The 65,792-nt window shown below is 49.0% G+C and overlaps 4 protein-coding genes, 1 long non-coding RNA gene and 1 pseudogene across 5 annotated transcripts; 3 read left to right on the forward strand and 3 right to left on the reverse strand.

Moving 5' to 3' along the window:
* Nucleotides 1-7,415: 7,415 nt before the first annotated feature.
* On the reverse strand, nucleotides 7,416-9,475 carry LOC117849898 (leucine-rich repeat extensin-like protein 4). The gene has a single exon (XM_034731632.2). The coding sequence runs from the start codon at nucleotides 9,214-9,216 to the stop codon at nucleotides 7,972-7,974; it is 1,245 nt and encodes a 414-aa protein (XP_034587523.1). The 5' UTR covers nucleotides 9,217-9,475; the 3' UTR covers nucleotides 7,416-7,971.
* Nucleotides 9,476-26,283: 16,808 nt separating this feature from the next.
* On the forward strand, nucleotides 26,284-32,574 carry LOC117850137 (uncharacterized). The gene is made up of 16 exons (XM_072292618.1): nucleotides 26,284-26,427; nucleotides 26,936-27,347; nucleotides 27,435-27,556; nucleotides 27,786-27,928; nucleotides 28,219-28,427; nucleotides 28,685-28,743; nucleotides 28,822-28,916; nucleotides 29,003-29,105; nucleotides 29,210-29,304; nucleotides 29,374-29,436; nucleotides 29,560-29,635; nucleotides 29,735-29,843; nucleotides 30,599-30,711; nucleotides 31,573-31,631; nucleotides 31,710-31,818; nucleotides 31,901-32,574. The coding sequence occupies exons 2-16, from the start codon at nucleotides 26,957-26,959 to the stop codon at nucleotides 32,033-32,035; spliced, it is 1,881 nt and encodes a 626-aa protein (XP_072148719.1). The 5' UTR covers nucleotides 26,284-26,427; nucleotides 26,936-26,956; the 3' UTR covers nucleotides 32,036-32,574.
* Nucleotides 32,575-33,778: 1,204 nt separating this feature from the next.
* On the forward strand, nucleotides 33,779-37,006 carry LOC117847860 (uncharacterized; annotated as a pseudogene).
* Nucleotides 37,007-37,722: 716 nt separating this feature from the next.
* Nucleotides 37,723-42,391, reverse strand: LOC117847859 (MAR-binding filament-like protein 1-1). Its single transcript, XM_034729153.2, has 3 exons — nucleotides 41,942-42,391; nucleotides 40,425-40,630; nucleotides 37,723-39,782 (listed from the first exon to the last, which is right to left on the reverse strand). The coding sequence occupies exons 1-3, from the start codon at nucleotides 42,225-42,227 to the stop codon at nucleotides 38,010-38,012; spliced, it is 2,265 nt and encodes a 754-aa protein (XP_034585044.1). The 5' UTR covers nucleotides 42,228-42,391; the 3' UTR covers nucleotides 37,723-38,009.
* Nucleotides 42,392-43,237: 846 nt separating this feature from the next.
* On the reverse strand, nucleotides 43,238-45,736 carry LOC117847861 (FCS-Like Zinc finger 10). Its single transcript, XM_034729155.2, has 3 exons — nucleotides 45,423-45,736; nucleotides 44,170-45,097; nucleotides 43,238-43,788 (listed from the first exon to the last, which is right to left on the reverse strand). Exons 2-3 carry the CDS (start codon nucleotides 45,081-45,083, stop codon nucleotides 43,614-43,616), a joined length of 1,089 nt encoding a protein of 362 aa, XP_034585046.1. The 5' UTR covers nucleotides 45,084-45,097; nucleotides 45,423-45,736; the 3' UTR covers nucleotides 43,238-43,613.
* Nucleotides 45,737-46,456: 720 nt separating this feature from the next.
* On the forward strand, nucleotides 46,457-47,338 carry LOC117847841 (uncharacterized). Its single transcript, XR_004638723.2, has 2 exons — nucleotides 46,457-46,804; nucleotides 46,877-47,338. It is a non-coding gene; the product is annotated as an uncharacterized lncRNA (long non-coding RNA).
* Nucleotides 47,339-65,792: the final 18,454 nt, after the last annotated feature.

Genomic DNA, 65,792 nt, shown 5'->3' on the forward strand with positions numbered 1-65,792 from the left:
ATTTTCACTTGTATACCAGTATACCACGAGCCCACGAGGGGTTCGGGCCCGTACGAGCTTGTGCTCCCTGACGGAACTGCATGTGAAGCTAGCTGAAGCGGCCGGCCTCGATGGAGCGCAGTGGAAGGGCGACTAGGAAGTAGGAACCCACCAAACGGGGCCCTTCCATTGGCTGGATTCTTCTTGTAGGCTAGCCTATCCTGGTAGGAGTACGTCCGTCTTCATGTTCCGCATGGCATCCCTCGACCCGGAACGGACTCCCTCCTTCTGCAAGAGGGATGAAGCGCGCGCTGCGTGCTGGCTGCTGCGACAGTGAAGCTGCCTTGTCCAAACCCACAAAAGCCCAGGGGAATATGTCCGTCCAGGTCCAGCCAGCGTCCACCACCCCTGCCATGGGTGCGGTCCAGTGCTCGTACCAGCAATCTAGCTCTAGGCCTCTAGCTAGCTAGCCTGCCTTTGGCATGCCAAGCCAGCAGGGGCCACCACGATGGGAACGGAACGGAACGGAACCGTGTGCGAGCGATGGTGGACGGACACACACCTCCACCACCACCACCACGCACCGCTTTCCGCTTTGTACGTTCCTGTTCCTCTTTGCTGCTACGCGCGAGCGAGATGCTATACGGCGGTGCTACGGCTTGGCATTTGTAACCTTCCGGCCCATCACTTTGTATGCAACCGTAAAGATTCGAACCAGCAGTGTTATTATGCGTGCGTGCACCGTGTCACCACTTTGGCAGTTGGCACCACCCTCAGCGCTCCCTCGATGGCCGGCGTCGGTCGTCTCGTCGGTGGCGCACCGGCTGGGCGTGGCATCATCAGCGTTTACTCCCGGAGTTACGGTGTCGGCGGCAGCATCTCGCCGGCCAAGCGAGCCAACTTTTGTACCAGGCGATCCAGGTCAACATTAACACTCACCTACCAGGCCACCAACCACAGAGCACCACGCCACCATGGCAACCGCCGTGGTCAAAATGGGCGTAGCTAGCAAAAGTCGCAGCGGTTTCTGCCGTGAGGCGCGCGATCAGGCGACCCTGAACAAACGGCGGATGCAGGAGCGCTTCATCGGGCACAAGGATTATTGCAAGTTGGAGTGCAGTTACCGGTTACCAACACAGGACCAATAAGCACGCACCTGCGCCCCCATCGCAAGTAGCAACAGTGCCGGCCACCTTTGGCTCGGCGGCCGGGGCCCGTTCGGCACTGCTGCCTGCGACTGCGAGGCGCCGAAAGGGATGGTTAGTGCAGTCTTGACAATGCCGAGAACCCAGAGACAGATATTGGGCTTTATGGGAACAAAGTTTCTCCACGAGCAACTCGGCCTTTCTCTTTCGCTCGTGTCGTTTCATTTCATTTCACATCTACGCTACTACTACGCCACGGCACAGCACATGCCCCCCAACTTGGTGCCAGCGCAATGCGACGCACAAAAAGACCAAACTACCCTTCCAAAGAACGATTGCGCACTGGGTACGTATGATTACGGCGCTAGCCATTTCAGGATTAGTAAACTCACTGCAGAGGGATAGGCAATTCACAATGACTCGGTGGGGGTGCACATGCTACCCCCCGTCCCATGAAACCTGGGGGCAGTGCGTGTGCATTACAAAATGACCAGGCTGCCCAACAAAACGAACGGTGATTACGGCGCTCGCTAATTAAGCGCACCCTTGTTCCCCCCCAAAAAAAACTTGAGAGCAACTCTAAAAACTCCCTTAAAATTCCCCAAAACTTTATTTAGTGGAAAAAAAAACAAAACTTATCTTCAACAGCTCTTCAATCATTCCCGTAAAAATACGCGGACGCTAAAAATACCTCTGTTGCCCCGTATATATGCGGGGACAATCCCGGAATTTCTTGCAGCTCACGGCTACGGACGACGCGGGCGGGGTGCTTGCCTGGGTCGACGTCCGGCGGATAGGAGCCGACGCTGGCCATGTGTTGGAAGGCGAGTGAGAGCAATGCGTCCCCGGCGAGGACTGCGATAGGCTCGCTGTAGACGACGTGGCAGGTGGGCTTGCCGCAGCGGAGGTCGTCGTCGTCCATGCAGGGCAGGTCGTCGTGGACGAGGGACATGGTGTGCACCATCTTGACCGCGGCCGTGCAGCGCCACGGGGTCCTCCCCGCCGGGATGGCTGCGTCCAGTGCGCGGTTGACCGCCTCCGCGCGCGACCCCATGTAGACCTTGAAGTCGAACTCCGTGGTCGCCGTGGTGTAACAACCTAGATTAATTAAACGGTGTTTTAATTGTAAGAACAAGTTCTTTGTGCTTAAACAAGAGCTTTGGCAACTTTCAGGCAAGTGGAAGTACCCTTTTCCCCTCACAAGAAGCCCATCAAAAACCCGGTACACCAATCTGTGTTGTTTTATCCAAAATCCAGGTCAAGTCCCCTAGTTTGGTCAACTCAGCCTCCTTTAGTAATTCCGGTTAAATCTGGAAATCAGCACGACCTAGCGCCTTAGGGTGGGTTTATCTTTTAAAAGTTGAACAGAACATCGGAAAATCCCTTTGTAAAAGTTGGAGAACCAAGTTCCTACAGAAACTTTGTTAATTGGACCTTGGTCCAATTCACCTCTGAAACTTCCCAAATTTGCAGCTCAAGTCAGCCTAGAACCCTAAAAAACAGTCAAAACCGCCTCTTTTCTATAAGTCCTGAAACCGGCGTTTCCCAAAACCTTGAAGCGTTGAATCTTCAAATCCACCGCGTTTTTGAACTCGGTCAATTTTACAAAGTTGGACCTTGGTCTGTGTTCTACAACTCTTGTAAAGGAAGTCAACGTGATGCGGTTTGAAATCGGGAGATCCAGAGGTTTGAAGTTGGGTCCGGCAAAGGATCTCGCGAATCCGTCGGTCAGACAGCCCCAAAGCGCGCGTGTGCCGCGCACCAGAGCGTCACCGCCGCGTGGCGTGGCCTCACCGGCGAACGCCGCCTAGCCCAGTCACTGGCCACGACAAGATAGATCAGCGCGCCTCTTCCCCAGTCGCGCGCAGTAACGTCCTGCAGGCCTCCGCCCCATCTCGTCTCGCCCGAGGCCTCGCCGGCCGCGCCAAACGCACTGCCCGCGGTCCCACCGCGCGCCCCAACGCCTTACGGCCCTCCCGTCACACCCCGGACGCGCTGCCCGCGCGCGCGCCCCGCGACGCTACCGCCTTCGCGAACCACCACGCAAGCAGTGACAGCACCTCTCCCCTCTCTGCGAACGCCACACCGCCGAAGCTCACCAGCGCATGCCTTCGCCCAGTAACCAGCGTGACGCGACCACACACGCACGCGCAGACCTAGCAGATCCGCGTGCCCAGCAAACCCGCTTTGCCTCAGCCCCAAATCCTTGCTGCCCAACCAGGGCAAGATTGCGTCAGAGCTCGCCAATGAAGGCGCTGACCAATCGCCGCCGCAGCAGAGCACTTCCTTCTCCCTCGATCTTATCCTCTCGCCCGCTCGAGCTCATTTCCTTCCTGCAAACACTTCCGCGCATCTATAAAAAGGTACCGAACCCTCTTACCGGAGTCCCCTTCGCCACCACCGCCATTGCCGCGCTACCTGCTCTGTTTTTCTCCACCGCACTCACCGCCGCACTTGGAGCTGCCACTCCGGCCAGCCCCGCGCCACGACTCCTTCACAGTCAGCTTCGCCTTGGTCGCCTAGAGCTCGCTGACCTGCTCAAGGAGCCTCTGAGTCCCCTGTCTTGCCGGATCGCCGCCGCCAGTTTCCACGACGCCGACTCAAGCCGCCGCTGTTCCTCGTTCCGCCCCGGCTTGTTTCTTCCCGACCCCAAGACCTTGTTCGTATGACCGGAGGTGAGCTGCCGACCCCTTTCCAGCTCTTCCCGACCCTGTTTCATCCGCAAAAGCGACCGAGTGCTGTCCGTCGCGACCGAGTGTTGTCCGCCTCACCCGAGTGTTGTCCGCCTCGCCCGAGGGTTCGGTTGTGTCTTTTCATTTGACCGAGGGTATTTGTGTTAAATTCTGAGGGTATCTGTGTTAAATTCTGAGGACTTCCCTAGGTAAAAACTGAGGATCACGGTACAGTTATTTCTTAAGTCTAAGGGTTAGATCGTACGTTTTCCCCGATCCGACTCTTTTAACTCGTTGTAAATCGACAGAAACTTGGAAATTACATCTTAAATCGAGGAAAAATCAGAAAAATCACTTTGGTTGGAATCCTTGTTCTGAGTAGAATCCAATAAAGTAGGTTTCACACCTTTTCCTGTAGTTTTGCTACAGTTTTGGGTTTAAATCTTTGCAAATACTGTTGAAATCACCGTCAAAGTGTCTTATTCTTGCATTGCATTTCGTGTAGAGCTGAACCTCGCAGATGGAACCTACGAGCTTCACCCGGCGCTGGAAGAAGGAGCCGTAGCTGAGCCGCCGCCTGCGGGAGTCGAGCCTGTGCACGCCGAGGATCAGTTCGCTAGCGGCTTGAAGGCATGCCCCGGAGCATAAATTCCTATGTTTTAATTACTTGCAATACATTTGCTTGCCTTGTTTGTGCATTTATGTTGCAGGAATTGTTTGGAACCTTAGATGCATAAATTAGTTCCCTTTGATCTGAACATTAGTATCCGAAGTCGAGTAGTGGCAATGCTTAAATAGGACTCGGTAAAAGTCGAGTGATTTCCTGTCACTCGCGAGTTATAGGAGTTGCTTGCTTTCTTTTTGCAACAACTATAAGGACGATGGACGGGGCAGGGCTCTGTGAACTATTTTGGTGGTCGGTGGATTGCCTCGTCTGTCTACATGAAATTGGACTAAGGTCGGAAGGTGATGGTGTTCGTGATCAAGTGTTTGAAAGTACTAATCTCATACCTAGTATGGGATAGGGAAGCCTAGTACCTGATTGAACCGGCAAGTGGCTTATACCCCTGTTGTCCTTGGAACGTAGTTCCCATGGTGCATCATGTGGGTGCAAGTGCGGTCACAATACGGTAGAGACCGGGACTGTGGAGCATTGCATGCCAAAGGCGGTTTGGACCTGACATGCGCCTGGGACAAGTGAAGCGACCCTTCGTGATGCGCGGATGTCGTGAGATTAGGTTCACCATGCATGGTTAAGAAATTCAAATCGATTCGTCTGCCTCTCATAGTTTGGGACTACTTGATCGCTATGCCACACTGAGTAAGAATGAAAGATGATGATGATCTAATATTGTCGCTTGTTTAATTGCTCAAAAACTATGTTTGGTTTAGTATATTTGCTAACCTAGAATGGTAAACAACAATAGAACTTGTGGCTAAAATGTTGAAAGTAAGGACCTACACTTGTCGCTTTTGGCAAAGACAAACCCCAGAGCTAAAAAGCTTGCATGTCTAGGTGTTGGTGGATTAGAACCACCCGTCGGTTAAGTCTTGTTGAGCGTAGTCGCTCAGCCTTGTTGTGGCTTATCTTTTCAGGTTTTGTTTTGGAAGAAGGTACCGCTTGGTCCTCCTAGCTCCCTTCGGGATGGACGGTCGAGTGGGCTCCCTCCTCGGATGGTGAGGATGGAGGTTACTGATGTCGTGACCGACTTCGTCACGGTGTCAGGCGCCGACGTTTAGTTGCCGTCGTTTATTTCTGCTGCTGAACACTTGCAAAATTATGTTGAATTTCGAACTCTTTGGTTGTAATAAACTTATGCTTGCAAAATTATGTTGAATTTCGAACTCTTTGGTTGTAATAAACTTATGATTGCAAAATTATGTTGAATTTCGAACTCTTTGGTTGTAATAAACTTATGCTTGCAAAATTATGTTGAATTTCGAACTCTTTGGTTGTAATAAACTTATGCCCTTGTTAAAAGAATGGACTGTTGTAATCTCTGCAACCGCTCACCTTCGTGTGAGTCTGCTCTCGCGATCTTGTAGCGTGGTTTCATCGGAAAGAATCCGATGGACTGCCGAATTGACTTGATTAAAGCACATGATCGCGTGTCAGGCAACTTAATTGTGCTTTAGCCAGGTTAATTTGGACGGTTCCGCCACACGTGGCCACGATGGCGGAGAAGCGGCACTGCTGGTGGTGGTGGTGCACCGCAACGGAGGCGGACGAGGGCACGACGGCGGCGCCCGGGAGGAGGGGGCGAGGCGGACGCGCGAGGCGGCCAGGGGGTGGAAGGCCATGGCCATGGGTGGCGAACAGCTTTTGGTGGCGACGGGGATGGCGGGGCGCTGGTAGACGTTGAGGGCGTCGAAGCCGCCGGTAGCGCGGTGGAGGGTGAGGGAGGGGAAGTAGAAGAAGGTGCCGATCTGGTCCTTGGCCTGGAACTTGTAGGTGTAGTTGGCCCCCGGCGGGATGGCACAGTTGTTCCCCGCCACATCGTCCTGCCACGAGTTCTTGCGCTGCTTGATGCCGTTCCAGGTGAGGAGGAAGGGCTCGTCGAGGCGGTTGACGATGAGGTTGCCGGGGTGGTCTCTGTTCTTTGCTCTGCTCTGGGATTGGGGAGGGTCACGACCACGTTCTGTTTCGGTTCTTCTTCAGCTGTTTCGGTTCTTCTTTAGCAGAAGGAAGAAGAAACAATGAGACAGGGAGAGAGCAAGGAGGTGCCGGGCTGGACCTAATTACGATGACGTGGCCTGTTTTGAAATATTGAGAGCTAATTATTAGCGATCTGCTGTGTGGGTTGATATATTTTTGGAGGAAATTTTTTTTTAAAGAGCTCCTGATACATAGTTTTGAGGAGTACTTTTTAGGAAACCTTGCTCGCACGATCAGTAAACTCGTAGTACTGCAAATCCACCACGTGACGAGGAGGGTAGAACCGGCACCCCCACTAGCAGTGGTCACATTTCCAGGCATTTTTGCAACTGCGTTTCTTTTGATCTTTCCCCTCTTACGCATGGACACCGCTAAAAATGCACGCTCCCAGAATCAGTACATACTTAACACTAGATCTGATCAGAGAAAGGCTAAAAGTGAGAGGCGTACCCTAATCTTAACCGCCGTGAAAGCTGCTGTGTAACGGTCATCATATATTATCTTAGGGCCAAAGCAAATGGGGTCAGACCAAAGCAATTTGTGCATGATTTCTTCAACCAAAGGCGGGCCAATGCAGTCAGCGATGATCACTACACCTTCTAATCATGGTGGCAGTGCCGAAAAGGGTAGAGATTAAGGACCTTGCCTTGAATTAGTACAAGGAAAATAGTTCACCAATCTTCTTTATGAGAATATAAAAGGTTCTTGTGATCACTGTGCACCTGTATAATCAAGAAACACCTGGCAGTATCACTCTTTCTTAAAGCAAATAAGCTTTGAAAAAACTTGTGCCGATAGGATGCTAATTATGCTGAACACACCATGCGAAGCATCTAAGGCACCATGGTGATTTCTGTAGCAGAGGGCACAAAGAATGACCAACCTGAAAACAGTATTCATACAACGACCATCTTCATAAAAAAAAGTAAGAACAGAACAGAGTACCAATCAAGAGGCCCAAAGTTTCTAAGAATCCGAAATAAATATCATAACGATCAAATAACAGTAAGTAGCTGTGACAAAAAAGAAAGAAAGAATAGTTAAGTAGGATACATTTCTTGGCCTGAGAACTTATCTCTCGACTCTCAACTGAAAGCAGCTTACTGAAGAAAGAACTCGAGCTTCAGTCCTTCTACAGTACATCCCAGGCCCAGGTGACACCAACCAACAATCCTCCACATCCTCGTAACCTGTCTCTCTCAAGCAGTTTATTATTCACAACCCAATTAGCAATCAATCCAAGCTCAGATTGTTCCCTCCATCCATCACCAACCATCGATCTCCAATCCTTTTTCCCATCACCATGACGCAAACAGACAGACCAATGCAAAAGGCAAGAGCGATGGTATATGCACCATATAATCTTCTATATATGCGGGTAGCTATCAATCAAGAACACTAGAAATCTAAGCACAACAATGACTGACCACGTACACCTGTGACAGTGGACTCTGCTGTGTCTCCATCCAGCAGGGCGGCGAAGGAATGTGAAAGTGATAACGCCTCTCCGCTGAACGAATCATCGGTAATGTGAGGGTGGCGGCGGCGATGCGTATGGCATCGGGTACACTGGTGGCAGGGGCCCGGGGTATACCGGTGGCGGCGGCGGCAATGGCGGAACAGGGACGAAGGGCTTGCACTGGAACGCGGCGCAGTCGACCGGCGGGAGCGAGTAGAACGCTGCGCACTGCTGCGGCGTGCGCTGCGCGGGGCGGTTGGGCAGGCAGTTCCGCCTGTCGCCGTCGGGCGGGACGACGCGCGCGCAGGACGGCGGCTCGCCGGTGAAGTAGTTGTCGGAGACGGTGAAGTTCTTGAGCCGCGGGAGCGCGCAGATGGCCTCCGGGATGGCCCCCGAGAGGTGGTTGTGCGCGACGTCGAGCTGCTCCACCTTCCGCATCCCGGCCACCTGCTGCGGCAGCGGGCCGACGAGCGCGTTGAAGCTGACGTCGAAGACGGTCACCTCCCGGAGCAGCCCGACCTCGGGGGGAACGCAGGAGTCGAGCCCGTTGTTGATGAGGAGGATCTCGTTGAGCGTGCCGGACATGTTCCCGAGGCTGGCCGGGAGGCAGCCGCCGAAGCTGTTGTCGGCGAGCACGATGACAGAGGCCGGCGAGTTGCCGAAGTTGTCCGGGAGCGGGGAGCGCAGGCGGTTGTGGTTGAGGAAGATGGCGTCGAGCGGGCGGTCGAAGAGCTCCCGCGGGATTGGGCCCTCGAAGTCGTTGAAGCGGAGGTCGAGGAACTTGAGCGCCGGGAGGTCCAGCACGACGGCGGGGAACGCGCCGACGAGGCGGTTGTTGCTGAGGTCGAGCTCGAAGAGGAGGCGGAGGCGGCGGAGCGCGGCGGGGACGAGGCCGCAGAAGCGGTTGGAGTTGAGGTGCAGCAGCGCGAGGTCGGTGAGGAGGCCGAGCTCCGAGGGGAGGTACCCCGCGATGTCGCCGTGGTTGAGGTCGATGCCCGCGACGGCGAGCTCCCCGGCGCCGGGCTCCCCCTGCGGCAGCGGCGCGCAGAAGACGCCCCTGTAGCTGCAGACCCCCGGGCCCACCCAGTCGGCGGTGAAGTTGCGGGGGTCGGAGAAGATGGCCTGCTGCTTCCACGTCTGCAGCGCGACGTAGGCGTCCCGCAGCCGCTGGCTCGGGAACCTCCACGACGGGTCCACTACCACCGCCAGCTCCGCCCCCGCTTGAGCCGCCCCCTCCCCCACCGCCTCGACGGCGGCGGCGAGGCAGCAGAGGACAAACAGCAGCAGCAGCAACGCCTTCCTCATCGTCTCACCACGTGCTCATACCACCAAAGCGAAGCCAACAAAGGGGAAGGAAGCGGAATCCGGCTGAGGAACGGAGGAGGGAGCTCGGCGCAAGCAATGCGGGGGGGATTATGGCGGCGGATGCGGATTCCTGTGGAAGGGAAGGGGAAGGGGAGGAAGTGAGCTCCTGGAGTGAGTGGGGAGAGGAGGACAGCTGTGTCACAGCTCAGAGTTGGGGTGGGTGGGGTTACCGCGGAGGGGCACGGAGCGGAGGGCTTCTGCGGCGGAGGAGGATTTATGGCGGGGGGAGTAATGTCGGGGTTGCGGCCGGGGCCCTCGCCGCGCTTGGCCCCCGGGGGACGGTACGGTAATTATGGCGGGGATGGCGTGGGTTTACTTTTGTGTTTCAACCCGTGTGCGTGTGGGTCTACCTACTTCATCACTCTTTTAATATCTTTTGTTCATTCACTATAAGTAAAAGTGTGAAAAAAGTAACAAAAACGCATTGCTCGCAAAAAAATACTCATTAAAAAGGTGTAAAAACGCATACTCACGCTCCTGAAGCTTTGCGGTTTTGGTTGGAGCAGAGCGGAGCGGAGATGAGCCCCTCGCTCTCCTCCTCCCTGCGCGCGGGCACCGCCCACCCCACGCTGGGTGGCTCGGGGACCTCCTTCCCCTCGTCGACGAGCACTCCATCCCCGACGTCCACCTCTCGGGCCGTGCAGGCACCGTCGGAGGAATCCTCGCCCCAGACCCCTACTCCCAAGGCAGCGGCCCACCTCTCACTGGAGAGCACTCCGCCCCCAGTGCCCACACACCCCTTGTCGGCGACCAACACGCCGCCGGTGAACGCCTCCCCCTCGTCGACGCACTCCTCGACGCCCACCGCTCTTCCTATCCCCATCCCCCTCCCGGTACCGAAGGTTGAAGGACGCTCCCCACCGCTTTCCCCAACGGCGCGTCCGTTCTTCCCGGGGGAGTCCTCTGTTGGCCTCCCCAAGGTGGTGCGCTGGCAGGACTTCAGCGACGACGAGGAATGCATCGACTACGAGCTCTTGGCCTCGGCCTCGCCGTCCCCACGGACCGCCAGCTACCACAACGTGCTCTACCGCCCTGCCCCTTCCTCGTTGGTGGTGGCAACCAACCCATCTGCAGGGCCACCTGCTGGGTAGGTGGCGAAGACTCACCCCTGTGGTGGGAAACGACACCGTCGGCCCTCCAAGCGCACCCATAAGCGCCGCCCTCCCCCGCTGCGGGTGCCTCAGCCGGCCTAGCAAGCTCGCTAGGCTGCTTTGAGATCTCAACTGCAATCTACGGTGGCGGATGGCCCTTCGCGGCGCCACCCCCGAATTGATGTTGACGGTTTTCAAGAAGCGGTCTCGTACCAGGCGTCGCCTCCGTCGGGTCGAGCTTGCTGGTGGACACTCATCGTCCTCCTCGCCTTCATGGTGCATCCCACCGGAGCTGGCTGACCGTTGCCTCAACTGCCTCTCCTTCAACCACTGAGTGGCGACCTGCTGGCTTCCTCGATGCCTCTCCTTCAACCACTGAGTGGCGACCTGCTGGCTTCCTCGACACTGCCTACGCTGCCATGGTCTTCAGCACATCGCCAGGGATTGCTGGAGACCGCGTTCCCCCTCACAACAGCATCCTCCTCCGCAGACATCCGAGACGGAGCGACAGGCTATCGGGGTCCGTGGTAGGATGGCCAGCAACAACTGACGCGCTTCATTCGTGCTAGCGCCAACAGCACACCGACTCCGACGGTGTCAGATGCTCCAAGCCGTACCCTCTCGCCACCTCCTCTGCCGCATGTTCACCGCACTCCCTCCCCTAGCGCATCAACGGAGCCGCAACAACCACTGGTGCCGAAACCAAAATGCTGCTATGTGGAGTACAGTGAGGCCATGGCGGAGGAGGAGACCCGGATGTGGCTCGCGTTGATCACCTAGGTCGGCAACACATCCTGGGACTTCCTTGGTAATGACGCTGCTCAAGCGATTGCTAACGCCACGGGTTTGGACGCGACAATATTCACCATCACTCGCTCCTTCCCTGCGAGCTTCCTGCTTGTCTGCAACTCTTAGGAGGTCCGTGACCGAATTATGGGTGCCAGCCCAATCCCTATGGACGCCACGAGCCTCTCGTTGGGACCCTAAATGAGACTCGCTCCCGTGACTGAGGTGGTGCTGCTGCACAAGGTGATGCTTGAGCTAGATGGCATCCCGGAACATGCTTGGGACATCAACACCACCAGCAAACTACTAGCTAAGCATGCCTGGGTAGAGCGTCTGGATCAGGCGACGACGAGCAAGGCAGACATGTCCACCTTCAAGCTCACGGCTTAGACCAAAGACCCCTATGCCATTTCGACAGCCAAGAAGCTCCTCGTGGCAGAGCCGGAGCAGACGGTGGTTTGCTTCGACGATGAGCTCCAGACTATCTTCAGCAACCTGGAGCCGTACTTATGTCAGAAGCAGATGCTGGAGTATCCCATCGACATCCATCTTCGCAGCATCATGGATTTCCAGTCGCGGACTCCATCTTCCTCTGAGTCATCCCCCCCTTCCCCGACGATGGCGGCAGTAAATCGAACGGGAACCCTGACTGCTCCTATGGATTTCGCCAGGGAACTGGCCGGTTTCCTCGCAGGCGTGGCGGCGGCAGTGCTGGTGGCACCAGTGCCGCGATTCAGGGAGCAGCGACGCCATCGATGGCACGAGGCTAAGGAGGGAGGCCACGGTACTGCCTTATGACGTCACGACGCTGCAAAAGGAGAAAGAAACGTAATTTGCTGAGGGAAAGGTGTTGCAAAAGCTCCCAAAGTGGATTCAAATAAGAGGGTGGTGACAACGACCACTATTGAGCTGGCACCTGTACACCTCACAGGTTGCCAGGCGGCACCCTCGCCTATCGTCTGTGCCATGCAGAGCCGTGCAGCTGTCCCCGCCCTGTCGATGGCGGCCTTGGAGCAGGCGGTAGACTCAATGTTGATCGAGGCTGACCAACATGCTTTCCGGTCAACGAAGACTATTTTAGGCCCATCCACCACTACGAATGTTCACGTCAAGGGGGAAAACCCGAGGCAAGCACTGGCAAACTACCTATTTCTCACCTAGATGTTGCCATGGGACACTTCTGGGTGCTGCGAGGAGGACGCCAACAACGACGACGTCATCCCTCTGGCGAGGGGGACGAAGGCAAGCCAGATGGTCCCGGCAGTCATGACTGCGATGGAAGACCATCTACCTACGCTAGTTATGCAGGAGAAGGCCCAGGAGACAAGCCTCGTTGGGCCAACAATGGCCCAAAAAGCAAAAGGAGATGAAGACATCGAGGAGGCCACAGAACTAGGCTCTCCACTAGGCTTCTCCAGGACAATGGCCCATTCTGAGGGCGCCACCAAACTATTAGCTTTCACCAACGATGTGCAGCGCAAGATCCGCTATTGGCGAAATGTGACGAAAGAGCTACAGAGCTGGTCATCCAAGAAGATTAGCTCGGTCAAGCTACAACTCTTGGTGGCGAAGGAGTTGATCTTACGATTGGATAGAGCTCAGGACACCCGGGTGCTATCACCAGCAGAAGAGGACCTAAGGAGATAATTGAAGAAGCTACCCCTGGATCTCGCGTCACTTGAGAGAACAATCGCCAGACAACACTCTAGAATCATGTACCTCAATGAGGGCGATGCAAACACATGATTCTTCCACATTCATGCCAATGGGCGACGACGCAAGAACCACATCACCACAGTCCGCACGGAGGATGGAGCGCTGCACACAGCAGACGCCATGGCAAAAGGTGTTCTTCGACTACTATGATGGGTTGCTTGGAACAGAGTGGACACGGAGCCACACACTCAACCTCACCTCACTGGGAATCGAGCCAAGGGACCTCTCTGATTTGGAAACTCCCTTCACCGAGGAGGAAGTCTGGCATGTGATCAAGGGGCTACCGCCAGACAAGTTGCCTGGGCTTGATGGCATGATGGCGGCTTTCTATTAGGTAGCCTGGCCGGTCATCAAACAAGACATCATGTACACTGTCAACACCTTCTACATGATTGACCGTGCGGGGTTTTCACTGTGTCAACGGAGCTCTTCTCACCCTAATCTCTAAGAAGGTAGATGCACAAAGTCCTGGGGACTACCAACCAATCAGCCTGATCCACAGCTTCCCCAAGCTATTGGCGAAGATCCTCGCGAATCGTTTGAACAAGTTCATTGGAGAGCTAATACTCTGCAATTAGAGTGTGTTCATTGGAGGCCGGTCCATACTAGATAACTTCAAGTACGTCCAGCATGCAGCGGCAGTGATCAAGAAGCGCAAAATCCCAAAGGCCCTGCTCAAATTGGACATCTCCAAGGCATTTGACACTGTTTGCTGGCAGTTCCTACTTGACGTGCTGCAAGCATGGAGTTTTGGAGCACGATGGTGTGATTGGATTTCGCTACTACTATCCACGGCGTCGACAAGAGTGATGATCAATGGTCAGCCAGGGCAACCGATCGAGCACCTCCGTGGCTTGAGACAAGGAGACCCATTATCGCCGATGTTGTTAGTCATCGCAATGCATACGCTGAACAGGCTATTCCGCAAAGCTAGTGACGATGGAGTTTTCCAGCCCATGGAGACGTCGATGATCAAGCACCATTGTAGCCTGTACGCAGACGACACCATCTTGTTGGTGGCCCCAACTACGGATGAAGCTCGGGCAGTACAAGAGATTCTCTGGATCTTTGGTGATGTCTCCGGTCTGAAGATCAATTTGGGCAAATGCTCAATCACACCAATCTTTGGTGATTACATTAGAATGAAAGACTTCCGGTCCATCCTGTCGTGCCCAATACAACAGTTCCCCATCAAGTATTTTGGCTTGCCGTTGTCAACCAAGGCATTCCTAAAGTCGTAGTATCGTCCACTCATCGACAAGATGACGGCGAGGTTGCCAGTCTGGCAAGGGCCACTGATAAACAGGAGCAGCCGCCTCACGCTTGTCAAGTCAACTCTATAAGCGATGCCAATCTATCTGACAATGTGTGACAATCTCCCACCTTAGGTCGTCAAAGAAATGGATGCCATCAGGAGGAACTTCCTCTAGACTAGCAAGGACACGTCTGTTCGAGGAAGAATGCCATGGCGTGGCCTACTGTTTGCCGTCCGACAACATGGGGAGGGCTGAGAGTGCTTGACCTCAAGCTTGCAGGATTCGCTCTAAGAGCAAGATGGCTATGGCTGCAAAAAATGGATAGCAAAAGGGCATGGTCAAAGCTCCAAATCAAGATCGAGCCTGAGGTGCACGCATTCTTCAAAGCATTTGTTATAGTACGTGGTGGCCTGTTGGTTCAAGCAATCATTGAGTACATCGACCTCTGGCACCGCCTGTCTAAGATGCAATTGATCAATGAACAAGAAGACACGTATCAATGGCAATGGACAGTAGATGGAAACTATACAGTAGCATCTGCCTACCAAAAAATGCAGGAAGGCAGCACCACACTGCAATGTAGCAACCGCATTTGGAGAAATTGGGCACCATTGAGAGTCAAATTCTTCACATGGCTAGTAACAAAAGGAAGGCTTTGGACAGCGGATAGGAGGTGATGGCACAACCTGGAGGTGCACGATACTTGCTGGCTGTGCGAGCAGGAGAATGAAACCGGGGATCACATCCTAGTGAACTGCTCCTACGCAAAACAAATTTGGTGGGGTGCGCTGTCTTGGCTAGGGCGATCATGTACCTTTCCGGATCATCCAAGTTCGTTGCAAGATTGGTGGTCCCATGTGAGGAGGTTGCAGCCAAGGGAAATGAGGCGAGGAATCGATACACTCTTCATGCTGATCATTTGGCACCTGTGGAAGGAACGCAACGCGCACCTATTCCACAACTCTCCCTCAATGGTGCATCAGTTGCTGATGAGCATCAGAGAGAAGGCGGAGCTCTGGATTCAGGCGGGAGTACACCGGTTGGAATGTTTGAGGGGAGAGTGATAGGGTTAGCTCTTTGGTTGTCTTTTATTAGTACGCCATTGGTGACTAAAGCTGTGCCTGAGCTCCGGCTCATTGTGTTGTAAAACTCTCTTTATTTCCGTCTTAATAGAATGATGCGCAGCTCTACTGCGTATTGGGAAAAAAACATACTCACACTCCTGTTAGCTCGCTGGGTATTTTCAAGGTCGAACAAGCATAGGAGAATTGGAGGGTTGAACTTTGAGAGAGTACCACAAGAGTTTGTTTTGTTTTGTTTGGAGGTGAAATGAGCCGGAACCTCGAAAATATAGTGATGCCCCCCCCCCCAATATTACTCATACTATTTGAAAATGATAGTCTTTTGTGAATTTACTTACTTTCCATTCTAGTTCCAGCTCCGACGGTTGAGGAGAACTGTTCTATCCATCCTAAATTGTAGTTTGTTTAGTTTTTCTACATGCATATCTTTTACTATGCATCTAGATATAGATCATGTATAGATATGTAGAAAAACTATAAAATGGAGGGAGTAGTCATCTAACATCGGACTAAAACCCCTTTCTCTTAGTTCTAGCAATCTTTCTTTTTCTCGATGATACACAGGTTATGACTGGACGCACCACATCTGCAGAAATCATATCTAACATTATCATTTGTCACATTGATTTGAACCGTAAAAAGGCAGTGAGCGTCATGTCACCAACACTTGAATAGAATGAGCAAGCTTGCGATAGTGCTGGTGAAGAAGTCAAACTGTCAAAGCATGGGTTGCGTGAGCTATATATATCAGTAGTTGCTGGTACATGGAGAGGGTCGGGTGAGTGAGAGGAGAGCAGGGAAAGGGAAAATAATGTTCGTGGAGACCAGGCCTGTTCGAGATAGAAAAGGAACAAATCGGAATAGAGAGAATTCCTTTATTAAAAGAGGAGATATTCAAACATTAAAATTTATGATACTAGCAAATTGGCAGTTTTCGAAAACCACAAGGGACCATATGGAGGGAACAAATTGCAATGGCGAAGGGAAGGGGTCTTGCAGGGGCAGAACCCCCCTATATGATATACAGTTTCCATTGAAAATTTTGAATTTGATTAAATTTTTAAAAAATTTAGCATTGTTGATCTAATGATGAAAAAAATGAATTCCTGACTCCGAAAGTTGCGAGAGGAAAGTGCAAAGACTGCTGCCCTACTCTACTCCGATCCTCCATCTGCGCACAAGTGTGTGCAAAAAGCTCTTTGGAACGGCAGGCAGGCACTAGTTTATGCGAAAGGCGTGCACACGAGGCCGAGTGCACGGCCGTGCGTGTCACCAACTCGCGTCGAGCCCATGATGGCCACTGGCGCCCATGATTGACCATGGCTTCCTATATCCGGAATGTTCACATGCCACATTGCGTGTGCACGACACTACAACCTAGAAAGAAGAGAGATCTTCACATTTTATCTGCTAGCACTACAGTGGAAGAGAGAGAATGAGGGCAATTCTGAATTCTCCCGTAGACAATGTTTGTCCTTTGAATGATTTTATTGCGAAAAGATCACACAGGGAGAGTACACTGGCTGCACGGGGATCGGAGAAGCGAGCGCAGACGCAGAGGCTGCCGGTGGCCCTGCCTTTGCCGGGCCTAACCTGAAGTCCTGACACGGTTTATGCTGCCTGTACCCTCTAATTTATCGCCATTGAACGCCACACGTACGCAGAGAGACGCCACCTCTAGACTCCAGCTAATTTACGAGAATCCCAGTACGAGAATCCATCAAGATATGAATGCGCATTCACCATCTGTACTCTCTGCAGCAAAACGCCCTGGCATTTTCATCCGTTTTACACTTGGAGTAGTGTTTTTTCTATTCCAGCCTTTCCTTTTAAACATATTTTTGCAATCAGACCCTTTTTGCACGTGCCATGCTACCTTGCATGTAATGGGATCGCTGCTGAACTTGCAGCCTTGCAGGTTTGTCACGGAGCTGTGTAAAAAGGGTTTACTTTTATAAATTGTATCTTCGTAGGCTCATTTTTAATCTAGTCCATCAACCCGTGTTCCCGCACAGGCTAATTTTTTTAAACATTATTGTATTTAAAAATTACTTAGAAACTAAACTCCTAACTAATAATCAAAATTATTTACCTACTACTCTCTTATTTTTTCAATACTTCAACATAATACTCAAATAGATGTGTACTTACCTTTATCCAGTTATGAATAATTTTTAATTAGTAATTACTCCATACACTTTTTTATCCACATTCACAATTTTTTCATTTTGTATCGCACCTCCACACATTATGTTTAGCATAAAAATCAATATTTTACGCACTTCCTCACATACATGTATAAATAGTCTACATGGTGACGCCCATCATGCTTATATACCTTAATTTATTATTTCTATATCATCAGTGATATAAATAGGTAATTTAATTAGAATCATATATTAGTTTACTTTTGAACATTTCTATATGATGCTTACGAAGATAATTAGATTAAGATTTAGGTATTTACTTTGGTTACTTTTAATAATAATATATGTGGGTAACTTAGATACAAATTTAGAATGACATTTTAAGTTATGCTTTTATAATAATATGCATGAGTAAATTGGATGAAGATTATGGGTTCCTTTAGATTATTTTTTATAATGGTAGAGCTTGGTAATTTAGATATAGGTTTATGGTTTATTTAGAATATTTTTATGATGTTAGTGGTGGGTAACTTTTTGAAAATATAATAGACCAATGACTATAATTATTAGAGTTTAGAGGATTGATGTTTGATGTTTCTGATTTTTGTGAGAATTTTTAGGATTTGAATTTTTTTCTAGCATGTCTCGTGAGAACTAATTGGGAGTCTCCAGTGGAAAAAAATGAGGCAACACTACTACAAAACTGTTACCTTGAGGTACCTCTCATTTGTTAAATATTCGAACATGATACTTATATAGATATATACTTATTATTCTCATCCGATTGTGATAGATTTTAGTTAGTAATTACTCTATAATATTTTTAGACATGTTTATACTCTTGAACTTTTCACTTTGCAACACAGGTATGCGCTTGAATTTGTTTCATGGACCCTAAGTTTGAGCTATAATTTTAACATAGAAAACCATGTTCTCAGCACTTTCTCTATATCTTTAAAATGGTGAAACACATCATGCCTATAAACTTTAATTATTATATTATATATTATTATACCATACATCAATAGTGTAAGAGATAGACGATTTAGAATCATATATTTACATATATTTTAAATAAGGTCATTTGGATTAGAATTTAAGGTTACCTCATGTTATTTTTAATAATAACAAATTTAAGGGGTTACTTTAAGTTATTTTTTAAGTATTAGTTGCGGGCAATTTAGTTGTAAATTTAGGGGGTTATTTTAAATTATTTTTATAATGGCATAAGTGGGTAATTTTGATGAAGATTAGGGGTTACTTTAGTTTATTTTATATAATGACAGAGGTGGGTAACTTCGATATAGATTTAGGGGTTATTTTAGACTATTTTTATAATGGCATAGGTTGGTAATTTTTTAGAAAACATAATAGATCCAATCGCTATAATGATTTTAGTCTACCGATTCATGGCTAGATGTTATGCTTTTTTGTGAGAATTTCTAGAATTTCTCTGTTTTTCTAAAGTGTTCACTTATGATTCTAGGTGGCTTCACCTGGAGCCTTTCCAATTAGTAATGGTAAGATAGTTTTTAAAAGGTCAAAGTATTGAAATGCTTTCTTTTTTCCTCCTTTTTATCTAGGTTTTTCACAGCCACCTTAAAAGATGTTTTTTCACCTTGGAAAGCAAAGCTAGCGACGTGTCCTGGCAGGATTGACGATGCCTCCTCGTGCAGAGACTGACAAGTCAGAGGGGCTGCTGATCAGAGGAATTTAAGGATCAGGCCACCTCAAATAATTGCGATATTTAATGAGCTACTCCTAGTACCACGGCATCGGGCAGGACTGTCACACATGCTGGTCGTTAAATAATCCGCATGATTAGATAAAGAAGCATGTGCAGTGCGGTTGCAAAACCTCACACATGCTCGATCTCCTTGTTGCCTAAACAATTCTTGCAGCCTCCCAGGTGAACTGTCGTCTTTGCCCAAAGAGCAAAGCATACCATCATGCATGCAGGAGGCTACTGTTACTCACACTGTCAGACACATGACGACTGCGGAGCTGGAATAACACGTGTAAATATATATATTTGTGTCGGTTCAGGAGAGTTTGGTAAAAGGTTGCATTCAATTCTCGTCGGTGAAGCATGTTCATCACTTTGCAGAGCACTGCTGAGGCCATGCGTGCTTCCCCGACCCCAAAAGTTGGAGGATGTGTCGCTCGTTGGAGGCCAAGCAAAACAGTGCCATATTGGGAGGCTGCACTGCTTTCGTTAAGCGCCTTGTTGCTTGGAAGTTGTAAGGGTATGGATATCGATCAGCATTTTGTTTAGGAATTTATAGTAATAAACATGGGTATGTATATATTATATATAGCCTCCAAAAGATTCCCACACTAAAGTAATTCTCCGTATTTTTTTATAATCATATTTATATATATCATAGGAGTGTTTCTTAGAGTACATGACGATGATCCCGACTTGTTACTACATAAATTAATCCTGATAGAAATCATTCAGTAGAGTCCATATTTCTTGTACCACCGCAACAGCCTCTTGTCCTAGCATCAGCTTAGAGCCCTGTTTGTTTCCGCTTATAAGCGGCTTATCGGTGGAAATAAGTGAGAATCCCGCCAAACGCTTTGCTTATTTCCACCGATTCTCGCTTATGTGGTAAGCCGCTTCAGAAATTTGAACTACGAGAAGCGAAAAGCGAGAAGCGAGAAAATCTTCGCTTAGATTATAATCCAAACGTGGCTAGGAGAAGTGTTTGACCTAGATCCAAATGCTCTGTTGGGAGAAGGGAGGTCAAGAGAGAAAGAGAGAGGGAGGATGATAAGGTTGCGGGGAGGACGCGAGGAGTCAGGTAAGCTCGGGAACTTAATACACTTTGAGTCTAATTCTATAGAAGATTTGGATCCGAGACCAAGTAGATAAGTGAGACGAAGTGAAATTTAGGGGGTGTTTGCACTCAATGTAAGTCTCGGCCGATGGACAGCAAACGAATTAAAAAAAATAAGAAGAGCGGTCAGCCGATAGTAGTACTGGCTATATTTCAGCCTGATGGAGTTAAAATTGCATCGGCCGATTGAAATAAAAAATAGTGTCGGCTGATCCTTTTGCGTGATGAAATAAAAATATCTCTTCATCTCGGTTGATGAAAAGGTGTGGCTGATGGCAAGTCCGATGGGGTTAAAAATGCATCGGCCAATTGAAATAATAAAAAAGAGGGGAGTTGCATCGAGCTGATTGATTGCTTGGCAATAAAAGAAATAGTATCGGTCGATTGACTGCTTGGCAAAAAGCATCGGCTGATTACTTGGCTAATAAGAAATTTGCATCGGCCGATTGGTTCAAGTAAAATTGCATCAGCTGATTGGTTCAAGCAAAATAGTATCGGCTGCTTATAGAATGTATCGGATATTAATTTCGAAGTATGAAATATTCATACTTCGAAACTGGGGACCTGTGTTGACAACAAAAGCTTGCTGGTTACTGCACCAAGTTTTGGTGTCAACAGACTAATCTGTAGTTTCTACTGCCAGCAAAGCTGATGGTGTTTTTTATATTTCAAGAGGAGTCGACGTGGCTTTGGATATTGCAATCAGATGTCATTAGCTCTGAAGACAAGCATCGGACTTCTATGATTAGTTTCGGAACATGAAGCATTCATACTCCGAAACTAGGGAGCCTTTGTTGACACCGAATCATCGGACTTCTATGATTAGTTTCGGAACATGAAGCCTTCATACTCCGAAACTGGGGGCCTGTGTTGACACCGAATCATCGGACTTCTATGATTAGTTTCGGAACATGAAGCCTTCATACTCCGAAACTGGGGGCCTGTGTTGACATCGAATCATCGGACTTCTATAATTAGTTTCGGAACATGAAGCCTTCATACTCCGAAACTAGGGGGCCTGTATTGATACCAGATTTTAATCGAATCCCTTAATATGGAATATGAGGCCATCGGTGTCATATGCGACTATTCTTTGCATGCGTATATATATTGGAAGGTACTAATCAATATGTGAGTTGATCAAGGAAAAATCTGGCATCGTACATGCAAGTTGGCTGAAACAAGCAAGGCATATTAGAGGCTCACGTGTGGAAGAAAGAAGGAGCAAAGACCTAACGGCAGTACGAAAAAGAAAGCTTAATTAATTAGGACTTTACGTAAGGAAAGTTAGAGTCCGTGTATCTTCATATTTCTTTTTGTTTAGATATTTCGTATCAGGTAGTTTTTATATGGTTCCTTCTAGGAGTTGTTAGTTCAGAGTATAAATATGTACCTCCAGTTATTGTAGAATTATCACACGATCAATAATACAATATATTTACCTTTGCCTTTCGGCTTCACGCCATTGCCCTAGGAGTAGAGTAATGTAGCTTCTCGACGAGTTCCTTCTAGCAAGCTGGGCTGCATCAACCTCGATCTCCGGCGAGCTGTAAGTTCCGTCACCAGGTGTTCTAGGCTTTAACCACCGGACGCATCGCTGTGGTTTCGTCTAGTTTCATCTACCAATTATCGAGTATCTTGGATCTTTGACTTACGGCGCATCACTTCTGTCTCGATCTACGGTATTCACCAGTTATCCCGCCTTGATTAAGATTGCGTCGGCTGATATTTATCTGTTCTATCGTCTTGCCGTTTACGACATATTAATTGTTATTAATTCTGTCGGAATAGACGATAGATCTGTTTTTAATAGCCTGTTGCATCTTAATCTTGGTTACCCCTCGAATGCCATCGGAATTGAGTTTCATTGTGATTAGATTCATCGGCTGGCGGGGTTTAGACTGACGTCCTGCTGAGTGTTTCTAGGCTGCAACTACCGGGCGCATCGCTGTGGTTTCGCCTAGAAATATTGGTGGTGACGTTAGTTTAGATCTCATCGGCTTGTGGCTCTGGCTATGGTGGAGCAATAACTCGACGACGCTCTGTCTCCTATCGGCTCTCTAGCCGATGGTTATCACATCAAGGATCATATCGGCCCGATCGGCCGACTCCATCGAACTTCAAGAGCTCCACCTTGTCAGTTGAATGGTCAAACTGACTGGCACACCCGCGCACACCATGCGCGCCGATTTGAATTCTGCACTGGAGTTAAACAGATCTTCCAGGTCCTCATGTGGTGATGCAGGGTCCACCACCGTCAGGATTTTGCGCCAACAACTCCACTTCATGAAAATTAGCTCTACTCCACCAAATAAAAAACTCGCAGCCAAACACGTCTAGCTCCACCAACTCCAGCTCCAGAAAAAAGGTGGAGCTAGGGGTCAAATCCACGTTTTTTTGGATTACCTTAGGGGGTGCTCAAAAACACAAGTTTCTAACATCCTCGTGGAGTTGGGGTTATTTACCCACCATTACCACCGGTTACACAATAGTTCATTTCTATTTTTTCTATCCCCTCCCTGTCACCGTTTCCTCCCTCTGCCGCTCAGCCCGCCGTGGCCGACTCTCCCCCAACCGCCAGACCGCGCCACCCTCGACTACCGGACTACGCCACCCCTGACCGTCGGCACCTGCTGCCGCCAGCCCGTCCCCGACCGCTGGACCCTGCCGCCCCCATCGCTGTCGCCCGCCATGGCCAGCTCGCCCCCCGACTGCCAGAACGCGCCACCCCCGACTGCTGGAAAGGGCCGGCGGCGGGTGAGCTCCCCTGGGCGCCCTCCATGGCCGGCGGGGGGAGCTCCCCAGGCGTCGCAGCCGGGACCCATGGCCAGTGGGGGAAGCTTCCCAGGCGCCGCGGCCGGTGCCCATGGCCAACAGGGGCGAGCTCCCCTGGGCAACGTGGCCGGAGCATAGGCTAGCGGGGGTGAGCTCCCCTGGGCATAGGCCGGCGGGTGCGAGCTCCCCCAGGGCGGCGCGTGCGGGCTGCAGGACGCTGGCCGAGCTCAAGCTCCGTGTGGTTGCAGGCGAGCAAGATCCCATGGCTGCTGCTCTTGCGATTTGCGAACAAGAAGAAAGAGGAAAAAGCTAGCTGAAGCCTGCTGATTGCTTGCTCGTGTAGATGAGGTTTGTTTTCATCGTCATTTCTGATTGATGATTGATGAGCAAGATTGTTCTACATTTCGCAGGATAATTTCTCGTAATACATGTAGCACTGTCTAAAACTGAGATGAGAAGAGAAGAGAAGAGAAGAGAAGAGAAGAGAAGAGAGAGGAAGAGGAAGAGGAAGAGGAGAGGAGAAAATAGAAGAGTATGACATGTGGACCCATTCACTAAGGACAAAATAGATTATTCCTAATAAGTTCTCATGTTTCTGGAGCTGGAGCGCTGCAATTAGCTAAACACGTACAACAACTCCATGTTTTCTTGAAGTTGGTGGAGGGAGCTGCTAAAAGATGAAGTTAGTGGAGTGGAGCTATTTTTTTTTTAGTGGAGTGCTAAACACCCCTTAATGCAGGCGACGATGAGGCTTGTCACTACTTATGACCAAGATACAAGGGACGGGCCTTGTTACGACCATGATCTGCCTGACTCAAAGGTTTATGGGCAACGTGTATTGGCAGTGGCCCATCACTAGTAACTAGTAGTAAGTAGTAAGTTTTCAGTGATTCTGCAATATTTGTCCGTCATCATGGTTGACCGGATTCACATATTAGTGTAATTTTTAAAATTTTGGTCAATCGTAGGATTTTTTTTGCCAATCCTAGCATTAATTTTGTAATTGTTAGATTAAATGGTAGCATTAAAAAAATAAAAAATCTCAGGTATTTAGCACTAGCACTTCCAGTTCCAAAGCATAACACAAAGCTAGCCATTAGCTGGACTCTACCACTAGACGCATTTCCTTTTCAGCATCATCGATCGCTTTCAGTTCTGCCGCACTAGCATCTCGCTCGCATGGCTTAATGGCTAGCATACGCAAGAAGCTACGGGCCACATCTACAAACACTTGTTAGCATCACATATCTCTGTCCATATCTACAGCGCACTGGTTCGATATATAATCGATGCCTGATTATGCATGCATGCTGAACGAAGCTTAATTACCTAGCTAGCCGTGTTCTTGACGACAAAGAAGTGCTTCCAGAACCGGTCAGGGCGTAGCTTTCCTCCAGCTATTTTCGCTCGTTGCGTGCAGCTGGAGGGCACGATGAAAGGCGCGTCGTGCTCGTGCGCGTACGCGCGCATGTGCACTGGCCACGAAAATGGAGGGTGGAAAAGGATTGGATCATCGGCAAGCGTCAACCAGCAGTGCATGGCCGTCGTTGTGCACAGGATTGGCAGTTGACAGCGATCACTTGATCGATTCCCTGTATCTTGTTCGTTACGGGTGTCGCCATCCTCCTCTGCTGCCATCCGCGCGCTGCCAGAGTGCCAGTCGTGACAGGAACTGGGGTTAGGACTTAGGACCTAACAACCCTAGGCTGAATGGCTGATAGCCCGAGGAAAATGATCGATCGAAATCATCCCAAACGAGGCCTGAAAATCGGAGGCGATCATGATCGAATCCACATGCATGCGCGCAGCCAACTCGCGCTATTCTTCGATCGGTTGCTCACGGTTCCATCGGCAATCATCATGTACCGGCACGGCAGGTGCTGTTGTCGCAAGCAATCTAGAAATCAAACCGTCTGCAGCAGCGAGAGCAGAGCAGGCCGTCAGTAGCGGTTGCTGCGTGCACGCACGTACGCTCGGGTGCCAAACTCGCCGTCCGTCCGTGACCGCGGTCGATCACAGGTCGTCTCAGGGCACGATCTTCGAGGACGATCGACGGGCGTGCGCCTTTGCCTTGGTCACGGCAAGGGCCTGAGTTTTCGGTTGTTCGTTGGGGGCACGCCTCATCACGGGGATCGCCGATCGGGATCGACCACCCCCTGCTGCTGCTGCTGCTGCTGCCAGTTGACTGCAACGACATGCATCAATGCGAAACATCGTGGCATGGCGTCCAAGGAACATATGCTTGTCAGCAGGTGGTCTGCCCTCACCCAAGTGAGGAAGGTGTGGGCCACGGTTCGTTAGCCCGCTTTTGTGGCAGCGTGCATCTGCGTGGCCTTATACGTGCAACACATGTGCAAGGTTGTTGGCTGCGCCAGTGCCACCGGTGCAACATCATAAGCCATCTCTTTCTGCGCCACACACCTGTTGTCCTAGCACGTTAGGCGGCAACCACCGTGCCATCTTTGGGGCACAACTTGCGACGCTGCATCGGTTCTGGGATGATGGCACGTTGGGCATGCGCCAAGACACTGTTATTTGGGTTGCCACTTGCGCCGTATGTCCTGCTGGAGGTCGGTCCGTATATGGACAGGGGTAGCAGTTTCTAGGTGCATCCAAAGCTAGGTAGCCATCACGGCCAGGCCTAGATCACGTGGCGACAACAAACCAATTAAGTGAATCCTCCACCGGTAGTTAGTAAAATCCCGAGAAACGAAACAAAAAAAGAAATCGGAACCGATATACTCTAACTGGTTATTTATTTAGTTTTCGGTTTGTAGTTTGATTTTCAAAATGACCACTTTGACCAACTGTTGTTATTCCGGTTTTTAATCTAAAAGATAATCGGATATTCTGAATTTGTATAATCTCATTTCTAATGTGTCTTACTGTTGCTTGAGTGCCTAAAATGATCGTCTGGGATTTTGTATAGGTTCATGTACATCATTCTTGCAAGCTTGTGCCATTACTTGCTATATCTTTTCCCAATCCGAGGGTTGTTGCGTAGGCATGTAGAGATCCGACTGGGATTATAGTTTAATTAGTTTCAGGATTGGCTTTTAATATTATTTTTAAGAATGTTTGGATTTGATCGTGCAGTGTTTAGCAACTACGTGTAATAATAATAGACTGATGTCGAAGATTTGTAAAAATAAAAAGACCGATGCGTCCTGCTTGGGGCTGAATTGCGAATGGGCCAGATGGTCACGTGGTTTCTTGGGTGGGCTTTTTGCGCTGCTACGCTCCAACTTTGGGCCCGTTGCCTCGTTCCAATACTGGGCCAGCCCGACACAACGAGCAAACCTGCGAATTCCCGAAACCACCCTTTTAGCTCTGCTCCGCCTCGTCGGCTCTCACCAATCGCTCTGCCGCCCCGGCCGGCTCGCCTCGCCTCGCTCTCCTCCCCGCGCAGGCGAGCACTGTTCCCAGCGGCAGCGGCGCCGCCACCTCGCAGCCAGGTCAGCTTATCGATCCTTCCCCTTCCCATCCCATCCCTTCCTCTCCTCTCCCCTCCTCTCCTTCGCGCGCCTCTCCGGTCGGTACCCGCGTCGGTCCGTTCGAGATCGCCGGGCCAGCGGCTCACGGGGTTCATCCCGATCCGAGCCGCACCCAGACTACCGCGGCCATGGCCGCTTCGTTTGCCTGCATACATGCTACACCGAGCACTTCGGATTGGTTTCTCGATGCTTTTAGAATCATACGCATAGAAATCTTCTACAGCGTAATTGGGATGTTCACTTATCTTACTTCTACTTTCAAGCACGGGAGATACTTAGTTTCACATGACATTGGTTCGAAATGAAATGCTTCAGTGAGAGTAAGTAAAGCTGAAGTGAATAAATTCTCCGAACCTTGTTAAGACAGATATTGTTGTCAGCATAGAGTCACATTGTCACTTCCCCATTTTCTTCTTTGACCTGTGGCTGACCTGCTCTTGAGTCATAACGTCTCATTTCACATTTGTAGTGATACTGACACTGGACTGCAATGGAGAACGTCCGGTATGCCGAGGAGCTCGTGAGGGAGTTTCTGGTGTTCAGGGGTTTCACAAGTACGCTGCAAGCATACGAGTCAGAGTTGTCTACTGAGATCGGCAGGAACTTTCAAGTAGATAAGATCCTGGATTTAGTATTCTCAGAGTATATAGCAAAATACCAACTGGATAGGTTGGTAGGTCTGTTTACCTTTTTCAAGCAGTGTTTCACATCACCTGCGGACACAGAGTTGTTCTCGACCCTTGTTAAGTTGGAGCTGTCAGTATTAAGGTACTATGTTATCAACGCTTTGAAATCTGGAAGACAAGACAAAGTAGTAGAATTCTTTGGTGAAAGCAGCAATTATCTGATGCAAAAGCGTGAAGATTGGCTGCCATGGTTCGGTATGTGTTCGTTGCCTTCTTTTGCCTACATTACTTCTGCAATCTACAGTATTCTAATGCTTTGTCAATCTCAATAACATTATGCAGCTATTCCGTATATTAAGAACCCAAGCTTTGATCCACAGTTCCGTGTATATTTCTCCAAAGAATGGTTGGACACTTTGGTTCTTTCATTTAGGAATTTCTTGAGTGGGATATTCAATGATACTCATATCCTTTTATAATATATTCTTTGCTGTATTCCTTCCTATAGGTGGTGGGATGTTTTTAACCTTTTACAAAATCTTCACTGCCATTGACTTATTTGTAACCTTATCCCCGCTCAAGTTGATCGTCAATGTGATATAATAATTGTTTGTGAATGTTATTTTCTCTAGTAGGAGCTGACTTTGACACATTATTATTTTCTGCTACACTGTTTTGTCCTTGACTTTTCCACGGATCCCAGCTCTGTTGAGAATTAGCACTGAAAAGAATACCATCAAATCCCTCAAGAACGACATAAAGCAACTGAATAATAAATTGGCAGAGCTCCAAGCGTCGTTAGAGGCAAAAGAAGATGAATTATCTCAGTTGAGAAGGTAAACCTCTCTTGCCTGCAAAATTACCCTTTCGTCTCTTAATGCATGCAAAGCCTTTGTAATTGGCATATGAATTCTTCCACAAATTGACAGCAACTATATTAGATTTGATGGGGTTAAGTGGATATGTGCGTGAAGTGCTCTAAAATTAACTTTCCTATGAAAGGTTATATCTCCTTTTAATATTGAGCTCGGTTAGATTGTGAGTGCTAAACACCAACATCGACTTATGTGCACAAAATTAAACATTTGCACGCATCCTCTAATTATGTCTCAACTTATAAATACAGGAACTCCAGTGGTGCTGGTTACGGAAACAAAAATTTAGTTGGTACTAGTACAGCTGGTTTCCTTCTTGAACAAGAGATGTCAGAAAATTATGAAGAATCCTCAGCCTCAGGTAACGTGATACAGGGTTTTGATTCACGGTCTTCAAGTTCAGTGAAATCTTCTTCAGGAGGTGGGAAATTGCATGAATCTTCTGAGATAATCCATACAGGTGGGTTCTTCGCACCTGTTTTTTTTCATGTGCTTGTACCTGTGTTTGCCATGTTTTTATGTAGGGTAGCCAGTAAATAGTTGTGCTCACCATCATGCATTCTAATGCTATCGTAGTTTGGATGACTTGTTTGCATGATCCAACATATTTTCCTATTTGATATTCTTCAGTGCTTCTATTGTGTTAACTCTATGTATCATATAACATTCCCCCCTGTATCTTTGACCTGGATGCATAATATATCTCTTTTGCTGCAGAAGATGAGCAGATTTTGTTTACCGAGGAAGACTTTCCTGAAGTGAAAGTGGATTTTCAGGTAAGCTACAGCGTGTACCCCACTATTCTATGATCGCTTTCTGCAGTTACCTATATGACTGATTCGACTTGCTAACAGGAAACGTTTTTAGGCCATAACAGTTCGATTAGCCAATGTCGATTTTCTGCATCTGGCTCAAATATTGCTAGTTCATCAATCGATGGTACAGTTAGGTAATTCTGCTATCTGGAGTAGCTTCAGTTTAGCTGCCTAACTGAACATTCTGGATTTTGACCTGTTGATCTTACACTTTTGAAAGGATCTGGACGCACGATTCGTCAACACCATCATCCAAAAATGCCACTATATACTGCGGGGCTGAAGTATGTGCACTTTCTTGGGAATGCAGATCTGATAGATTGGTATGCCTATATTGGATTGTACCGCATTAGTATCTTTCCATCACTCCAAATTTGGTTAACTTGTTTAAGACTTCTGTTTTGTCACCCATTTTTCTTGACCATAGCTGCTCATAGGCACAGCTAATGGAGGAATTAAAGCTTGGAATGCTGATGCAAAGAGAGTTGTTTGCGACCTAAATACATCAAGAGATTTTCCAAGGTTGTAACCTATAATCTGCTGGTTCCTTGCTGAAAATGTTCCACTAACAAAACTTTCCATTTCATGCAGCATCTTAGATTTGAAATGTAGCCCTGTCGAACCTGTGTTTGTCTCTGCAGCTGCATCAAGACGGTAATGTTTTAGATTTCACACTTCATGTACTTGATAAGAAGTCCATTGAATTATTATATGTCATGTACCTTGTTCTCTAATAGCACTGCATTATTATACTTATTTTCAGCTTATACTTTTCAGGCATGGATCAACTGTTTTTGAGAGAACAGGATTTGCAAACTTGACTGTGTGGCATATGAAAACATGGAAGCCATTGGTACTTCTTTTGCTTTCATTCTCTTCTCTTGAAATTATATGTATTGTTTAGCCAGTATCTTTCCTAAATACTTTTCTCTGTTTTTCTTGTATTGTGAAGACAGTCCTCCCTCTTGGTGAGGATCCACCTGCTATTACTTCTCTTTGCTTCAATCACAATGGAAAAATCTTGGCAGCTTCTGCAACAGATGGAATGATTCACATGTTTGGTATCCTTTTTTCATGATATTATTTTATCATCCCCATCAAGTTATCTGCTCTCTGTATTTTATTCTGGGTCTCTCTTCCTATCATCCTGATTGATTCAGATGCTCACTTATTTGGTACTGGTATTTTGTTCTTAAGATACTCGTACATCCTGTTATTGGTGATCCATCGTCCAGCTGCATGAATCTGACCAGAACCCAATATTTCAAAAAAAAAAACATTAGGCGTTAGGCAAGCGGTCAGGCTCCGCCTAGCGCCTTGGCACTCCTAGGCCCTAGTACCTTTTTTCACTCAAATGAAGTAGTGCCTTGTTCAATAAAGGAATATGGCATATTACAACAAAGAATTTGACATTATCATGCATGCATAAGTTCCATGATCATAATTCATATTCCTCCATCTCTTATTTGTCTCATTTTCATACATGGATCAACTCCTAAACCACTGTAGGTGCAAACACACCTAGACAAAACACATAGGTGCTAGGCGAGGTGGTGCTACTGTGCATAGCGCCTAGGCGTCACCTAGCACCACCTTTTGAAACAGACCCTCAACCAGAATTAAAAGAGCTTAGCTAGTTAGCAAACATCAATATTTGCAGTTTAGAAATGAGACAGCTTATTGGTCAAACGGTTTTGGAAGTTTGCATCATTTTTTGCTCCACCATGCTTGAATTTGCTTATGTTGTTTGCATGACATTCCATTTCTTTTCATTTTGTGATTATCTGAGCCTATCATCTTCCTTAACTGCAAATAGACATGTCTGCTGGTCTTCAAATTACGGGATGGCCTGCTCATGATTCCCCAGTGAGCTCAGTTCTTTTTGGACCAGCAGAAACTAGCATCTTCAGTTTAGGCTCAGATGGAAAGGTATATAACGTTCACCTTTTCCCTTTTAGTGTGTTGATGCAACTAGTCATATCAATGAGATAAAAAACATTGAGTATGCAGTTGGTATCCCAAATGGATTGCATGGTGGGACCCACAGCAAGTGGTTGTGAAATGTGAACTCTTTCCCATCAGAATGTGATTTTTTTTTTGTGGTTTAGAAGTCTTATGGTTTCTTGACTTGTCTACCACTAAACTCACAATCTGTTTAAACTATCATCCTCACTGTAACAAGATCAACAAAATGTTATCTATGTTGCATGTATCGTGACTGCTGGAATAATACTAAAATATTCAACAGGAACAAATAGGAATACTACATCAACGATCAAAAGGTACTACCGGAATTATGTGTTGCCGTGTATCATGAGAACAAACCAAAAGTACTACTGAAGAATACTACTAAAAAAACATTGAAAGGTGCTAACTGAACTGGCCAGATGCTCTAGGAGCCATTTAAATTGATGTAGATTTGGTCACTGGGAACACGTTAGTTCAAAAGGATCGTGAATGATGCTCGATTTACAGCACATATGCTTAAATCTAAATGTGCTCTTATATTTGGGGTGGGCTGACATCATCTTTTCTTTTCTAGTGGTTGGGATTTGGGTGTTGTGACGCCCTACTAATAACTGTCCGCACATTAGATTATTCCATGGTCAGATAACCTTAGTATTCCACAATATCTCCAGTTATCAGCTATAAACAAAACAAAAGTTGCAACATATTTAATAATATTATTTTTCTTAGTACTAATGTGGATTCTTTCATACAAATATTTATTTTATGATCTTTCATTACTTTGCATGTTTTCAGCCCCTTTTAACTCTATTCACTTTATAGATATTTGAATGGAGCTTGCACAATCAAGGTCAGATTCTTTGGTCAAGAGATTGCAGCAGGTGAGAACTTTAGTGATCATTAGTGAATTGTTATGACAGTTGAATTGCTCATTCTCTTACCTGTGCTTCTATTACCAGATTTTGCAATCCAGAGAGCTTTAACAAACGAATGCATGAGATTGCACTGGATTCTAATGGCAAGAGGCTGCTGGTTACCTCTGGTTTGGTTCGGGCCCCAATATATCAGGTTTCCACCACTATCTGCAATTGTCCCAGGTATTTTTTTTTCAGAAACGGGTACCGATGCATTCATCTGCAATTTCCTGCAGGTGCAAGGCCATGAAAGTGGATTGAGGACATTACCTCACAGTTCTTCTATCACAAGTGTGGATTGGCATCCAACACTGCCAATGTACATCACCGGGTCTGCAGACCACTCCGTCCGGGTCACATCTATTTTATGATACATATAAAGCAAGGTCATTTTGAGATTTTGTCATTGTCTGGCAATCAGAGATATTATTGCGGAAAGCGACTAGTGAAGCTTGTGGTGACTACCTGTTTCCCAGCAAGCAATCATTTTTATCGACAGTCTCATCACTGTGGGAGGCTTTTGGTGAGACAACATTTTTTCTGCATGGAAGAGTTGTGTTTGTATTTTGTAGCTGAGCTGTACACTTTGGAGAGTTCCAACGTTTTTTTGTTGTAATACGGAAACAGGTATAGAATTCTGTGAACGTTTTGTATACACAGTAGATTGAATTGTTACATCAGGTTACTTCCATTACTCGAACACGTCTCATCTTCATCAAAAGCATAGAGAGGATCAATGCCACAAGATTTCAGTCTAATAGTGGCTGTTTGTCAGTAAGGAACACAGGATGATTGTATGATACGGTTGCTGTTCATCATAATTCGCAACATTGGAGGATTTCATGTTTCATCTGAAACTAACAAGTTTGTATGAACTCATTGAGGTAACATTGTTCGCCATTTGGATTCAGTTTGGGTTCTATGTTGCAGTATATGTAATGGAGCGCATCTTTCGCCATGTCATTCGTATCTGCTCAGTTTTGTTTGGTGTGTAACAGGCCATGTGCCTGATACACGCAAGTTGTCATAGCGTCTCTTTTTTTTTTTAGCACGCTCTAACACTGTCCCTTTGTTACCTGACCTGATCGGTTTTCTTGCTGAAATGAATGTGAACAGCAGAGTTGAATTTGAGTTTGTTGGACCAGCACTGCTCGTTGCCTTTGATTGAAATAGAGCCCAGTTGTAACTTGTAACAAATGATGAAAATCATAGCTAGGTGATTAGCTAACATAATTCGTAGAGCCCGTGTGATCTCCAGAGTCCTGATTGTTTATTAACATGGCGTGCCATTTCTGATGTCCCTATACTACAGCAGACTCGATAATAGAGCTCAGTACTGTACGCTTGCGACATGTTATCCAGAGGATTTGCATCTACTGGACACTGGTTACTCCAATAATTTGATCATCATATCTTCTAGAATCCATGGACCAGGGGGAAGAACACAACAATTAGGTAAGACTATGATTTCCCATCTGTGAAATCTGAGGTTTTTCTTTTTTAAGGTAATCGATACCAAAAGCTGTCAAAATTCCTTTCACCGGCATATCAGTTGTTCCTCTCCAAGGATGGTAAGAAACTGACAGTAACAGCAACCTCGTGAAGTTGCAATAACTAGTCGCCTAGCCACCACTGCTGCATTACATCCAACGGTTAATTGCAGATCGTGACCGCAGCCCATGCTGCCACTTGGAACCTGCTTGAGCTGGAATTCTGAACCAGCGACCACAACCGATCACCTAGCCACGACTGCTTTATTACAGCCATCAGTTCTTAGCTCCAGAATACTTTTAAACATTATGAGTAATTAGCCTAGTTTGTTGAATTTTAATTCCAAAACTGAGAAAGGTACATGTTATATTTTTAAGAAAAATGGGTTGATCTTCACTTATTTTATCACCAGAAAAGGTTTCTTAATTTTTTGAGGTGATTTCGTTTCGTCGGCGACTGATGGAATGGAAGTGACGGAAATCTCAAATAAGAATGGAATTTAGAACTTATCAGCATTAAATAAACGAGAAAAAAAATTGCATTAGTAGGGCCGTGGCCCATCCACCCCTCTCCAAACCTCACGTGGGCCATGGGCTTCTTTCTCTCCTGCCCAATGAAATCGCACCTCTCCTCTCATTTCGGTGGAAGTTACTGAAGACTTGAAGAACTGATATCCTCATGAGTCGATCCACCGCCTTCTCCCGCGCCGCCGTCCGGCGAGATTGATGCGGCAACAACTCGCCATTATTATTCCGACGAATCACTCCGTAAGTTCGATCCATTCCTCCGCTCCTGTTCGATCTCATTCCCCTTCAATCCAACTCTCCCTCGAGATTTTTCTCGCAAACTCTTCTCTGACGCAAGGAAGCTGTCAACGTGCAGGGCAGGCCAGATGCTCGACGAAACGCCCGCGAAGAAACCCAGGCTATGCTCCGCCGGGGATACGTCTTGCGGCGACGCGGCCGCGGCCGCTGCCCCGGTGGACCGCCTCAGCGCGCTCCCGGACGCGATGCTGCACCATGTCATGTCGTTCCTGCGGGCGTGGGAGGTGGCGCGCACCTGCGTGCTCTCACGCCGCTGGCGCCACCTCTGGGCCTCCGCGTCTGGCGCCTCGGCCGCCACCGCTGGCCCCCCGAGGGGTTCGCCAAGTTCGTTTACCGCTTCTTGCTCGAGCGTGAGGAGTCCGCGCCTGTGGACACGCGCCAGCTGCTCTCGAGCCCCGCTTGTGGAGACCCGTACTGGCGGCTCCCGAGCCCCTCTTGTGACGGAGACCGGGTGGATTACTCCAGTGATGATGTTGATATGTGGATCCATGCCGCCATCAAGCGCAAAGCCCGCGTCATCCAGCTTGCTAGGCATCCAAAGGAAGAAGACTGCCCTCAATTCGAGCGCGTCAGTATTGCATCCCGCCACCTGAAACACCTGATTTTGTCAGAATCCTTCTTGAGCGACAGAATGCTAAGACAGCTCTCTTCTCAGTGCCCTTGTTTGGAAGTCCTGGACCTCAAGGTTGCTATCTGAGAGGCCATGAGATATCATCTGCCTCTCTCAGGAGCTTAACCATTGTCAAATGCAGTATTCAGGAGAATCTCACCATTGCTGCTCCAAACCTTCTATCGCTGTGCTGTGTCAAGCTGTACTTCCGAGTTCCCTTGTTCCAGAATATGGGATCCATTGCCACGGCCACTATCGTGCTTGACGACTCCTTGCATGTTGGTTATGAACACGAGCCTAAACTCACCCATGAGTCTGCACATGATGGAGGCAGTGACAGTGACTGTTCACTTGAAGATGAACCTAAATACTGTAGTGATTCCTGTAGCGATGCAAGTACCTGTGAATACAATGAGGTCCTATCTGATAATGAGGATGAACAAAGCGATGACCATGGTCAGGGCCAAGATCGCTGCAAACACTGCAAATGCAATGGCGACCCATATTGGATCAAACGTGGCTATGGTCGTCGGAACGGATTTGGTGATGATAAGATTTTAGGTGGCCATAATGTTCTTCACAGTCTATCAAATGCCACAAGTTTGAAGCTATTAGCCGATGCTGGGGAGGTATGGCTTTGAGTAATGAGTCTTGTTTACATCTGGCCCAGACCCCGTTATACATGTTATGTGATACTTTTCCTTAGTATGGTGGTTATTTTGCACTATAGTATTAATATTGGCACAATTGACTTGAGTACAAACAAACCAAAATTAGCAGAATAGTTCTAGTTTCTTCTCCTGTTATCAAGTACTGTAAGGTAAACTGGCTGAATATTTAAAATGTATAATCTCATTGTTTCCCATTTTTTAAGTAAATTTTGCAAAACTTAAATTTACTGTCGAAGCTACCAAAGAAGTATAACTTGTACATTATGTTTCAGATACCAGTTAGGCAGTTACAAAACATTCAAGGGCTAACATTCTTTTAGGATCTACAACCCTGTCTCACTTGAGGTCACTTTACAATATTTGCTCATGAGTCATATGCAGATACTGGAGGCTCACTCAGTCGGTCCCTTCTGCATTTATTTGAGTCGTGGGGACATGTTATCAGGTGGACTGATGTGCAGAGTGGTTTAACTCAACAAACTTTTCGACACACTCAAAATTCAAACTAAAATTAAAGATGGACTCCTGTGTAGCTTACTCCATCTTTTATGATTGCATTGAACAATTGCTTCATTTTCCATGCTGTAAACTCCAGTGGTGAGGTTACATATATTTATTGCAATAGTTTGGTTATTACCATATGTTGTTCATACCATTTACCTTTTTTGCATATCAATAAACCAGTCTGAACCCCATTACCTGTTTACTACCCCAAAATGGTTGTTCATTGGTGTGCTGTGTTATTCTTCTTCACTATGCACTGAATAAATTCACTTGTATGTTCCATATGAAGGTGATTCTGAACAGGGAATTGAAAGCACGCCCAGTTTTTAGCAATCTGAAGACACTGTCCCTTGGTGAATGGTGCATGGCTGCTGACTTTGATCCGGTAGTTTTCTTCCTACAGCATTCCCCTAATCTGGAGAGGCTTTTTCTTGAACTTAAATTGGTAAGTATATGTAGACATCCGATGAATATTTGTTGTGTCTTTTTTTAATGTTTCATTAATAATGTTATTGTTCCGGAAAAAGTATGATGACCCAGAAGAGGAAATGGAAGACAATACCAGGCTAGTGGGAGGATCATTTGTTTGTGCACACCTTAAATTGGTGAAGATCAAATGTTCAGAGTATGAAACAAGAGTCCATTTGTTGGCAGAGTTGTTCAAGGCCAATGACGTACCCGTTGAGAAAATATATGTCCGTCAGCAGATCACCTGTGAGTCATATATTCTATTCATACTCTTATCTGTTAGGCATTTCCAATGTCAGGCAGTCCTACTGTTACTATACGTTGCATGGCAATGCTATTCTGTTTACTTGAAGTTCTTCTTTATGCATACTTGGGGTCAATGAACTCGTGTTTTCTTACATTTACACCAGGCCACTACATCGAACCATGGTAGCATGAAGCATTGAAGCCAGATGGAGGTAGCCATGCTGGAACTGCTGTTCTGGATGCGTACATGTCATGTCATGTAAGATGTGATGATCTCGTTTATCTTTGCGGGCAAGAAACTGCGGCTTTGTTCCTTAAAAAAAATGGTGCCAAACTGACCGACGACATGCCAGCAAATCTGTTTGGGATGGCCGTACTTTAATGGGATGGTTTGTGTAAGAAACAAACGACGAATGTAATCGTAGTTAAAGGTTCAGTTCATGGTTGTCGCAGACTTGAAGTTGCAGTAAGAAATAGTGGAGTGGTACAACAGCACTTTGTGCCGTTAAATCATCAATGCTTGGTTTTGATTTAACACTCTACAGTTATTAAGCAGGATTAGATACTGAATAGTTTTCGTTTAAAGAAATACTGGAAGTTGACTGCAAAACTTTATAATTTCGTTGTTTCCGTAATGGATAATCCCATTCGGAGAAAAAAGGTTAAAGGTTGCTTCTTCAGATGATGTCATGCGGATTGCGGAGTGGGGGTACTTTTAGACTTCACAGTACGCACCTTTTTTTTCTTTGATCGAAACTTCACAGTACACACTAAAGCTATGGACATGCATGTTTGGTTGACCTTCTCAACCTTGCTAAGTTAGCAGCATTCAGCCTGGAAAATCTCTCTTAAAAACCATGGAAATACTTTTATCTTGACTCGAGACTACCAAAAAATTGTAGAGGAACGATGGAACCAGCGGGTGGGGTTATTGTAGGCGAGGAGGGAGGACAGGATGGGCAAGGGCACAGGATTGGGTTATTGTTGGGTACGGAGGGAATACTCAGCTGCTCGTTAGATTACGAATTTACGACTACTCATTGATTGAAACTTGAATAATTACCTCAAAGGAACATGCACTGAGCTCAGGAGTGTGGATCTGGTCCAATTAAACATGGTATATGATGCCAGACATCACAAGAATAAGTGCATTGATATGTAATGCCGAATGAACAGATGTCTAGAACAATTTAGCAAATATGAGAAGATATCATGAACAATAGATTCATGATTAATAAAGCATCTAGGAACAAAACCACAAATTTGATATCATGAGAGATCAACAACAGATCTGTACAGACTAACATACATTCTCAGTTGCAAGCTCAACATATGTAAGTACGGCAATATTCTCTCTTTCAGTAGGGTTAAACAAAAGAGCTGGTATCACCTAAGGTAATACTGTAGAAGAGGCCTCTTGACGCTACTCTTTGAAAGACGAAAGTTCAATATTTGTTCTAAAAACGTGACTAAATAGAGGAAACAAAAGAATGGTAATTCTTGCTTTTGGCATTCAGATAGTGCTCACTGCTCAGGCCGCTGGTCTGCCTTTTCTCCTATAAACCCGTTTAGGGGAACGAGCTACAGCACCAGCACTGTTAGTATTTTGAACACGATCGTTCACAGGTTGTTCTTTCAGAGGTTGACTGGTGTTCAGTGTTGCACCTGTTTCTAGAACAACTTCGGTATTCTCAGACCCACTTGTACTAATCTGCCTCCTCAAACGCAATATCTCGCCTTTTGCCGTGGCCAATTCATCTTCAAGCTGCTTAGACCTCGTTTCAAAACTCTCCCTCTCGGTCCCAAGCCTTTGGATTGTATTCTGAGCATCTTCCATGTTCCCCTGAGCTTCAACTGTACTCTTCTTTTGTTCCTCAAGAGCCTTCGATAGCATCTCTTTCTCTTCTTTAATAGCACAAATCTTAGAATTGGTTGTTTCCAGCTGCTTAGAAAGAGACAGTGTACTCTGATTCACCTCATTCAGTGATCTAGTGGCTTCATCCAAGTCAACTTGAAGAGCTTTTCTTGCTTCAGACTCTATCGCTGATTGTTTCACCAAAGCCTCAAGCTCCCTGTTTAGAGTAGCATTGATTTTACGTTCTTTAACTAGCTCATTCGTCGTGAACTCTAGCTTCTTATATGCATCCAGCAGTTCTTTGTTAAGGTCACTATGTGCTTCTGAAACAGAAACTAATTGGTTAGAGATGACTTCAAGTTCTTCCTGTGACCTTCTAAGTACCTCCCTCACTGATGCCAGTTCATCTGAGAGAGTTGTAGAAACTGTTTCTGCCTCTTCTACCTTTTTAGCCAGAGCCTGTCTCACTTCAATGGCCTCATCTGTTAATTTTGAAATCTGGGCCATCAAGTCCTGATTTGATCTCTTTACTTCATCAAGATCTTCAGAGAGTTTAAACACTTCATTTCTGGAATCTTTTAGTGCCTCTTCAGTGGAATGAACAAGGTCTGACAAACTTTTCCTGGCAACAACTTCATTATCTAGCATTGTTCTGGTGGTGTCCAATTCATTGTTCAACTCGGCTATTCTAGTTCTGTCTTTACTAGAGTCACTCAATGCAGCAGAAAGTTTTTCTTCAAGCTGATTGACCTTATCATCTTTCTCAGATAATAGTTGAGAATCACGAGATGCCCTCTCTTCAGAAGCAGTTTGCAGGTCCATATACTGACTCGTTAGTGCACTTATTTTTTCTTCCACTTCACCCTTTTCAGCGCATAATGTTTGAACTTTCTCATTCAATGAGTCAATCAATGATGCCTTTAATTTAAGATCATCTTTATCTGCAAGAACATCTTTCTCTAGTTGCTTTATTTGAGAATTTGCCTGTTCTAGGTTCTCTTTGGCTTGATTGTAGATCGCATTCAGGTTCTGGTAGTCCTTTTCCTTGGCAGAAAGTGATGAGCTGAGCTCCCTGATGTGTTCATCCTTGCCATTTACCTCTTGGCTAAGCAGATTTACTTTGTCATGCAAAATATCAAGCATTTCCATCTTTTCATTCAACTTGCCTTCAGACACATGTTTATCTTCCTCTGCTTCTGCAATACTTCTCTTAAGTCGATCTATCTCAAGTTTAAGCTGCTCTACTAGCTCCTTCTCCTTTTGAACTTCCTCGGTTAAAGATGTTACGGTTCTTCTAGATGAAACCAACTGATCTTGGAGCAAGGCTTCCTCCTCCTGGAACTTCCTAGCTTGTTTCTTCAGTTCTGCTTGTTCATCCAATATTCTTTTCTCATAGTTTTCCCTAAGCATAGACATTGCTGCCTCATTTTCAACCAATTTGGCCTCCATCTGGGTAACAGAATACTAGATTTGTTAAATGGAAAACCCATTTTTGAGGGAATTCAATTTCGTCTAAAAAACTATTTTGAGCAAAACACTTGTAAGAAGAGTCTCACATGATGAGACCTATGAAGACATGCATATCACAGGTGCTAAATAAAGTCCAAAGATTCAAGCCAAGAGATATTCAGTTAGTATACTGAAAAATAAAAAAGAAAACAGTAAATGTTCAACCATTTTAAGATAAGATTCTACGAAAAGAACTCAGGCAAGTTGATCAACTAAACATCTGATGGCATGTCTCACAAATTAGCATCGGAATCCTGACATTTCCAAGGAACATGGCAAATTGAATAATTGATTGCACAGTGGACCCAGTTTGTGATTAAAAAAAGAATTACTGGCTTGCAGCTCTTAGTTAATCCCTTGGTATGACTGTGATAAGTCACAAGGTAATATCATGGTACACATTTTTCATCTGCATGCATATAAATTTAGGATGGAAAAAAGTACTAGATGACAACACCTAGTAGTTTCTTCAGCACAATTTTATTTCTGTGCATATGGAATTTAGTGCAAAAATTCTGAAGCAATAAGCAGTGGTAAAAATATAATTTCACAAATATTGATTAGTGACTGTAGATGACATACAGATGAAATGGTTGACTGTAAAGTGTTCTTTTCCTGTTGAGAAGTACCAAGAAGTCCAGCGAAAACACCCGAAGCAATAACCGCAATTGCATTCAGGAGACCTGCAAGTGGATTTCTTGCATGCGGTACTTTCACATCAGACTGAGATACTTCTTCCTGAGGCTCCTCATGCTGAGATCCATCACCCTTTTGAATATTTGTTCTATCTGAAAAGAATAAACAATGTTAAGGTTTGAAGTGTACCCAACTCATGATCAGGTATATTTGTTCTATCTTTTGCAGAACGACGAAAACATGTATGCTCCCATTTATGACACAGTACCACATACACAAGCGATTGTCCGCATCGTCATTCATGACATCCCTACGTTATCATTATGGCATGTCCTCTGCCCAATCTAATGCATACATCCTTCATATTCCAAATCTCAACTCCACTAAGTTGCATTTTTCACATTTAAAATTTCACAAAGACTACTCCCTCCATCCCAAATCGTAGGTCATTTTGGCTTTTCTAGGTGCATAGATGTTTGTATGCACCTAAATATAGTGCATGTCTAGATGTATACAAACATCTATGAACCTAGAAAAGCCTAAACGGCCTACAATTTGAAATGGAGGGAGTAACCGAAATGTATATGTCTGAACTAAATAATGCGGCGATCTGGACACAGAAACATATCAGTTGATTTCAGAAACTTACCATTACTAAAAACACAAAACCCGACGAGCCCAAACATGGAGATTGTGTTCCACACATATTACAATTTGTTTCTGGAAAGCAATTATAACTTGCATTCATTTTAGAGCTATAGCATCAATGGTCTAAATGAGAGCAGTGCAAGGATTAAAGGAACTCAAAAGTTGCCAAACAATAGATTTAAGTCCTGGAACACGACAAAAGGGACATGCTGGACATGACAGTAAGGAATTACAGTAACACTTTTAATCGGTTTTGATGTGGCTCTAGAGCACACACTTGGCATCAACAAATGACATGGGAATTGCAACAGAAGACAAAAGAGCATTTTGACTAGGTGTAAATTTGGATGAGGGTGGCATGGAGGCCTACCTGATGAGCTACTGGATTTTGAGAACTAGTTGATGCCAAAGGCTGGCTCAAGGAGGCAAGACAGTTTTGGGGGTAATGCCCTCCCAGTCCTTAAGTGGGCAGGGATGAAAGAGCTTCTGGCGAGCTTGGAGCTCAACGATGTCATCAGGAATTTGAACCAGCAATCAAGCAGCAAGTAGGTCCAAAGTGATTATGGAGTAGTTCTATTCTACCTGATGGGTTTTTATACATAAGAAGGTTCTGAATGACATCTAGCAAAAAAATAGGAAAAATCGAATAGAGGTTGATTTAAGCAGAAGGTTAGCATCGCAATTGCGAAGGCAACTTAGCAGGTTTTCTTAACAAAGAGGAAAGGGTACTAACAACAAAATGTCACAGATTTTAAACTAAAAATCTCACATATCATCCTCGAAAAAAGGGGGTCGAAATGAGGGTTACTACTAACCAGTGACGAGATCAACCGTGGAGCGCTGCGCCCTGACCGCCGCCGCGGCGTCGCGGAGGCGGAGGAGCGGGAGCACTGAGACGCCGACCAGGAGCACGGCCCTCCTCCGCGTGGCGTCATCCGCCGCCACTGCCGCCAGCGACGGGGAGCGGGCAGCGTTGGACGCCGAGGCGAGGACGGCGCTGGGCGCCCGGCCCGCGCGGCGGCCGCGGGGTGCAGGGAGGAGAGCGGGGCGCGGCGGCTGCGCCGCCGGCGGCGAGAGGAGGAGCAGGTGGTGGTAGCCCATGCCGGCGTCGCCGGGACCAAAAACCCTAGCCCCCCGCCGCTCGCCGCTGCTTCGCTAGCTGGAGGCGGGTGCGGTTAATCACGCGAGCATTTGTGGCAATGGAAATGGCGGTGCGTTGGGGTTGGGACTTGGGAGTGGGACTAGGGAGTGGCGACGCGCAAGCGGAAGCGGAAACGGAGCCGGAGGAGGCGGCGGCTTCGAATACTGTGCGAGCGGCGTTTCTGTGGGCTTTTAACAGGCCTGGTGGGTCTTAGAAAGGATCGTCTTTATTGGACCGGCCCATGGAAAGGCACAACGCTACCAGAGCTATCAACCGGGCCCAAGTTGAACACAAGGAAAAGGAATTTCTAAATGCTATGAAAATTAAAATGTTTTGGCATTAAAAAAAACTGTTTTCTATGCTGTTTTGAACACAAGTTGAACCCACGTTGTGACTGATTTCATCCTTAAAACTATTTGAGTCTGTTTCGAGGAAAATCCTTCCCCCAGGGAAATGTGGTTATTATCCCTAAATGAAACACAAACTATGCTCTACAGAGTTTACCATCAGCCGAACGGAACTTTCTGCTACTAAATTCTTGTCGATCACGTCTCCAGGATCATATAAATCCAAATGACCTAACATCACAAATAATGCAAGGTATAGCAAACAGACAAGAAAATTCTCAACAGCATTGAACCATGGTCGTACCTGTGTCTGCCCTGCATCATTGCTTAGCGACAGAGTGTAAAATTCAGGCTGCAAAAGACACGGATATTTACTGAAAAATCTATCACACAATAAGCAGGTCACTTTGGTTTCAGTGAAATAATGAAGCAGGCTTTCTTCAACCTCTAGGCCAACTTCTCAGCCCTCATCAAACAAGTATAAGCTGGGACAAATTGCGGAATTTCAACATGATTTACAAACATAATGGCACTCCTCATATCAGTGGTTCCAGCTCTTGTCACAAAACAACAGCAAACAAGGCATCATCATACCACTGTCATAGTAATCACTACTGCTCGAATCAGCAGAAAAAGCAGCTCAATGCCATTATCTCAAAATATTGTTGCAACTTACAGCATGAAAACATCATCATTGCTGCTCAGAATGAAACCAAAGAAGAGAGAAAATGAAAAGAAGGGAACCTGCAATGCCTGTAGCCTTAGGACCAAAATTACAATGCTAAAGGCAGGCAAGCTCTCCGTTCTAAAAGCCGAGGGATAAGGTCTCGGCAAATTCTAGATGGAGCTTCCAATCCTCAATAAATGACCAATGCCACTGAATTTCTCAAATGCTGGAACAGAACTTACAAAACCAGCAAACCGATGATGGCGGTGGTGAAAACTGCACCGGTTGACATTATTGATCATCTACCTGGCTCGCGGAGCATTGCTCCATTATCAGGGGAGGTGGGCATCAACTGGTGCCGTCAGCACAACCATTTCGGCCATGAATATGTCATCGTTGAAGGAAGAAGATGAGCTAGCTGAGCTGAGGGAGGATATTGCTATGCTGTTCTCTTCAGTAAGTATTTCATTATCCCTACAATTCCCACTGCAGAATGCCTTCTCACCGCTGCAAAGGACATTCAGCAAATTATTCAGTGTTCTTGGTTGTTTCTATGACTGTGAATGTGACAGAAGAACATGTTCTTTTTCAATGAAGCTACTATCTAAATGCACGTGACAGAAGAATATGTTCTTCTTCAGTGAAGCTACCCATTTCACATTGAACTCCTTAAGATTGAAGAAATCCAATCCAAAATTAGTAATAAATCATCAGATTCTTCGGTCAGTCTATCCAATTCAGGAATGCTCAGTCTAACAACTAACACATTCAGAATTCAGATGCAAAATGTACGAAGAATCCCCAAAGAACAAATACACTCGCAGATCAATCACAGACACTAGTTCTTCACTGCGGCAACCCAAGATTGTTAGGATTGCATCAACGTACCGATAAATGCAGGAGTCATTGCCATCCAGCTTCTTCTTGCAAGAGACGCAGGAGCTTAGGATCTCCTCGCCGGCCTCGCCGTCATCGAAGCACTTCACCAGCCAGTAGGACTCAGCTCCTTCCTTCACTTCCATGGCATTCATGCTCTCACCGCCAGACACACGAACAGTGCAGGGCTCCAAGATGCAGTCCCCGTAGATGCGAGTGGTCTTCGGGTTAGGCCCGTGCGCAATGATGCAGGTGTAGTCCTCCGACTGCTCCACCTCCGTCGCGGACACGGACCCGATGTACCGGCGCGGGCCGCCGATCGACGCCGGCAGGGACCCGGACGCCCGGAGCTTGCCGAGATCGGCAGGGTGGCTGCTCGCGCCGGGCTGAGCGCCGCCAGGCACGGTGACCTCTGGACCAGACTTCACATCCCCGTAGGACCTGCTGCACAGCACCGGCTTGCCGCTGGCGCCGGCGCCTGCGGCGGTCCCCACATTCCCCAGCACCGGGGGCGCGGCCTGGCCGCAGTCCCTCGGCTGGGTGGTGAAGGATTTGCTGAGGCGTTGCGGCAGCTTGAACGGCTGCCGCATCTGGGTCCCCAGCAGGCGGTTCCTGGCGCCGGCGGCGGGCTCGGCGAGGGCATCGTCGTCGACGAGGCCGCCGAGCCCGACGCGGTGCGAGTCCCAGCTCCTGGGCGAGCGCGGCGACCGGAGCATGGAGCCGCCGAGCGCGGCGAAGGGCCAGAGGTCGAGCGGCGACGTCGGGCTGCGCGCCGCCGTCGGCGAGTCGCAGTCCGGGGCGGCGGCGCCGCACCTGGCCGCCCCGAGCCCCACCAGCAGCCTGGGCACGGCGAAGAGCCGCGGCCTCCCTACGCCCGCGCCCGCCCCGGCGCCATCGTCCGCCGCCGCCACCCTCCTGAGCAGCATTGTCGCCTCAGCCCCTGGAGAGCACGCGAGCCGAACAGGATCAGCGCAACAACCAGTCCAAGACTCCAGTCCCCTCCCCCCAAAAACGACGGGCACCGAAAGGCGAGGCGAAAGGCAAAAATCCCCCCGCGAGACGCCAAATCAGTCACCAGCACGATCCAAGAAGCACCGGGAACTCCACCGGCGAGAACAAGGCGGCGCAAGAGGACAAGCGCCGCGCAGCGCGTACGGCGACGGGGAGATAAAGCCGGGTGAGGAGGAATCTCACCTCCAAGTTGCGAGCAAGAAAACAGTCAAAGAAGAAAAAAAACACACCCATGCGTTCCATCCCATCCCCACCTGATCTGCTGCGCCGCTCCTGCTCCCTTCCTCCAATCCTCCTCGCTCTCCCTCGTCCGTCTCCACCGCAATGGTGCGAGAGGAGAGAGAGGAAGCGGAACACGGGGGATATGTATGGAGCCTGTGAGCGCGCAGGCGCAGTAAAACGCCACTGCGTCACTGCACCCGCTGCTCAATGCCTCCCCTCTCTCTCACACACACAGAGCAGGGCTCGCTTTGGCGTGCAGCGCATCAAAATCAGAGGAGGAGGGGGCAGAGAGCAGTGAGGTGACGGGTGGTGGGCTGCCTCTGCGCCTGCGGCCTGGGCTTGCTTCTGAAATACTCCTCCGCACCCCCCCCCCCCCCCCCCCCCCCCCCCCCCCCCCCCCATTCATGGCTGTCAGTCGAGGGTAGCTCCGTAGCTAGGCACGCCCGGGCCGGCTGCTCCAATCTCCATAGCCATAGGCCGGCGGAGCGGCGACTCACTGTAGAGTACGCGTATAAAAGTACGTCCGGTGGCGCTACGTACGCATACGTACGAGTCCCTGCATCCATTGACCAGGACACGTACCACCACGACCACGCCTGAATAGTGACGGCGGTGTCGCGGTGAAATCTTGACGGCCACGATGGCAGGCGGCGGCGTGATCTGACGGCGCGCAGACGGGGACGAAATCACTCAAGCCATGCTGGTGGACGTCCGTCTCCTTCCTCCGTTCATCCTCCTCCTCCTCGTGTGGTGGGGCCCGCGCAGCAGGCGGAGAGAGATATCGCGCTATCCAGGAATCGTACGGCTACGCTTTTATGGGCACAGTGATGGGGCGACGATGACAAAGGCCGGCCCAGCAGCGGGCCCACCTATTAGGCGGAGGGAGGGGTGGGGCCAGGTGGGGCCCGCTCGATTCCTTCTCACCTTCTGCGTCACCTTTTACCACCGCTTCCCTCTTGTCACTCTCCTATCGAGGAATTCTAAAAATAGTAAGATGCTAAAAACGGTTCCAACAGCATATTAGTTCTTATTTCTAAATTTTTTAACTATAACCTAAATTTCTCTCTCCCGAAACGTACGGGAAAGCCAACTGCTCCACTTGGGACTGTTCCGGTCGAAGGCTTCCGCCCTCAGCTCGCGCCCTTTCTGCCCCGGCCGGCGTCGCTACCATGGAAGGAAACGGACCTCTGCCTGCAGCACCTCCGCCAATCATCCTGTGCCCTTTCTCGTCTCTAGCAGCCCCTCCGACAACCCATCCCATGTGACAAGGCCTCTCCTCTCCCCGTAAGCTTATCCCCCAGCACATGGGCGAGCTCGACCTGCTCACCGCCGCCATAGCGAGAGAAGCTCGAGTGGCATGGCTTAGTGCGTGTGGGTGAGGCCGAGGTGGCGAGTGGTGAAGAGGAAGGATGAGGTGAGGAAGAGGTCATTGATTTGATTTTGAGGCCGTCCACCACTGAATTGTTGTCCTCCGCTTTGATTTGAGGCCGTCTGCCGCCGAATTGTCACCATGCGCGTTGGCGGTCCTCATCTCCCCATCCGACATCCTCGTCGCCATCCATGAACGCGGGAGGAGCTCGTGGGGGCTGTAGCTCGTTGATTCACCACAGAGGAGCAGGGCATGCAGCGTCGATTCGAGCAGAGAGGGAAGCATGGTCAGGGTCGATTCGGGGGCTGAGGAGGAGGCGGGCACCGGGTGTGAGGATGCGCGGAGGAAGACTGCGGCGTGAGAGGGATCGAACGAGATGAAGAAGAAGATTTTTTGGCGTACATGACCTTTTGCCAAAAGGCCCTCATTAAAACACGTAATTTTCGGTACTTTTCCTATATCTTGATTTTTGTAAAAAAAACCTTAGCATCTAAAGAGTATTTCTAGAGTTCAGGTATGCTGTCCGAGAGGAGCTATGAAAATATTCTCACTCCTATATCTAAAATCTATTTTAAATCACCAGTGTTACGCATGTTGTTCTTGTACCCTCTAAACCTCTGGGTCCGTCAAGTCTCCCAGCATTATCTCTCAATTTCATTTTCATTCGGGTGGTAGCCCTGCACAATCATGAATGAGGCTGAGTCCTGCGCCAGCCGGGTCTATTTCCAATGTCTCTGGTCACATCTACTATGCCTGCAAATGGAGCGGGTCGATCCGTTTCTGAATTCGCTCCGACCCAGAACGGATCGAAGCGGGCTGACCCCAATCAGAACAGAAGCAAAAGGATCGTTACTCCCACCGACCCCAATCGCCCCTGGGGTCGAACCTCGCGGCTTCGCTGCTCCCCGCCGCCTCCCGATTCCTGCCCACCAGGTCGACCCCGCCGGCCACCAGATAAAGCTTCGCCGGCCATCAGATCGACCTCTCCGCCGTCCGAAACTACCCTCCAAGCTCGCATTCGTCCCACCTTCCAGAGTTTCATGTACTGCAACGAGTTTCGAATTTCGATGGCCGGATCCCTTCCACTGGCCTGGCCTCGTACCCACTAAGCCCTTGTTTACTTCCCAAGTTGGGAGGTGCCAAATTGGTATTTTGCCATAAATGCGACACTGTAGCGTTTCGTTTGTATTTGTGAATTATTGTCCAAATATTGACTAATTAGGCTCAAAAGATTCGTCTCGCAAAGTACAACAAAACTGTGCAATTAGTTTTTGATTTCGTCTACATTTAGTACTCCATGCATGTACCGCAAGTTTGATGTGATGGGGAATCTGCTTTTTGCATAGTGTTAAAGTTAGGAGTTTGGAGGGAAGTAAACAAGGCTAAGCCCCGACCGCACCGCTTCCACGACGTGCTCCATCGAAGCCTGGAGCCCCTTTCCCCAGCATCCTGATCCACGGGGACACAGCTGCACAGGCCTCCTCTATGCTATGCAGTTTCTTGATGCGTAATGCCAAATCATGGGCAGAGGTTCAATTTCGTCTACAGGTGCAAAGCCAAGACGTAGATTTTCATTTGTGCCTTTTGTTGGCATTTTTATTGTTTGATAACCCTTGCTGGACACTGAATTTATTGTTTTCTACAATCATGAGATGTTCTTGGCAATAGAGGACCATTATTGCTTCAGTAAGTTGTGGTATTGTTTTTAAGCTGATTTTTGCATGCATCAAATGCAATCAGCCTGGTAGCTTGCTTTGTTTCAGTTCAGCTATTTGGTTCAATTTGTTTTAGAAAACCGACCCTGGTAGCGTGTTTAAATTGAAGTTGAACATGCCCTTCATCAGTTATAAAACCCCTTAGCATCTGCTCTATATATGGCTTCCCCAACAATTCAGCAGTTCTTAAAAAAAATAGTTTTGCAGGATTCATCCAGTCCAAGACAAGAAAATATTGATGCTGATGCTAAGAGTGACAAGCTGAGAGCGATGAGGTTGATCTAACAAATATTCAGATACATGTGTTGATCTTGTAGAATGCAAAGATGTGATATAATTCAAATGTGTTGTGTTCTATCATCTATTTGATCATTTTCTGAAACTTTGTTTTGTGCTCATACCATGCTACTGGGTCGCGACATGTGTGTAATGGAGCATGCTTCTCATTCTTTGACATGAAATTTTTCTGGTCCTGAGTAATATTCTTCTCAGTTGGATTTGTTGGAGGCTCTGAAATTTTAGTACACGCTATGTTCATTCTTATTTTGGATTTTTTTTGTGATTTCTTTTCCATGTGCAAATCTCAGAATTATGCTGGCTATTGTTGTCGTCTACTGGATTAATTTCCACTATATGAATGAAGCAAATGAGAATAAAAAAAAACCAACACGTAGCAGCAGCTAGCCTGCAACCACTGCAACGTACGGGCGGTGGGCATCATCGTTTAGCTCAAAGCTCATTTCATTTGCAACCACTGCCCGTGGGCAGACAGCACGTAGACGTAGGCACGTAGCAGCGGGAGAGGATCGACCCTTGGCTACCCGCGGATCTTGCGGGGCAGCAGCGCCGACGGGGCGGTTAAACCCACGAACCTGCTTTGATACCGGTGGATCGGCGGGTTACGTTTAGGAGCGCTCCGAACCGCACCTTTGCAGGCCTTCCCGTGAGGACGTGAGGTCGCATACTCGCTTGCTGGTACGTATTAACGTCCAAATCTATACTACAAACATCCAAAACAATTGAAAACACTTCCTACTCAGAGTTAAACCCCTTATCCCTCATAGAGGACCCACTTGACAGGTGAAGAGGGGTACCAAAGTTTTGAAAAAGGGTGAAAACAAAATTTTCTGAAATGGTTCTGCCTTTTTGCGACTTCATTTTTTCGCCGTGAAAGAATTTTAGCCGCCTGCACACCCACCTCATCCCACCCGTCAATTTTGCATTGAGATCACTGTGCCCCCTGCGCTTGCCATGTTTAGGCCCCGTTTGGTAGAGCTTCGGCTTTTCATAAAACGGCTTCGGCTTCGGCTTTTTCGGTGGAGTGGTTTTTTTAGTGAAGCTGAAGCCGTTTTGCAAAACATTTGGTAAAACGGCTTCTCAATGGTAATATATGTAATTTTATGATCACTTAATGCTTGGAGAGGGAGGAGAAGCCGGTGAAGCCACTTTTTTCGGCTTCTCCTCTCTAGTGTAAGCCGTTTTGCGGCTTCTCCCCGGCTTTGATGATGAAGCCGTTTTGAAATTGACCCTTTGGTAGGGCTTCACCAAAAGCCGCTGGAGAAGCACTTTGAGAAGCCCTACCAAACGGGACCTTAGTGCGTACCTGTTCATTCACCCGTTAATTATGCGACAAGATTTTTGTCCAAGATTTTTTCTCCGTGCGAGACATCCACCCGTGCATGGTAATCACGGTGGGAAGCTTATTCACGTTGGACCTTACCTCCGCGTCCACCCATCCAACGGTGATTTAGAAAAGGAATCTTAATCACGGTGATTTTTTTCCTTTTGCTTCAAATCACGTCACGCTGTTTCCTTTACCTCCTGCTTGAGGCCACGTTTAGTTTACTCTAAAATCCCAACTTTGTCACTATGAAAAAGAAGATTCCCCATCACATCAAACTTGCGGTACATGCATGGAGTACTGAATGTAAACGAAATCAAAAACTAATTGCACAATTTTGTTGTACTTTGCGAGACGAATCTTTTGAGCCTAATTAGTCAATATTTGGACAATAATTCACAAATACAAACGAAACGCTACAGTGTTGCTACAGTAATTTTGACACCCCAAAGTTGGGCAACTAAACAAGGCCTGAGTCCCGCATTGGTTTCTGCTGCTTGTATCACATCGTGAAGGACGTCTCCTTTTGAGCTATCATTGTCGTGTGCCTCCAAGGCGTATTCGGTGCTAAGGGGCTGCCGCCGCTGCACGCCTGCAAAACGTAGACCTCCACATCCAACTTGCCGATTCTACCCCAGCGCCCATAGGTGCTTCCAAGTCCGCCTTGCTGAGCAGGCTGACATCTCGCAGCTATAAACTGAAGGCAAGGTTAGGCCCTCCACGCTATCCTCTCAATATTCCTTTTGTCCGATCTTTCTATGGTTTACAATTTGAATGTTCTTTGTTTTTCAGCACCTCTTCGCAGCTATCGCCTAGCTAACCTTCTACGACATCCGTGGTTTCTACAGTGAGCTCACCTTGGTGTACGAGGCGGCCGCATCCTCTGACTAGCATGCACATGCTTAGTTTGTCGCCCAAGTAATATTTTGCGTCTCCTCGTTGGTCAATGCCAGATGATTAGTGTAATATCCACCGGTAGATCGATTAGATCTAATCCCTCTCATCTCACAGGAATTTTTTTAGCTATTCATATCCGATGGATCATCGTTGTCCACTTGGTGATATGACAAACGCAATTGACCTTGGATCTGGACGTGGTCGTAAGAGGTCATTTGGCCGGCTTATTTGGCAGTAGAAGACACAGTTGTTGGCGTGGAGCATGGTATATATCTTTTCTTTTCATCTCAGATTACTTGGTTTGGTTTTTGCCTACTCATCATTTCAGTTTCAAACTTGCAGTTCATGAAGAAAATGAAAATGTTGATTTGGCAGAACTTAAAAGGTGAAAGAGAAGACTTAGAATACCTCTGTCCCCTTTAGAGGATATCACACTCCCTATCAGACCAAGCTTTGCTATGACTATTAATAAAGCTCAAGGACAGACGATACCTAATGTCGGCATATATCTCCCTGAACCTGTGTTCTCGCACGGACAGATTTATGTTGCGTTGTCAAGAGGTGTTTCCTGAAAGACTACACGGGTTTTGGCTAAACCTAACAATGATGTTGACTCTACTGGGACGAGAAAACATTGTTTATAGCGATGTGTTGGAAGCATAATAATACATGTCGTCTATGGAGGTGAGGAGGAGCTCGTTGTAACAGGTTACACCGATGCTAGTTTCCAAACCGACAGAGATGATTCAAAGTCACAATCAGGATTTGTGTTCACGCTAAATGGTGGTGCTGTTAGTTGGAAGAGTTCCAAACAGAAGACGGTGGCCGATTCTACGACAGAAGCCGAGTACATCGCGGCTTCGGAAGCCGTGAAGGAAGGTGTTTGGATAAGGATTTTCCTCATTGAGCTTGGTGTGTTCCCGAATGCGTCCAGCCCGTTGAATCTCTACTGTGATAATAATGGGGCAATTGCGCAAGCAAAGGAGCCAAGGAACCACTAGAAGAACAAACACGTAATGCGGCGATTTCATCTCATTCGAGACTTCGTTAACCGGGGTGAGATCAAGATATGCAAAATACACACGGATCTGAACATTTCTGATCCGTTGACAAAACCACTCCCGCAGGCTAAGCATGATGCGCATGTAAGAGCTATGGGTATTAGGTACCTTCTAGATTGACTCTAGTGCAAGTGGGAGACTGTTGGAGGTATGCCCTAAAGGCAATCATAGAGATGATGATATTCCATTTGTATCCATGATTTGTATGTTGTGTTCATTGAATATCCATTAAAGGCTACTTGAATTGATTTGCAATTATGTGAATTGTATGTGAAACTCTTTACTTGTATGGTTATTCTAAAGTTGTCCCTAGTCGGAGTTCATGTGAGGACACGCATGAATATTAGACTAGCACATGTATTAGTTGATGACTATGTTTCACAAGTCATGGACATGGAGATGTTGAACTAATAATGTGGACACATGTGGAGACATGTGCTAGGACTGACCCAACACGAGAAGTAGTTCTCTTTAAACAACATATACGCTTTGTCCTTAGACCTGAGATTGTCGCATGTATTCAAGATGTGGATCGACATACTTAGGGGCTATCAAACGCTATGCCGTGACAGGGTAGTTATAAAGGTAGCTTTCGGGTTTGTCAAGAAGCATGCTATGAGACATGGTTAATCAAGATGGGATTTGCCCCTCTCTGATTGAGAGTGATATCTCTGGGCCCCTCGAGTGATCGGATCCGAAAATGCATGGCCATGCTACGTACGGTTAAGAGTTAACCTACAAAGGGATTCCGAATCACAGGATCGAGAAAGAGCGGTCGGCTTGAAGCTAGACCAAATATCGTGAGGCAAAGGAAATAGCATGTATATTATGTTGTGATGGTTCGTCTGATATGATCTTCGTGTGCGTATAGGAGTTGGCACGTCTTGCTAGAGGCCGCTACCGACTATTGGGCCGAGTAGGAGTACTCGGGCCATGTCTATACGTATCCGAACCCATAGGGTCACACACTTAAGGGGCTGGAAGCCCAATTCGGATCTAATCCGAGTTGGATTAGGTTTAGAAGTACTAATGGGCCTCGGATCCAGAGGTCCGTCAGGAACCTCTATAAATAGAGGGGTGGGGGCGCTCTAGGGTTTACACCTTTTTGGCAAAACACATTTGCCGCGCCTCCCACGCCCTCGCCTGTTGCAACTCGCGGATCTAGCAGTCCGGCTTGCGACGCTTCCTCCCTGCACGTGTGGATACCTTGGAGGTGTTGCGCCTGCAGCACTTGGACGAGCCGCCGACGAGCCACGACGAGCCGCCGACGAGCCACGACGAGCCGCCGCACGAGGGCGATCTTGCTGCACGTGGACGAGCTGCTGAGGAGCTGCTGGACATTGACGTGATCGACTACGTACGACTACGTTGATCGACTACGTACGACTACGTTGATCGTCTTCACTGCATCGACGCAAATCTACATCTTCCGCACCAGTAGTGCGTTGAGTGGTAATCCCGTGATCCTTATACGGCAGTTCTTCTTGGTTTTACGCGGTAGAAATTTTGATTTGCGCTAGTGTAGCCTACCTCGTATCCCTACAGTGGTATCAGAGCCGTAGCTGTTTAGTTTTGGATTCGGGATGTGTGCATATGGAGATATGCGAGTTTTCAGTTTGATCTATGTCCTGGTTTCGTGCTCTTGCTGCAGTGGTAGTGTAACGACATACTCCTACCGGTCGGTTTCCGCCATCGGAGTTAAGTGATACACGTAAATCCAGTTGCAGTGAGCGAATATCAATATGATTGGTCGAATCGAAATCCAGGGTCATACGCCAGGCGCATTAGATGTGCAATAGTAGATGAGATCTACTGCCGGGGTCGGGATTTTGCCGTATGCGTATGCTTCGGTAAATCAGCCGTAATTTTTCGGTACGATCTCGGATCGGGGCGAATTTTATATGAAAATTGATCTACAGAAAAAGTTACACATGAAATTCAACTGCTTTGCCGTTTTCGGCGAAATTAGATTTCCCAAATTCGGCTTGGAAGATGGAGTTTTGGGCATCCGAAGTTTGGTACGTTAGAACGCCTAACTCTGTTTTGCAAGATGTATGTATGTATCTTGTGATCAGTATGGCCCCTTTGTGTATGTGATGCATGTGTGCAACACGGCAGGAGCCATATGTGTTGTCACTTTATTGTATTTAATGGTCTGCGTACAAATCTGTGATGATCCAAGCAACTATGTAATCTTCATTACTAGCTCCTTTACTAGCTGTTAGGCGTAATAGCATGTTCTAGTTCTTGGAGGACTCATCACCAGGAGGATGGCGCACATGGAACATGGAGATGGAGATCACCATGGTGAACAGGTTCTATGGAGATGGAGATCAACATATGAAAACGGGCCATACTGTGTCACAACTGTGTGAATGCTATTCTGTTTATGTTTTACTTTCTGCATGCTGTGACGTTAGAAGTAGAACGATCCCTCACAAAGTTTAAGTTAGTATGCCCTCCCAACTAAATCTTGCACCGTCCCATATCTTGTACAATTAGTGGTGGGTCTATGAAATTAGGGTGCCACTAGTTTTCCTTGATTAGACGGGTTTGTGTCGGACACTTACACTCATAAGGGTTGGTTTGCTTAACAAGGTTATCTTAACGGTTAAGGACCTTGGGGCATAAAGGTTGGGCGCCGAGACATGGAGATGTCACCCAACAACAGGAGTCATATGTGATATGATTAGCAAAAGTTGCTTACCGATCTACCTTGTTTGCTAGCGGTGATGCTAAAGCTCACTAGTAGACTTGTTAGTTGTGGACCCTGAATCACTAAGTTTCAATAGAGGGATATTGATTTTAGTGGGAGTAGATTCTGTTAAAATAGTTTAATGTGATTTGCTCTATCATGGATACATTTGTCTTAGTGTATTTTGCATTACTTTTTTTGTAGATTAAATGGCACCTAGCAACCACCACATCGTTTGCTTTGCGTTCGGTCCTTGAGAAGGACAAGTTGAATGGAACAAACTACTCAGATTGGATCCGTAACCTGAGAATTGTTCTCAGGGCCGATAAAAAGGAAGATGTTCTAGACACCCCACTACCACCAGTACCTGCTGATGATGCATCTGCTGCTGTTAAGGCTGCTTACAAGAAGGCATTTGATGCTAATCTTGAGGTAAGCTGCCTTATGCTTGCTTGCATGGAACCCGAGCTGCAGATGCAGTTCGAAACAAATCATGAGGCACACGATATGATCGTGGCGCTCAAGGACATGTTCCAGACACAGGCTAGGACTGAAAGGTTTAATGTGTCCAAAGCCTTTCTGGAGTGCAAGCTAGCAGAAGGCGCAGCAGTAGGACCACATGTAATCAAGATGGTTGGTTACACTCAGCGATTGGAGAAGCTGGGCTTCCCAATGGGCAAAGAGTTGGCCACTGACTTCATTCTTTCATCTCTTCCGCCTAGCTATGGGAACTTCATCTCGAACTACCATATGCATGGGACGGAGAAGGATCTGAATGAACTGTGTGGTATGCTCAAGACAGCGGAGGTAGACATTAAGAAAAGCGCTAGTACCAGCCATGTGATGGCTATACAGAACAAGCCTAGCTTTAAGAAGAAGGGCAATTCTTGGAAGAAGAAGGGCAAGGCTGGAACGTCCAAGCCAAACCCAACGCCCAAGGTTAAAGCTGGACCTGGACCTGCTCCAGACAAAGAGTGCTTTTACTGTAATGAACTTGGTCACTGGAAGAGAAACTGCAAGCAGTACCTAGCTTCGTTGAAGAATGGCGGAAGTAAGAGTACTTCTACCTCAGGTACGCTTGTTGTTAATGTTATAGACAACATATTTCTCACTGATACAATTATTAATTCTTGGGTATTTGATACCGGATCGGTTGCTCATATTTGCAATTCGATGCAGGGAATGATAAGAAGTAGAAGCGTGGAAAGAGGAGAAGTTGATTTCCGCGTGAGCAATAATGCAAGAGTTGCTGCGTTGACCATCGGGACGATGCAACTCCACCTCTCGTCAGGATTTATTATGGAGTTGAATAATTGTTATTTCGTTCCTAGTTTAAGTCGAAACATTTTGTCTCCTTCATGCTTGATGAAGGATGGTTATTCATTTGCGAGTGAAAACAATGGTTGTGTGATCTCTAAGAATGATATGTTTATGGCTTTTGCACCCATTGTGAATGGATTATTTGTTTTAAATCTTGATGGTTCACCTGTCTGTAACGTAAGTGCTAAAAGGCCTCGGCCTAATGATTTGAGTCCTACCTACTTGTGGCATTGTCGTTTGGGTCATATAAGTGAAAAACGCAAGAAGAAGCTCCATTTGGATGGACTTCTAACTTTGTTTGATTTTGAATCATACGAGACATGTGAGGCTTGCTTGCTAGGCAAGATGACCAAGACGCCTTTCAAAGGATTTCCTGAGAGAGCAGTAGACTTGTTGGAACTCGTACATAGTGATGTATGCGGACCAATGAGCACGACGGCTAGAGGAGGATTCCAATACTTCATAACTTTCACTGATGATTTTAGTAGATATGGCTATGTCTACTTGATGAGGCACAAGTCTGAAACCTTTGAAAAGTTCAAGGAATTTCAGAATGAAGTTGAAAATCAGCGTGGCAAGAAAATTAAGGCCTTACGATCTGATCGTGGAGGCGAGTATTTGAGCCACGAGTTTAGCAATCATCTAAAGAGTTGCGGAATTGTTCCACAACTTACGCCGCCTGGAACACCTCAGAGAAACGGTGTATCCGAGCGACGTAATCAAACTTTGTTCGACATGGTTCGATCAATGATGAGCCAGTCGGACCTACCGTTATCATTTTGGGGATACGCTCTAGAAACAGCAGCTTTCACACTTAATAGGGTACCATCTAAATCCGTAGTTAAGACACCATATGAGATATGGACTGGAAAGGTTCCTAGTTTGTCTTTTCTAAAGATTTGGGGATGTGAAGTGTTTGTCAAGCGACTTCAGTCGGACAAGATCACACCCAAGTCGGATAAGTGCATTTTCGTGGGATATCCAAAGGAAACTTTGGGATATTATTTCTACAACCGATCAGAAGGTAAAGTGTTTGTCGCTCGGAACGGGATTTTCCTAGAGAAAGAGTTTCTCAAAGGAGAAAAGAGTGGAAAGACAGTGCATCTTGAAGAAGTTCAAGATGAGCCGATCGGGCAAGAATCAATGAATGATGCTACGTAGCTGTTGGGGGGAAATATTAACGACCCCCTAATACGCTGCTTAAAGAAACAAACATGAAGGCCCAGGCCCACCAAAGCATGATCAAATCTCCGCCTCGCCCGAACCAGGCGTCAGGATCGGGAGCGCCTGACCTCCCTCCGCAAAATCTCCGCCTCGCCCGACTGCGATCCCAGGGTCGGGAGCGCCCGACCCCGCGCCACGGAGTTCTCCGCCTCGCCCGACCCTAAGCAGAGGGGTCGGGCGCACTGGGGCCCACGAATCCGGGAACCCCCTCGAATGCGGTCCACATAGATAAGACAAATCCTGTGGGTCCCCCCGTCGGCCTCACCATAAATGCACCGCAGAGTTGGCAGAGCGCAGGGCGACCGCGCTCCTCACGCAACCCGGCGCAAGTACCCGTGCACGACCGTCCTGTGCAAGCTACAGTGCCGGCGGCCGGCTCCTGTTCATCGCAGGGTACTCATGACCTGCGGCGACCGAAGCAAAGGAGGGAGCGGCCCCGTCCTCGGGTCCCGCACGCCCTCGGGCCCCACGCAAATGGCAGTACAGGTGTGAAGCTCCCCCTCTCTACAAGCCATCGCCGGAGCAGCGATATCCACCGTCCTCCCAAACGGACGGCGGGGTGACGACGAAACCGCCTCATCATGATCTAACCTGGTACCTACGAACATCGAAGTAGCTACCTGCGGAGAGCTGCAACACTTGGCATCCGGCGACCTCCCCTTCCGGCATGCACGACGGCACGCGTTTAGGGTCGGCAGGACGTCGGGCGCCTAGGACCTCTCCCCTCCTTCCTGCTAGATTTTTTACCATCTTACTCTTTACTCTTTACAAACCATTTTTTACCCGATCCCAATTGTAACTCCGGTCGGCCCCTTGCGGTATAAAAGGAGGAGCCTAGAGCCGGAGGACGGGGGGCCCCGGATCGAAAAGAAGACACCAGCTCCTCCCCCCGTACACCATAGGACATCAACACTCTTCCTAAGAACATAAAACCGAAGAGACCTGGGACCAGTCCCTCTCTCGCCCATCTGTAACCCCCTACTACAGAACCCCCTGCGTGGGCAACACGAGCATCCTCGATACTGGACGTAGGGCTTCCCTTGCCCGAACCAGTCTAAATCCGTGTCTCCCGCGCAACCATCTGAGGCTCACGCGCATAAAAGAAATTTACTAGTCTAAAGTCTAGATCGGCTGATCTTGACAACGACAGTTGGCGCGCCAGGTAGGGGACCTTTGCGCGTGCATCTCCAAGTCACAGATGGCCAATCACGATAGCAGCTTTGCTCCGGGCTCCCTGATCCGTTTTGGGAGCCTGGACTTCCTGGCCACCGGGGAAGGGATTGAGCTAATCCCTGTCCACGTCCTGCCCGCTCGTTCCGCTGCCCCCTGTCCCGCTGCCAGGACGGCGGCGAGCGGCCGGACGCCTTCCAGAGGGGCCTCACCGAAAGGATGGCTCTTCGGGCTACACAACGCCACGGGGGCTCACGGTCGCCTCCTAGCGCGGTCCTTGACCACATCGCCGGCGAGTAACGAGCTCGTGGGCGCGGCAAGGACAATCTCCGACACCGGCTCCAGTAATGAGAGCCCTCGCCCCTCACGCGAGTGCCTGATGGTTGACGCGCACTCCGAGGGGTCCAACGGCGATGATGCCGAGGGGAGGCAACGGGCCCTCCCCTCACGCGCCGCGGCTACAACTGGGGCCTTACCCAGGGCCCCAGAGTGCTCTCAGCAACCGGAAGCGCACGTGGGCGCTCGCCAAGAAGTTGAGCACCCCTACTACGAGGGGGGAGCGCGACAACGAGCGCGCGACGTCCAGGAACGCATCTGTGCGGATGGAGAACGCCCGCCGCTCTTTGCCCGCGCTAGCCAGAACGTCGCGGCAGCGGCGGTGTTGCTCCGACAGCTCCCCGAGCCAGCGACGCCCGAGGAGCGACGGGCACTCCAAGAGATGCGCAACCTGCTCGAGTGCGCCGCCGTCCAGCAGGCGGAAAGTTCAGCGTCTCGACGACGCGGCCAGAACGCCAGCCGGGCAATGCATGGCGCGCCCCCGGAACCACGGGGGGAATCTGTCCATCAACCCCTTCCGGTGGCGAATCCGGCTGCAACCGCCCGACGAACACCGCCACCCGCGGTAGACGAGGCCCGATCCGTCCACCAACGCGTCGGTCTCGTCCGAGACGCCCGCGACACCCTGAACGCACGGAGACGCTCCTGCGCGGACAGGGGGGACGGGGCCGATCGAGGCTACCACGTCCACCGTGGTGGGCGCTACGACAGCGGGGAAGACCGCAGTCCGAGCCCCGGAGCGGCCGGACCTCGGGCCTTCTCCACGCGCATCCTGAATGCGCCCTTTCCGCCGCGCTTTAGGCAACCCACGAGCGTGGCCAAATACTCGGGGGAGACCAACCCTGGAGTATGGCTCAGCGATTACCGGCTTGCATGTCAAGCCGGCGGGGCGGACGATGACCTGTTCATCATCCGCAACTTACCCCTATTTCTGGCAGACTCCACGAGAGCCTGGCTAGAACATATCCCTTCAGGACGCATTCGCAACTGGAGCGACCTGAAGGAGGTTTTCGTAGGAAACTTCCAAGGGACATACACACGCCCTGGCAACTCCTGGGATCTCCGGAGCTGTCGCCAGGGGGCGGACGAGTCCCTCCGGGATTACATCCGGCGCTTCTACAGAAAGCGCACCGAGCTCTCCAACGTCGCCGACGCCGACGTCATAGGAGCCTTCCTAGCAGGGACCTCTTGCCGGCCCCTCGTCCACGAGCTAGGGCGCCGAGGTCCGCGAACCACGAAAGAACTCCTCAACATCGCCACTAGCTACGCTTCTGGTGAAGAGGCAGTTGGAGCGATCTTCGATCGTTCCAAAGGCAAGGCGAAGCGGGAGGAGGACGCCGACGAAGGCACCTCCAACCGCCAGCAGCAGAAGAAGAAGGGCAAGCAGCGACGCGAGGCACCGCTCGTAGCCGCAGTCGAGCGCAAGCGGGGGCAACCGCCCCCCGACGGCGCTCCTGGCTTCTTCGACAAGCTGCTCGAGGGGCCGTGCCCGAACCACGAGTTCCCCGTCAAGCACGCCTACAAAGATTGTAACCTCATGAAGAGGTTCTTTGTGGGCAATCCGGTAAAAGGTGACCGGAAGCGGAAACCCGACGAAGAAAAGAAGGGTGACGAGGAGAAGGAAGACGACTTTCCTAAAGTGGACGGCTGCTTCATGATCTTCGGGGGCTCCGCAGCATACGACACCAGGCGCCAGCAAAAGCTAGAGCGCCGGGAGGTCTACGCGGCCGAGCCTGCGACCCCGGCTTTCCTCGATTGGTCCAGACCGGCCATCACCTTTGATAGGTCCGACCACCCGGGACGCGTCCGGCATCCGGGGCGCTACCCTCTCGTCGTCGACCCCATCATCGGTACAACACGCCTCACCAAGGTACTCATGGATGGGGGCAGCGGCCTCAACCTCCTCTACGCCGAGACCCTCGATGCCATGGGGATCGACCGCTCCCGTCTCCGTCCTAGCAAGGCACCCTTCCATGGCGTCGTGCCAGGGAAGCAGGCGACGCCCCTCGGGCAGATCGACCTGCCCGTCACGTTTGGGACCCCTTCCAACTATAGGAAGGAGGTCCTCACCTTCGAGGTGGTAGGGTTTCGCGGAACCTACCACGCCATCTTGGGACGGCCATGCTACGCGAAGTTCATGGCGATCCCCAACTACACCTACCTCAAGCTCAAGCTGCCAGGGCCTAACGGGGTCATCACCGTCGGCACAACCTTCCAGAAGGCATACGAGTGCGACGTCGAGTGCTGCGAGTACGCCGCGGCCATCACCGTCTTGGGCGACATGGCGGCCCAACTCGAAGAGACGATCGAGGACCGGCCCGACGCCAAGCAGTCAGGTACCTCCTTCGAGCCCACCGAAGGCATCAAAGAAGTCCCCCTCGATCCCAGTTGTTCCGATGGAGGGGTCGTGCGCATCAGCGCGGCCCTATCCTCCAAATAGGAAAGCGCGCTCGTCGACTTCCTCCGCGCGAACAGCGACGTCTTCGCGTGGAATCCCTCGGACATGCCAGGCATCCCGAGAGAAGTTGCCGAGCATTCCTTGAACATCAGGGCCGGCTCTAAGCCAGTGAAGCAAGGCTTGCGCCGTTTCGACGAAGAAAGGTGCAAAGCCATTGGCGAAGAGCTCCAGAAGCTCCTGGCGGCCGGATTCATCAAGGAAGTACACCACCCCGAGTGGTTGGCCAATCCTGTTCTTGTACCGAAGAAGAATGGGAAATGGAGGATGTGCGTCGACTATACCGGACTCAACAAAGCGTGCCCGAAGGATCCGTTTCCTTTGCCACGCATAGATCAAATAGTTGACTTAACCGCCGGGTGCGAAACTCTCAGTTTCCTCGACGCATACTCCGGCTATCACCAGATTGCGATGAAAGAGGCCGACCAGCTCGCCACCTCCTTCATCACCCCCTTTGGCCCCTACTGCTATGTTAAGATGCCGTTCGGCCTCAAAAACGCGGGGGCTACCTTCCAGCGATGTATGCTTAAGTGCTTCGGAGACCTCATCGGGCGGACCGTTGAGGCCTACGTCGACGACATCGTTGTCAAATCCAGGAAGGGCGATCAGCTTGTTCCCGACCTGGAGCTAGCCTTCGAAAGGCTAAGGGATAAGCGCATCAAGCTTAACCCCGAAAAATGCGTGTTCGGGGTCCCAAGGGGCATGCTGCTAGGCTTCATCGTCTCCGTGCGCGGCATCAAGGCGAACCCAGAGAAGATAGCGGCCATCAACGGCATAGAGCCGATCCGGAACATAAAGGGAGTACAGCGCATCATGGGATGCTTAGCATCCCTAAGCCGCTTCATTTCGCGCCTCGGCGAGCGAGGACTTCCCCTCTATCGGCTCTTGAAAAAGTCCGACCGCTTTGAGTGGACCAGCGAGGCACAGGAGGCACTTGACAGGCTCAAGGATCTCCTGACAAAAGCCCCAATTCTAGTTCCGCCGGCCGACGGTGAGACCCTTCTACTCTACGTCGCGGCGACCACCCAGGTGGTCAGCGCGGCCCTAGTGGTGGAACGGGAGGAGGAGGGGCACGCTCTTAAGGTGCAACGCCCGGCGTACTTCATCAGCGAAGTATTGTCCGAGTCCAAGTCCAGATACCCGCAAATCCAGAAGCTCGTCTACGCCATCCTCATCACGAAGAGGAAGCTGCGTCACTACTTCACCTCCCATCCGGTAACGGTCGTCTCTTCATTCCCGCTTGGTGAGGTAATCCGGAACCCAAATGCAACAGGAAGGATCGCGAAGTGGGCGCTTGAGCTTATGGATCAGGGTATCACCTACGTCCCCCGCACCGCCATTAAGTCCCAGGTACTTGCTGATTTCGTGGCCGAGTGGACAGAGGTACAAACTCCGGCGGCAGTAGAGGAGCAGGAGTACTGGACGATGTACTTCGACGGGTCGCTGATGAGGGCCCGTGCCGGAGCAGGCCTCGTCTTCGTCTCTCCGCTGGGCGTACGCATCAGGTACATGGTCCGCCTCCATTTTCCTGCATCCAACAATGTCGCTGAGTACGAAGCCCTGCTCAACGGGCTCCGCATCGCCATCGAGCTGGGCATTCGTCGACTAGACGTCCGAGGCGATTCCCAGTTGGTCGTCGAACAAGTCATGAAAGAATGGAGCTGCCATGACCCTAAAATGGCCGCCTACTGCAACGAGGTACGTAAGCTCGAGGACAAGTTCGACGGGTTGGAGCTCAACCACGTCGCAAGGCGCTTCAATGAAGCCGCCGACGAGCTCGCAAAGGCGGCGTCCGGCCGGATGCCCGTCCCCGACGGCGTCTTCGTTAGCGACCAGCTAAAGCCTTCGGTCCATTACCCGGAGCCAGCAGGGGTCGGCGGGGCATGCCCAGCCTTGGGGGCGGGATCCGAGCCAGGGGAGGTCGGCAGCACGCCACCTGTCCTGGACCCGAGCACCGATCCCAAGGGAACCAACGCTGCCCCACCCGACCCGGCCCCGGAAGCCAAGCCTCCCGACCCCGTGGTTATGGAAATCGAGGCGGGCCCCGCGGCGGGGCCGACCCCTCGGCCGATTGGAGAGCCCCGTACCTTGACTACCTTCTCCACGACGCGCTCCCGACCGACAAGACCGAAGCCCGCAGGATCACGCGCCGTGCGAAATCCTTCACCATCATCGACCAGGAGCTTTACAAGCGAAGTCACACTGGGATCCTCCAGCGCTGCATCCCGATCGAACAGGGAAAGGCGCTGATCCAGGACATCCACGCTGGGGCTTGTGGTCACCACGCTGCGCCAAGGACGCTTGTGGGCAATGCCTTCCGACAAGGTTTCTACTGGCCAACCGCGGTCGCGGATGCTACCCAGGTAGTCCGCACTTGCGAAGGATGCCAGTTCTTTGCCCGCCAAACCCACCTGCCCGCGCAGGCGTTACAAACCATCCCCATCACGTGGCCGTTCGCAGTCTGGGGGCTGGATCTCGTCGGACCCTTCAAAAGGGCGCCCGGGGGCTTCACCCATCTACTCGTCGCCGTCAACAAGTTTTCCAAATGGATCGAAGCAAGGCCTGTGGCGCAAATCAGGTCCGAGCAGGTGGTGCAGTTCTTCACCGACATCGTCCACCGCTTCGGGATCCCAAACTCCATCATAACCGACAACGGTACGCAATTCACCGGGAAAAGATTCCTCCAGTTCTGCAACGACCACCACATTCGAGTGGATTGGGCGGCAGTTGCGCACCCCCGCACGAACGGGCAAGTCGAGCGAGCCAATGGCATGATACTTCAGGGTCTCAAGCCACGGATCTTCGACCGCCTCAAAAAATTCGGCGGACGATGGGTCGCGGAGCTCCCAGCAGTCCTCTGGAGCCTGAGGACGACCCCCAGCCGGGCGACAGGGTTCACCCCATTCTTCATGGTCTACGGGTCAGAGGCCATCTTGCCCACCGACTTGGAGTATGGGTCGCCGAGGGTCAAAGCATACGACGAACAAGGAAACCAGGCGTCACTCGAGGACGCACAAGACCAACTCGACGAGGCGCGAGATGTAGCCCTGCTACACGCAGCTAAGTACCAGCAGGCGCTACGGTGTTACCACAGCCGCAGGATACAAGGCCGCGCCTTCAACGTCGGAGATCTAGTGCTCCGCCTCGTTCAAGACAACAGGGGTCGGCACAAGTTGACTCCCCCATGGGAAGGCCCGTTCATCGTCGCACAGGTGCTGCGGCCAGGCACCTACAAGCTGGCAACTCCCGACGGGCAAATCTTCAGCAACGCCTGGAACATAGAACAGCTAAGGCGCTTCTACCCATAGCTCTCATTTACAAGTTGTGCATGGCCTTGCCCTCGTTTTCGTTCTTTCGTTTAAGCTCAGGGGTATCCGACCCTGGCCTCGCTCCAGGATCGCATACCCCTCGGGGGCTACCAGTTTCGTTCTTCTGCGAAAAAAGAAACCCTGAGCCACTTTGGCTCAGGTCCTTTTAAGCTCAGGGGTATCCGACCCTAGCCTCGCTCCAGGATCGCATACCCCTCGGGGGCTACCAGTTTCGTTCTTCTGCGAAAAAAGAAACCCTGAGCCACTTTGGCTCAGGTCCTTTTAAGCTCAGGGGTATCCGACCCTGGCCTGGCTCCAGGGTCGCATACCCCTCGGGGGCTACCAGTTTTGTTCTTCTGCGAAAAAGAAACCCTGAGCCACTTTGGCTCAGTTCCTTTCGTTTAAGCTCAGGGGTATCCGACCCTGGCCTCGCTCAAGGGTCGCATACCCCCCGGGGGCTACCGGTTTTGATCTTCCACGAAAAAAGAAGGCCTTTTCTTTTAAACTCAGGGGTATCCGACCCTGGCCTGGCTCCAGGATCGCACACCCCTCGGGGGCTATCAGGGGTCCCGACCCCAGCCGCTGGGCACCGCTAAAAAGAAAACGTTTTCTCTTTTTTCAAAAAACCGAGCACTCCCTTTCGAAAACCTTTGGACGCAAAAAGATAAGGATGTGTGAACGGTACTCAGCCAAGTTGCGATCGGACTGCGAAAAAGCCTACGCCCCAGCGGCTACGGTACCTTCGCTCATCAAAAACTTACTGACGCACCCGGCAACGCATCCAAAGGCTTTCAAAGACCAAAGGAATAACAAAGGGAAACAGTTTCCTTAGCACAAAGTAAAAAGTCATAAGAACAGGCACGTATGGCCAGCACAAACGAGTTCAAAACGACTGACTTAAGTACAAACTTTTTTGGGCGCAAGCCCGGTACAGCTAATCAACAAGAGGGTCGGCTGGGGCAGTGGTCCCGGGGTCGGCTGAAGCGGTGGCTTCGGGGTCGACAGGAGCGGCGGCTTCAGGGTCGGCGGCGGCGGCGGCCTCGGGGCCGGCAGGAGCGGCTTCAGGGTCGGCAGGGGGGACGGCTTCATCCTCCAGGAGCTTTGCGAGGGCCTCCGCCGGCGCGGCCACCGCGGAGTCGATCTCGTCCAGCTCGGCGTCGGTGTAGCCGGCGCAGTACCCCTCACTCATCCCGACAAAATTAATGTCGGCATAGTGAGAGCCGAAGACCCC

The sequence above is a fragment of the Setaria viridis genome, chromosome 3, assembly GCF_005286985.2.
Source record: "Setaria viridis chromosome 3, Setaria_viridis_v4.0, whole genome shotgun sequence".
Taxonomy (NCBI): Eukaryota; Viridiplantae; Streptophyta; class Magnoliopsida; order Poales; family Poaceae; genus Setaria; species Setaria viridis.

What these genes read in the sequence shown, in the direction of transcription:
- LOC117849898 (XM_034731632.2), bottom strand. Translation starts at nt 9,216, where the DNA reads ATGAGGAAGGCGTTGCTGCTGCTGCTGTTTGTCCTCTGCTGCCTCGCC.
- LOC117850137 (XM_072292618.1), top strand. Translation starts at nt 26,957, where the DNA reads ATGGAGAACGTCCGGTATGCCGAGGAGCTCGTGAGGGAGTTTCTGGTG. An exon ending in TCTGCAGCTGCATCAAGACG is followed by an intron (nt 29,437 to 29,559) that starts GTAATGTTTTAG and finishes TATACTTTTCAG; the next exon opens with GCATGGATCAACTGTTTTTG. An exon ending in TGGTCAAGAGATTGCAGCAG is followed by an intron (nt 31,632 to 31,709) that starts GTGAGAACTTTA and finishes TTCTATTACCAG; the next exon opens with ATTTTGCAATCCAGAGAGCT.
- LOC117847859 (XM_034729153.2), bottom strand. Translation starts at nt 42,227, where the DNA reads ATGGGCTACCACCACCTGCTCCTCCTCTCGCCGCCGGCGGCGCAGCCG. An exon ending in CACGGTTGATCTCGTCACTG is followed by an intron (nt 40,631 to 41,941) that starts GTTAGTAGTAAC and finishes TATTCTTTTCAG; the next exon opens with ATAGAACAAATATTCAAAAG. An exon ending in TACAGTCAACCATTTCATCT is followed by an intron (nt 39,783 to 40,424) that starts GTATGTCATCTA and finishes TCTGTTACCCAG; the next exon opens with ATGGAGGCCAAATTGGTTGA.
- LOC117847861 (XM_034729155.2), bottom strand. Translation starts at nt 45,083, where the DNA reads ATGCTGCTCAGGAGGGTGGCGGCGGCGGACGATGGCGCCGGGGCGGGC. An exon ending in AATGACTCCTGCATTTATCG is followed by an intron (nt 43,789 to 44,169) that starts GTACGTTGATGC and finishes TGTCCTTTGCAG; the next exon opens with CGGTGAGAAGGCATTCTGCA.